Source organism: Gopherus flavomarginatus, chromosome 24, assembly GCF_025201925.1.
Source record: "Gopherus flavomarginatus isolate rGopFla2 chromosome 24, rGopFla2.mat.asm, whole genome shotgun sequence".
Taxonomy (NCBI): domain Eukaryota; kingdom Metazoa; phylum Chordata; order Testudines; family Testudinidae; genus Gopherus; species Gopherus flavomarginatus.
This window is the reverse complement of record NC_066640.1, coordinates 6,729,984-6,800,772: the sequence shown is the minus strand read 5'-3', so window position 1 is coordinate 6,800,772 and position 70,789 is coordinate 6,729,984. Positions and strand designations below refer to the sequence as shown.

The 70,789-nt window shown below is 45.8% G+C and overlaps 1 protein-coding gene across 1 annotated transcript; it reads right to left on the bottom strand.

Moving 5' to 3' along the window:
* Nucleotides 1–15,423: 15,423 nt before the first annotated feature.
* On the bottom strand, nt 15,424–66,180 carry MUC16 (mucin 16, cell surface associated). Its single transcript, XM_050934507.1, is given in 66 exon segments — nt 15,424–15,644; nt 15,921–15,965; nt 16,095–16,270; nt 17,022–17,089; nt 17,239–17,399; nt 17,934–18,111; nt 19,952–20,115; nt 20,466–20,635; nt 21,049–21,116; nt 21,242–21,384; nt 21,559–21,585; nt 22,459–22,631; nt 24,603–24,670; nt 24,805–24,947; nt 25,122–25,148; nt 26,019–26,191; nt 28,147–28,214; nt 28,349–28,491; nt 28,666–28,692; nt 29,770–29,942; nt 31,051–31,118; nt 31,226–31,374; nt 32,148–32,174; nt 32,730–32,902; nt 33,221–33,288; nt 33,384–33,526; nt 34,023–34,049; nt 34,741–34,913; nt 35,046–35,113; nt 35,207–35,349; nt 35,639–35,665; nt 35,969–36,141; nt 36,275–36,342; nt 36,436–36,578; nt 36,868–36,894; nt 37,021–37,193; nt 37,326–37,393; nt 37,487–37,629; nt 37,918–37,944; nt 38,071–38,243; nt 38,376–38,443; nt 38,537–38,679; nt 38,967–38,993; nt 39,252–39,424; nt 39,814–39,881; nt 39,975–40,117; nt 40,407–40,433; nt 40,560–40,732; nt 40,865–40,932; nt 41,026–41,155; nt 41,555–41,628; nt 41,716–41,914; nt 42,304–42,371; nt 42,465–42,577; nt 42,881–42,907; nt 43,034–43,206; nt 43,346–43,413; nt 43,507–43,649; nt 49,771–49,898; nt 53,269–53,339; nt 53,849–53,952; nt 54,194–54,321; nt 57,703–57,773; nt 60,818–61,032; nt 65,112–65,205; nt 66,109–66,180. Coding segments are annotated over 66 exon segments (7,245 nt in total).
* Nucleotides 66,181–70,789: the final 4,609 nt, after the last annotated feature.

Sequence of the window (70,789 nt, the reverse complement as noted above, 5' to 3'; positions counted from 1 at the left end):
CCTGCGAGGGGGCTGAAATCATCTGGGACAGAGGGCACCATGAAGCGTGTCTCAGGCACACGCTGAGGATGGACAGGGGGAGTTAACAATACAAATCCAAAGGAGCAAACACAACGTGGTCATTTTAAAAAATGCATCTCTTGGCTTCCTGGGGGATCTGACTCGTGCCTTTTTGAGCTCTTCAGGCTGGCAATACTGAGAGAGCAACGCAGCACAAACCAGGCAGCTTCTCACGCTACTCGACCACCTGGTACCTAAGGGCGTGGTCAACCGTCAGTCCTGATCCACTGTGCTCTTCGCTTTCCCACTCCTGTCTCACCCCCCACCCTGCTGAGCCAGTCCTGGGTCTGTCCTGAGCAGCTTGTGCCTGTGGCTGGCTCGTACCAAGACAGTAATGGGCAAACGTTGGCCAAGGAGTCCGATGACTCAGTGCAGCAGGTGGGGATGTGGTGCCGAGGATGCCCAGAGAGTCGTGAGCTGTGATGTTCCCTATTGGAGGGACGGCTCTGGAAGAAGAAGCTTGGAAGATGTGCAAACTTGCCACCACCATTCTCTCTCTCTCACACACACTCACACAGAATTGTACTGTCAGCTGGAAGGCTAATGACACAGGTGACTGGTGGGCGTTGCCAGGGTGTTTGCTGCAACGCTAAATTCTTGCTCTGGGCAAGAAGAAACCTGACAAAATCGTCCAGCCATGCACACTTTCTCAGCTCCCTTCTCTGTGCTGAGGAAGGAGCCCCTTTCTCTCTCTTGCTTAGAATCTTGTCCCTGCCTTAGTAATGAGTTAAAGCACAGAATTGTTGCGGCTGGGTTGGATGTAAAAGTCTCCCAGCAAAAACTGGCTGGTAAGAAAGAAGCTCCATGCGTGACTTGGCCTGTTGGCCCGGGGTGGTTCTGTATCACACGGGAGGGTGTCTCCATGCTGCAGCTGGCAGCAAGACCCCTGGTCGGAGTGAACAGACTCGTGCTAGAAGGGCTAACCATTGCAATGTGGACGTTGCAGCTTGGGCACCCACTGCCCTAGGCCTGGGAGCCTGAGCTGCAATTCTATATTTAGCCTGCTGGCCCTAGGCCTGCTAGCATGAGTCTATTGGCCCCTTAGAGAGTCCAGCGCTCCCCAAGTTCTGTGGTAGTGGGGGGTGGGGTGATGTAAAGTGGTGGTAAGCTCTGCCTAGGAGAGCTGCTGACTAGGTGTGGAGGCAGAAGAGAGCAGTGGTTGAAGGCGAGGACTGGAGCCAGGACTCAGGGGTTCTACTCCCAGCTTCTGTGGCTTGGATGTATGACCCTAGGAGCTTCACTGCATTAAAAATAAACCCTCTCCGGCCTTCCTCCCTGCCATAAGCTCTGCAGGGAGTTGGTTGCAGAGCTTGGAATTGGCCCCACAGCTTTTGCTTATCAGGCTCGTGCCTTAGCTACAAGAGCCTCCCAGGCAGAATGATAATGCAGTGGGACAAGAGGATTCTCCATCGCCGACTCTCAGCAGCAGCCGGCGCAGTGCGAGGGACACAACGTTCTCCTAATGTCTCAGGCCCAGCACTTTATGGTGGGTGTGCTCCTAGGGTGGTTTTTCCTGGGAAAGCACATCTCCTCTGGAGGATCCCAAAGCATTTTCCTCCTGTTGCAGAGGAGCATTTTCTGCCTGGTCCTGTTGCAGATGAGTTTGGAAACCAGTCTACAGAAGATGGTTTAGCCAGCCACAGTGGAGGGACGTGAACGGCCCTGGAATCCTGCTTCCCAGCATGTTCCAGTCATGATCCCTACCTAGCCCAGAGGAAGGGGCTCACATCACAGTATTGGGAGCTGGCTCCAGGATTTGGTTCAGCCCATCTTGAGAGAGGGGCTGGATGTTCAGCGTGACAGGAGAGCCATAGGAAAGAGATAGCTAACTCCATATGCACAGACAACAGAGCACCACCTCCTGGCACGTAGGCATAGCCAGCATTAAGTTAGTAGCTTCAATAAAGCGACGGTTTTGTGTACTGTAAGTGACCCATCCTGAGTCTAGTTTTTGACATGCAGTGCGCATAGGGTGACCAGATGTCCTGATTTTATAGGGACAGTCCTGATAATTTGGGGTTTTGGCACCTATTCCCTCTACCCCCTGTCCTGATTTTTCACACTTTCTATCTGGTCACCCTAACTGTGGAGCTAGGACGTGGGACAAATCTTTCCATCGAAAGAGCTGTGTATATATACCTGTCTCTTCCCTGTGTGGTCTGTCCCCACCGGTCGCACAATCCCTATGTATTTAGGTGCGGCCGCAGGCCTGACGTGGAGTGAGCCAGGACCGATAGGGTGCTTTGGGTGAAAACACCGGTGCTAGAGTGGTGTGGTTGGAATATCTGGCTGAATAAACCAGCCTCTTGCCTCTGGACTCTCTGGGCCAGATCCTAGTGTAACTTGGTGGGGGTGGGGGTGTTAATGAGTGTTAATTGTTTACATCAGCGGAAGAACTGGCCCTCTAATGCAGTTAATTAGGCCATAGCCTCCCTTCTTCACCCTCCAGGCTGCAGGGCCATGAGCTGGGATTACACCTGGAGCTAATGAAAAGCACCTCCCCTGCATTCCCCGCTCTGAGAGTCTGAACATCCCTGGCTCTTTCAATACCAGGCTGCTGTAACAGCAGTGGCTGCCCAGAGGGCTCTGAGGAAGTGACATAGGGGAGGCAAGGGCAGGGAAAAGCAAGCACCCCACTGCAAATCCCCTCCTATGCTGAGGGCCCAGCTTTCTGACCTGTGAAGTCTGCTGTGCATTGAAGGCAGACAAAGAGCTGGCCAATGTGGCACAGAGCCATGGTGAAGGCTGCTCTGTTACCCTCATGTCCAACCATCCGTGCAAGAGGCACGCCCAGGAAAAAAGAAGGCATGGCCAGGACACCCAGCGCTCCCAGTGCTGCCCCAGAAATGCCTCTGCTAACATCTCCGCCTTTACCGCAGCAACCAGAGAAAGGAAACCGCCCTGGGGTCATATACGGAGCCAGTCACCGAGGCTGGGCTCCGAACGCCCTGCCAAACCGGTCAGGCTGGTGCAGGAGAATGTGTTGCTTTTGCCTTCTTCATGGCTCCACGGCCATGCTCCTTCTCAGCCCCTTGACTGCATCGCTGATTGGGTTCTTCTGGTGACGCTAGGGAGGGGAATGCAAGGGCTGAACTTTGCAGGGCCACCCAAAGGATTCAGGGGGCCTGGGGCAAAGCAATTTTGGGGGCCCCTTACATAAAAAAAGTTGCAATACTATAGAATAGTATATTCTCCTGGGGGTCCCTGAGGGGGCCCCTATGAGACCTGGTGCAAATTGCCCCACTTGCCTTCCCCTCTGGGCAGCCCTGGAATTTTGCCAGTAAAAGAGCTGATCTCCTTGAGCACTGTCCTAGCACCACCCTCTGCCCCCTCTAAGCACCATGCTGGAGCTCAGCCCACCCTGGGCTCCTGCTCCAACCGGGTGCTGTTCCCCCAAGCTACCTCTCTAGTTCAGTTGCAGTCACTCTGCAAAGCAAATACCTCCGGAATGGGGAGTTTGCCTTGTTGTGACAGCCTGCAGCTTCTAGCTCCCCTTCCCACCCTCCTCCCTGAGGACTAGCCAGCCCTAAGGCCGTCCGGTGTTGTGTGTTTGCTGGCTGGCTTGTCCCCGATCCCGCTCGGTGGCACAGAATGTCGCTCTTCACAGCTCAGGGCCTGGAGAATGTCCGCTCAAGGTGGCTGGCCTGAATGTGCCCCAGATTGGGAGTAAGTTGTTTTCTGAGGAGCTGCGTGAGCTGCAGGGGACTGGACTAGATGACCTCTTGAGGTCCCTTCCAGTCCTATGATTCTGTGATGGTTTGAGTGGCGAGCCTCGTAGTCATGCTTGTCACAAGAGTCACCACCGTGCATGGCCCTAACAGACCCCTTTTGCTGGAAGCCTTAGCAGAAGGCAAGGAGAGGGCATTCCAGGAAGAATGGGCCCAAGGCCTGGGTCCCTCCAGAGCCATTTTGGCTGGAGGGGGTATGGAAAAGCTTGTCTGTTCTGTGGATAAAGTGAGGCTCTGAGTCTCCAGGCATCTCTTGCCAGCTGTGTATTCCCATCCCAGTGCTTAATTTGTAATGAAAGAAGTGCCAGGGCTCAAGCAGTTCTTCTAGATTCATAATTGATGTGCCAGGCCCAGAGGCGCCGAGGCTCTGAACGGCCAGGCCCAGAGGCGCCGGGGCTCTGAGCCGCCAGGCCCAGAGGCGCCGGGGCTCTGAGCCGCCAGGCCCAGAGGCGCCGGGGCTCTGACCCGCCGATCCCAGAGGCACTGGGGCTCTGAACCGCCAGGCCCAGAGGCGCCGGGGCTCTGACCCGCCGATCCCAGAGGTGCCGGGGCTCAGCTCTGGCAGCCCTGGCACAAATTAAACACTGTCCCATCCCATCAACTTCTAACTGAAGTGGCTCGGAGGAGAGAGTGGAGAAGCCCCACTGAAGTGAGGCAGAGTTCAGAGTGGGCGCCCGGGCGAGGGAATGGGTCCAAATTTGATGCCACATTACACAAAGGCTATGTCTACACTACCCCCCGGATTGGTGGGCAGCAATCGATCCAGCGGGGGTCAATTGCTCGTGTCCAGTCTAGACGCGATCAATTGACCCCCCCCAAGCGTTCTCCTGTCGACACCTGTGCTCCAACGCCGCGAGAGGCACAGGCGGAGTAGACGGGAACGGCAGCAGTCGACTCACCGCAGTGAAGATGCTATGCCACAGTGAGTAGGTCTAAGTACGTCGACTTCAGCTACGTTATTCACGTGGCTGAAGTTGCATAACTTTGATAGCTCTCCCCCAGTGTAGACCAGGCTAAAGTGGTGGTCGGAGAGGCATAAAGGACCAGGTGGGAGGGAAGGGGATGGGATGCTGATGTTTCAGAAAATAGAGTGTGAAAACAAGACCTACGAACTGGTGACCATGCGGCCTGGGCTCTGTCCTGGTATGTGACACACCTGCGTTTGGATACAGCTCTCGCCCCAGGGGCGGTGTGACTCAAACGGCTGCTCAGAGGCCTGGATTCTATTTTCACCCCATGCCCCTTGCTGCTTGCGTCAACAGAAAAAGTTCCCACCCCTGCACGTCAGACGTCCCTGCCCCCCCGTCTGTGTGCGTCAGACCTCCCTGCCCCCTCGGCCGGACACGCTGAACCACAGACACTGTGCACAAGCCCAGGAAGGACCACCCGGGAGCCTTTCCAGTACCATGTGCTCTCCACGACAGTACAGCTCACTGGTGCTCATAGGTGTCTTGATTATCTGTTGTCTGGTATATAAGTAGCCCCAGATTGGGGCCCTGTGGTGTGTGGAGTTAGTCCCTGCCCCAAAGGTCTGAAAGGATTGAGAGACAAAGGGTGGGAGGGGAAACAAAGGACTCATTTAAGATCACAGTCAGTCACAGCTGAGGTCTCCTGTGTCCCAGTCCAATCCAGTCCCCCAGCCATGGGCCCCTCTTTGGTGCTACTCTGAGGCTTTGAGCCTGTAACATGGGGTGATATTGCAGGTGAGTTGTTCCCAGAGTGGTGGGCACATCCTAAGACTCTGGTGGGTGTAATGTGACCTGCTCTGCTCTACCCCATGGGAATTATGGTAGAGCCTCAATTGCTGAGCCTGGAGGTCCTGACAATTCTATTGAAACCACTGGGACCTCTCCGCCCACAAGACCCGAACGGTCTGCATGCACCACTGCCAGCTTCTTTCGCAAGCGGGCTGTAAAAACATGGTACGCTTTTGTAGCTGACACTTTGTTGGGTGTTGAAAACCCTGTTTGTCTGTAATGGATCAAGCAAGCAGGTTTATAATCCTCTGCCTGTAATGTTCTAATCTGCATTCAGAAACCAGCCCCAGGAGCTGAATGGGAGCCAAGCCGCTGCAGTCCGCTGGTTTGGCTCCAAGGCTGTTAGGGAGGTTTGATTTACCAGGTGAAAACGTTAGCTCTGCTGGAAAGATTCAAGCCCATTATATCATGGTTGCATTGACGCTAAAGCTTCTGTTCCCAGTAGAGCGGAGTGTTCATTTAGTGATAGCATCACACCATTACACAGATCCGGGGGTGGCGGAAGCTTTCTTTTCCCAATGGTGTGGGGCCTGAACTGTGGGCCCACCCCTGTACCACCCCCTAAGGCCCTGCCCCCACATTGCACCGGCTCCCCGAGACACCGCCCCCACACTGCCCCTTGCTCCCCAAGACCCCATCCCCTCTCCCCATCTCTCATCCATAGGGCAATAAAAAGCGGAAGGGCATAGCCCTCCCTCTTTTAAAAGTGGGGAGGCCCATGCCCCCCAGACCCCTCTCACGCCCACCCTGTTGCGGCACTCCTGCACAGAGCCCTGGGTTGAATTCATTTTCCTCCCAGCTGCATCTCCTGTGGTAAAACCCCAGCCTTCCGTGAAGCCGTCATTGGGAAGGAGGAAAGTGTGTTTCATTTCTAGTAATGATCACGCTTCAAATTTGGAAAGCGCATCCAGGAAGAGCTCGGGAAATGGCTTCTGGGGGCAGTCTCACCTGGCTTTTCACAGTAAACTTTATACATCTCATTCAGGGACAGTTTCACATCTCATTCGGGCACCCACCCAAGTGCTCTGCTCCCAGTGTGACACTAATGGCCAGATCTTCACATAGGCTCAGCAGCCATCCTGGACCCAACATGCCCAGTTCTTTCGAAAATCTGGGCCCAATGGTGAGTGCTGAGGACCTGAAAATTCAGTCCTGAGCTCTCTGGAACATCTGGCTCACAGCCCACAGTGCAAATGAGTGACAGGCCCAGACAGGCACTCCCTAGGTATCTACTGCTGCATGGATGTGGATTTGTCAATTACCATTAGACGCTGACCAACGGAGGACGTCTCTGGTATCTGTGGGTCAAAGATAAGGTGCTGGAGGGCTGTGCTGCTATATAAATCTGTTATGATTTGGGATGAAAATTGTTGCAAGGTTTGACTCAGGTGAAAGCAAAGAGTTTTTCCATCTTTCTGACCATCTCACTGAATTGTGTGTGGAGGTCCCAATGGATCAGAAGATCCTTCAGTGTTTCAGAAGGTTTATCAACTCCTTGCCTGGAAGCCTTGTTTAATTTAAGCCCTGGATGTGGCACAGGGAAACTGCGAAGTGCTAATGATTTTGTAATGGTTTCTCAGGCTTGCTGCATGGATGAATTCTTTGTTCAACTCATGGTTTTGTGCGTGCGCCCAGCTGTGTGTGAGAGAGATTGCGCACAGGTATGGCAGTCCCTTGGCCCAAAAGGTGTGAGTTAAGGAAAAAACCCTCAAGTCTTAATGAATTGTGGCTCAACATTGGCTAAACTGTCTAAAATAATAATAATGATCTGATTTTTATCACGCTCGTTGCCTAGTACCTTATCCTGCTAGAAGCCCCACTAATTTGAGTAGGCACTTCTCCGAGAGTGCAGTGGCAGAATCAAGCTCCAATGTTTGATCTTTTCCCAGTGTGTTTCAGTCCGAAGGATCCCAGACTCACCCTGGAAATGGGAACACAGCAGTTGGTATATGGCACGCCGTGACACAAGGAAGTGAAGAGTACCGTAACCAATTCAAACTGCACGGGGGAATTTAGAGAGGCAAGAGGTAGTGACCCCAACTGGAATTTGACCAGGACAATGAGGGGAAAGCTCATTCTTCAGGGAAGGCTCATGGGATCTTCATGCCCAGAAATGTGCAGAATTTGATTTTGAGATGCCCTCTGAAGCATGGCCCCTTCAGAAGCATATGCCCCTAACGCCCTGCTGGGTCACTGATCAGAACTGATTCAGACAGAAGCCCTCTTCTGAATCCACAGCTTTCTGAGTCACCAATACCTGTCATGTCATGTCATTGATCCATGAATGAAGTTGTCTTTAACTAGCCTTGACAGATGGAGATATTTCAGCCTGCTGTGTCACGGAGGAGTGTCTAAGCAGGCTTTGCACAATGCCCTTCGCTGGCACATCGCATGAGGGACTGACTTTATAATTATTATAAATCCTGGTTATTACGGTATTGCCTCAGAGCCAACCAAGAGTGGGGCCCTGTAGTGCCAGGTGCTGTACTAATGTACTAGTGGACAGTCCCCGCCCTGAAGAGCTAGACCTTCCACCAGAGGGATAGTGGAAGGGGTTAACCAACAGTGGTTTGCACTCTTCTCTAGGCTCGGTCATTCACTCTGAGGTTTGCCTCGCTCTGAAATTCAAGTTCACTATCATTCCGGCTGCCATGTGTTTAAACCCTTTGTGGTGTTGATGCTTCATTGAAAGCTGGGGCCATTCTGAGGTAAAGAGCATCTCTGCGGCCCTCTCTGCGTCGCCATCTTGAATGGCTACCTACTCTTCAATGCCGCCAGTCCCCAAGTGCACAGATGAAGGGAGGGTGTGTGGGGAGATCTTACCTCGGATTGTGGCTCAGCTCTGACCTCCATGGCATCAAAATGCCACATCCAAAGCATAGCTGCTCCACTCCTAGTCCGCACCCCACCCAGGTGGCTTTCTGAGGGTGTTAGTGAAAAGGTCATTGGCAGAGGACAAGCCTTTGCTTATCAGTAAATATGTGACAAAAAAGCCTTGCGTGCTTACTTAGCTGGTTGGAATCTGGCCTACGCCAGTAGTGACTGAGAGCAGTTACCATTTGATGGCCATTCAGAAGTCTCTTTGTGATAAACTGGGGATCTTTCTCCAGCTCTTCATAGAATCTCAGGGTTGGAAGGGACCTCAGGTGGTCATCTAGTCCAACCCCCTGCTCAAAGCAGGGCCAACCCCGAACTAAATCATCCCAGCCAGGGCTTTGTCAGCCTCTAGGGAAGGAGATTCCACCACCTCCCTAGGGAACCCATTCCAGTGCTTTGCCAGCTACCTAGTGAATTTTTTTTTTCCTAATATCCAGCCTAAACCTCCCCCACTGCAACTTGTTGGACAGGTGACTCTATCTCCTTGGCTTCCTCCTGCTGATGTTTGTAAGCTACTCAAAGAGCTCGTCTGGCCTCGCTGTGATCTCTCCAGATGGCAGCTAGTAACCAAGCATCAGCTTTTAAGTATTGGGGTGTGTTCTGCCTTTCTTCACTAACAAGCCATTTAGTACCTGGTATTCACTCTGCATGAAAATATTTGTACACTGTAATCAAGACGCTATTGACAACTACTTTTGAGGTGTGTCTCTTAGCGAACTCTTAACCCTACCGTGTGCTTTGTTGATATTGTGTAGCACTGTTTTTTAAATCAGAATGTCAAATGCCTTACGAAAGTCTGAGTATATTGTATTTACACCGTTCACTTTATCAGCCAAATTTGTAATCTCATCAAAGAATGAAATCAGATTTGTTTGACAAGTCCTACTTTCCATAAAACCACATTGACTCACCTTAATTATATTCCGATCCTTTAGTTCTTCATTGATTAAATCTCCAATCAGCTTTTCCATTGTTTTGCTCAGGATTGATGTTAGGCTAATCACCTAGGTCATCCTGCTTTCCTTTTTCAATATTGACACAGTGTCAGCTCTCTACAAGTCTTCTGAAATTTTCTCAAAGTATTCCAAGCTTTATTGAAAATTAACACTAGTGGGCTAGAGAGCTCAATCAGCTCTTTTAGGAATCTTGAATGCAAGTTTTACGGGCCTGCTGATTTAAAAACGTTTGTCCTTAGTAGATGATATTTAACATCCTCCCTTGTTACTAACAGACTGGAATGTAGCACATCATCCTCATGCGATACGAGAATATCATCCTTCTTTCCAAATACAGTATACAGAACAGAAATATTTATTGAACCCGTCTGCCTTTTCTGCATCATTAAGTTTTACCATTTCCATCTAGAAATGGGCCTAAACTAGGACTTCTTTTGTTCCTAATATATTTAAACGCCTCCTTTTTGTCCTTAACCTTGTCAGCTCTGGATTATTCCCTGATGGTTTTAGCTTCCCTAATCAATTTTATACACTTTATAACTTCTAAAGTATACCGATTGCTATCTTATTATCCCGTTTTTTCAATCACATTTCTCCAGCTACATTTTTCATCCCAATTTCATTCATAGTTTTCCACAACTTTGGGAAATTTGCCCTTTTGAAGCTGTGTGTGTGTGCTTGTGCGTGTGCCCGTGTATAATATTACTGGTTGGGCCTGTCTTGTTTGCTGCCCAGGTCTGGGGTGCTATTTTCAATATCTCAGACAGCCCTGTTTTATTATTAAAGGTGGCTTTCCATAGAAGGAAAAATCCAATTTAAAAGTCTACTCTACCTCTTTAATCTCCGCTGTGCAGAAGGGGTTGTGTGATGAACTGCAAGCTGGCCGTGTGTTTAATGTTTGCAGTGTTGTTGTAGCCGAGTTGATTCCGGGATATGAAAGCGACAGGGTAGGTGAGGTAGTATCTTTTATTAGATCTTTATTTGCTTGAAATTAGTTCTGAAAGACTCGGCTGATTTTCTGTTTCCCATGGCTTTGTTCAGTCAGTGGCACCGGAGAAAAGTTTGGGTGTAAAATGCTCTCGGTTTAGAATGGCAGTGAGTGCGCTGCCATGAATGGATGCACTCGGTGCAGGGCAATGGAGAATCAGGACCTCAAAGTGACAAGTAAAGAGGTGACCATGCATCTGCCTGTTTAATCCAATTGTACAGATACAATGGCCAGGACTCCTTGGGTTTTATGGTTTTGGGGGGTTTTGGTTTTTTTGTATGAAGTGTGTATTAGTCAAAGGAGCAACAGCCCCAGGGCTAAAGAACCTCCTCTACCACAAACTTCCTGTGTGACCTCGGCCCTTTACAAACCTGGTTTGAGTTCTGTGTCTCAATCCCCTTAGGGGATAATGGGGATAATTGCACTTCACTGCCTCGCAAGGGTGATTGTGAGGGTAAATATACAGCAGAACCCCGTTTATCCAACTTAATTGGGACCAGGGCCAGGTTGGATAATCCGGAGGGTAGGAAAGTGCAAGGCTGCAGCGCTTTCTAGCAGTTGCAGGAGAGATCACCTGCTTCTGGACGCGTGTGTGCTGGTTGGTTGGTTAATACAGAGAGCCAGTTGATGGAGGGTCGGATAAACGGGGTCCCACTGTATTCATGATTGTGAGATGCTCACATACGACAGTGATGGGGCCAGATATGTTCCTAGGATGGATCATCCAGGGTTCTGAGTAGAGCCCTGGCCTTTGGCTCTCGGGGCCCTGTGACTGTGGCGGGTGAGAAGAGCAGCAGGCAAATGATGGAGGCTCTTCTGGACGGTTAGGGAGAATCGGTTTAATTTTAACAGACTTGTTCTAAACATGGGAATAATCCCAGACCTATTCAGAAAACACAGAGCCTCTTCCCTCTGGGATTTCAGCACATGTGCCCAAGTGCTTTGCTGAATTGAGGCCTTTGGGTGGGCGTGTGCCTGAAGTGAGTGGCCCCACAGAGGGAAAATGAGACATGTTCCTCCTCAGGAAAGCAGGGTTGAGTTCAGTGAAGTGGTAACAGCCCCTGCTTCCATTGTTTACAAGTGTTTTCAGCCCAGTTCCCCTTCTGTTGCCTGTAATGACTGTCTCTGTTGTTTGCTTCAAAGAGGTGTATTTGTGTATCGGCAGCAAGAATTCATTTGGAAACAGACTTTTATATGTAAATTTCAGGCCTATGAAAAGCTATCAGAACAACAGTCCTGGAGACCTCTGTTTGTCCACAGAACGGAGATAGTTGGGCTTGGTCCAGAGGTGAAAGTAAGCCGATCCGGTCTGGTACGGCGGGGATTGAAAGGGCTCTAGGCAGCCGCAGCCTTTTAAATCCCGGCCGCCGCTCTGGCAGCCGGGCAGGGGCTGGGATTTAAAGGGCTCAGAACTCCGTGGGGCTGCGGGCAGCCCATAGCCCTTTGAATCCCTGCCGCGGCTCTGGCGTTTGGGCTGGGCCAGGATTTAAAGGGCTCAGGGCTCCCCTCAGGGGCAGGAGCTCTGAGCCCTTTAATTTGCCCCTGAGCCCCGGGGGGCTCCCAGTCACCTCTTCAGCTGGGAGCCCCTGGTTGATTTAAAGGCACTGGGTCTCCCAGCCACAGCCGGTGCCCCAGGGCCTTTAAATCTTGAGAGACCACGCCTCTTCCGGATGAGGCCACGCTCCCTCAGGACTCCGGCAGTACCGGTAAGTCCTGTAAGTTACTTTCACCCCTGAGTTGGTCCTGCTTTGAGCTGGGGGTGGGACTAGATACTTCATGAGGTCCCTTCCAACCCTGAGATTCTATGATTCTATAGCATGAATGACAGCCAGGCTGGTTTTCCCCATCTTGCCCTGGCCTGTGTCAGTCTCGTTCTGCCAAGATTACCTCTGAGAGGCAAGAGAGGAATCCGGTCTCCATGATCCGGTCAGTCCCTGGCTTCTCCACTGAGACTGCCAGCAGAAGGGAACGGTACTGCTAATTTGAAGGTCATTTTTGAAGGGAACAATGTGTGTCACATCGACCAAAAAACAGCTCTGGGATAGTATCAGCTTTCAGCCGCTGCTGACTTGGGCTTGCGATCCTGGGAAAATGCTAGTAACTCTCTAGTTAATAACAATCTGTCCTGGAAGGACCAAACGTATTGGATTTATTTCAAGGTTTCTTTAGGGCCAAACTTAGGCATCTTTTCTTCCATTCCACCCCAAAGACTTCTCTGCCACTTTGGCACCCAGCCCAAAGCAAAGAGAGCCTCACAAAGGGATTATTTTTAGATGCTGAATAAAATAAACTCCCAGCCTTATTGGAATGATTTCTGATACTTTATTTCTGAATTGCAGTCTGTGTTCCAGTATCTGTCCTGAGTGACATGGGACAACAGTCTCCCAAATTCACAAAGAATTATATTTAACAATGCATCTTTAACCAAAAATAAAAATAAAAATAAAGCCTCTCCTGGCATCATTTAAAATATAAAATTATTTTTCTCATTTGTTTAAAATACATATACATATAATTTTTTAAATGATAAAGCAGAAAAAAACCAAAGTAGAATTAAAGTGCTTTTTTCTTTGATTTGTTCATTTACAATAGTCAGTAACTAAAACACCATAAATGAGCATAATTTTAGTCTCCTCCTTCAGAAAAGCTACATAACACTGAGGAGTCCTGTACACTGCATCCATCTAGCGTTCACTTCATTTTCTGTTTTATATTTTTGGATGTATAACATTTGCTCAAAATCCCACAGTGCATAAAAAAATAAATATCTATCCCCAACACATCTTCATTGCTGGCAGTTTTCCCCAAATAATTGCTGGGATCAGTGCAAAGGTTTTCTGTATAAAGGCCACAAGGAAAGATGTGTCCCAGGCTAATCATAATTTACTAAGGGAAAAATAGAACATTCTTTACTGCAGTTGTAAACATTTTTTCTCTCTTGGTGGATGAATGAGTCAGTGAGAAGAGACACTTCTGAGTGCAAGGAGTTCGTCTCAGCAATACGTTCGTCAGTGCATTTTTCTCATATCCAGATGTGGGAAATAGACCCCATATATGCTCTGTTGGACGTCATACAGGCCTCCCTTTCTTCTCAGACAAAAGGCAATCTGGTGGGAAGAAAGCAACGTTAATGCGAGAAATGTGAACCTTTGTATCACCTTTCCTCTGAGAGCTTAAGAGTGCTTTACCAGGTCAGTAGATATTATCCTCATTTTACAGATGATGTGACTCAGAGGCAGAGAGGTAAAATGACTGACCCAAGGCCACAAAGCCAATCCATGGCAGAGCCTCCAGTTTCAGCCGCTAAGGGCTTGTCTCCAATGGGGGGGGGGATCAATATGCAGCGATCGATCCACCGGGGGTCGATTTAGTGGGTCTAGTGAAGACCTGCTAAATTGACCGCCGATCACGGTCTTGTCGACTCCGGTACTCCACCGGAATGAGAAACGTAAGGTAAGTCGACGGGAGAAACTCTCAGCGTGGTGTAGACCTAAGGTACGTCGACTCCAGCTCCATTATTCACGTAGATGGAGTTGCATAACTTCTGTCAACTTAGCCCCATAGTGCAGACCTGCCCTAAGTGTCTCTCCTTTCCAAAGTTCCCTGTTCAGAATGGCCAGCTGTTTCCTTCTTGAACATCTAAGTACAATTAACCGGTTTTCTCTTTGCAACCTTTGTTGACCTATCTGGAAAGCAGGTCAACAGCTTGGGTTGTGAGAGCCCTGGAAACAGAGGACACTAAAAAGGAGAAGCTTTTCTCCCTACCCTCAGTCCCCCAGTAGTATCCCTGTTGGGAGATTAGTGGAGGATCCACCCATCCACATCCTGTGCAGCAGAGATGCAGCTGGAGTCTGACCCTGGAAGGGGACTTCAGCTCTCTTCCTATTGCTAAGAAGTTGGAATGGGAAGTGTTCAGTGCAGTTCCTGAAGCTGGTCATTTGTGTAAAGCTATTCAACCTTCTGCACTCAGTAGCTCTGTGTCCTCACCATTCTGCAGAGATTTAGGGATGGGAGAGTGTCTAAGAAGAGCAAGAAAAAGAAGCCACTGGTCTTTTGGGGGGTTGACCTTACCTCCACGTTCCTGGTTTTTTCCATATCCCTCAATTTTCTTCAACCTTCTTCCTTAATAATGTATTCAATGGGCCATATTCCTCTCCTCGCTCATGTGAGCAGTCCCAATGGAAGTCACATGAGTAAAGCAGGGAGGATTTGGCCCAAAATGCTTATTGGTTTCCCATGTGTATTGCCAGCCTGCTTGTGTTCCCTGATTGCTCTTAGCTTACTAATTCATTGGTAGGATTTACTTTCAATGTGTCTAAATCAGCCGGAATGCCCGATTCCCTAATTCCCTTCTTTCCAGCCACTGGGCCACAACGGTACCTGTGAATCCGAGGAAGCAGGACAGCAGAGTGGCCACTTACCAAGAAACACACGAGGAGGAGGAGAATCAAGCCAAGCAATGCCGAGAGGCAGATGAGGATTATGGCCCAGAATGGGAGCTCTGGAAGGACAAGAGGATGAATTACAGATCTCTAAATTCACAGTCATTTGGGTCTGAAACAAAATTACACACAAGGCCCGGCGGGTGATTTGGCAGAATTCTGGCTATAGCCATACTTCAAGGGCACTTGTCTACTTAAAGGGGCGGTTTGAAAATGTGGGAGCGGAATAAAGCTGATGTTAAATGCTCCCTGTGTCTTTTCAGGGTTACTTCTCTTTAAGAGCCATAATCATGGGATGGATGTGCAGTGGCCTGTGAGTTTCTAGTGCAAAAATGTCCACGTTGGTAAAACACCAGTACAACGGGCATTAATCCTGGGCCCTCTACTGGCAGCTGCAGCAGAAAGGCCCAGGACTGAATGGTTTCTGGATAGCAAACTCCTCTCTTTACCATTGATCTGGTCTCTCGGTGCATCTCGGGCCTTCCTGTTCTCTACCTGTGGCATGCAGTAGGTTAGTCTCCTCAGGCCTGTAACATGTGGATCTAATTCTGGCTGGTGGGCATGGTGGGGGGTAGCTAGATGGGGCTGGTGGCCTGTGACATACAGGCAGTCAGACTAGATGACCTGGTAGTCCCTTCTAGCCTCAAACTCTGACTCTGTCTTACGTCCTAGGAGAAGCCTGGTGGTGCAGGGGAAGCGGGTGCTGCTGCTCCCCAGGATGTGGTGTTCGGTGGATACACCGTAGCGCTGGGTGGATAATGCAAGGATTTCCCATGAGTCCCAAATGTGTAATGGATTCACCATGGCCAGGCTCATTGCTCTTTTGCATTTGTTTGCTGCCAATATTGGCGAGGTCGAGTTTTACAGGCCCAAATGGGGACTGGAACAACTGTCACAGTTGTGCTGGCTTACCAGCTACTCATCCATGATTCTAACTGCTCCTGCTTGAGTGCTGGCTCCATGCCGGGAGAGCCAGTTCTCTACACTCTTGTCCCCGAAGCCATGGACTATGTGAGTCTAAACCCACGTCTGGGCATGTTCTGTACTAACTTTCTGACTCTTAACGTCTGTTCAGTATTTTTAACGTGAATTGCTTCTCAAAAAACACTTACCCGATCTACCAGGTTCTCCTGCCATTGTGTTGAGAGGAGAATAATCTGGAAAGGAAAGAGGAACTTGTGAAGAAAAGGAGAACAGCAAGAAAGCAGGTTCAAAAATTTCCTCAACCTCAGAACCTCAGCCGCAGCAACTTGCTCTAGCTTCCTGGGCTCTGCCCTGCCACTCACCATTAACAAGCAAGCTATCCTTGTCTAGCGTGTAGCTGTCCCCTAGCTGAGTGCCTCCGTTGGTGAGACGTTTAAACTCCTCATACACTTCTTCTCTTTGAAAGGCCCTGGAGGTGCTGTCCAGCGTAAATTTGCAAATGGCGTTAATACCAGTGTAAGTTTTCCCAGAGATGGGCCTGGAAAAGACAAGCCACAAGCCATTGATGCAGGGGGAGGCACACAACAGACATGCTGAAATTTACTGAGTGAGCTAGACCAGGAGTGTGAAACAGGGATGAAAGTCAAGGGAAAGCGTGATAAACAGATCAGGGCGGTGTTCATGCTCAACTCATGCATGCAGATCTCAGAGCAATGTTTTGTTAGCACGCAGGGTGGTTTTGACCTTTAAATTACCTCTCTTTTTAGAAAGAGAGAGGAGCTGCTTTTAGTCTTACAAAATTCCATTCACCCTGGATAAGTCATTTTTCTGCTGGACAAGTCAAACTCTTGCCTTCCCCCCACCCCCAATTGTCATCTGGGATTGTGGAGAAAGGCGGGTTAGTGGGTTTTGTGCCTGGGCTGGTCAATTTTCATTACGCTTTTGCAAAGCTGCTTAATTTTGAGTTTTAGATGTGGGTGAAGTGATCTGTTTTTGCCTAGAGATGAGTTGTGCATGAAAATGACTTTCCCAGCACAAATAAAAGCACTTTTTTGGCATTTGCAGAAACAATTAAGGCAAGGCAAAAAAATGAATGTGATTTTCTTTTCCCTCCAGTGAACACCCTCCATTCACCTCCCTGAGGTTTGGGCTAGGGCAGACAGACGAACGCAATACCCTCAAATAACATGAACCAGCATAGGCTCCTGAGTGAGACTTTCAATAAACATTTCACCGGAATTTAAAGAATAACTGTTCTTGTGTGACGCAGCCCATGAGAAGAGACATACCTAAAGCTTTCAACTGAACAGCCGGCAAAGTACTTCTGGACGCTGCTATTTCTGAAAATATTGTCAAGCTAGGTGGAAAAGGAAAAAAGAATGATTGCCACGTGGGCACAAACAGGAATGTATCAAATTATGTTTGAACAAGAGAAAGGAGTGAAACCAATGGCAAAATTCCCAAGGGACCAGGATCGGGCCCATTTGCAGACCCGTAGAACTTTACCGCTTTCTCAATCATCTGCTTGTTCAGTCGATGAGGATTTGAACTGGGTTGTTTCAGTTCAGACGAGTAGAAGAGGTTAGTGACGGTGAAGTTTAACCTGAAAGTCTCTCGCTCAGCACTGACGGGTGGCTGAGTCACTGGCTTAATAACTGGCTCCAAAACTGAGAAGAAAGAAAAGAAACCAGTCAAAAATGCAGTGAAGAGAAATAGGCAAAGGCCCATTGGACCAGAGGTGTCCTGGTTAAGATGGGGAGACTGGAAGGAGCCTTGAGGCATTAGCTGAATTTGAATTTCAGTGGGATTTGGGTGCCATACTCCCTTAATCCACTTTGAAAGCCCCAGTCCACTAGTGTTTAAAAACCTTCCTGTAATTTCTTGGGGATTTCGTACATCCTTTTTTTTTATTCAAAACATCTAAACTTTCTGAAATCCCAAAGAATGGTTTCAGTTACCCCTCCCCTTGTCTAACAATGAAAGACTGAGCGTGTCACTGGGGACTCGACATGTTGGATTGAGCCAAACGTAATGGGCCAAAATCCTGGCACGTGCGCTCTGGGAATTCACTGGCTTGGACCAGGGAAGTAGAGATTTCTCGGTGGAAGAGAAGAAAGGCAGAGACTTTCTCATCTGCCGTGAGGATTTGCATTAACCAGAATGAAAGTTGGGCAGCCAGCTCTTCTATATGGCTTACATACCATTCACCCTGGCTCCCTGCAGCTGGTAGCGGCCTCCCAGCCATTGTGCGCTTGCATTCCTCGTTCCATTCTGAAATGCACTTAGAACGGTCTCCTCACTGCGGTTGGGTGCTGGCTTGAAGTGGCAGTTGCAGTCGACCACTACAGAGCCAATCCTGGGGGCAGAGAGGTCAAGGATCTTAAACAAATCGGCCCTCAGATGATCACCTTTTTATGGACCATGCTGCTATTTTAAATGTTCATGGAGGTTTTATAGAAAGCTGGTGCTGGATGCAGCCCTGGACACATGAGATCGCTCTTTATCCATAGACCAGCCACCTGCTCCCCTTACAAAGTCTCACACCAGCATTCCTAAACCGGTAGGGGCCAGCTCTGGAGGCTAAAAGAAAGGAGGGGTTTTATCTCTATGATCCATTCCATCCTTGTCCTCTGCTGAGATTGCCACAAGCACTGGGATTTTCAAAGGGGCCCTAAAGGTGCTTAAATCCCCATGAAAGTCAACGGGAGTCAGGTGCTTAACTCCCTTGGAAAATCCCAGTTAAGGATACCAGGGGGAAGGGGAGGGTTTGATGTGGAGACTTGTCTAGTGGGAACTAGAGTAAGAACCACCCAGTTCATTCCCCACAGGCCACCGGCCCACCATGGAATACAAATGACTTTTGGTCCCCCACCAACGTGGGATAGATTCAGACCAGTTCCCTGGATGTGAGAGGGGTGGGGGGGGGTCTCGTGACCCAGCCCCTGAGTCTCCCTACGAGCCCAGTTTTGTGAAGAATGCTAATTGCATGAAATGCCAAGTAAGGACATGGTGACAGTTCTGTTGGCACTAGCAGCACTTCCAGGGGCTGGCAGAGCTGAACCCAGGCATGTTCTTGGCGAGGAATCCATCTCCAGCTCATCTGTCCCTTAAAACCCAGAGTTTATGACTCGCTCTCAGAAGTAGAATCTGAACCCTCGAGAGATCAGCTACAGCATGGTGCACGACCTCAAGCCTCTTACCTATTTTAATCCCTGATATTTAAACCCTGGGTATGTGCGTGAGAATGAAGAGGTAAGGGAGTGGCTCCTGTGAGTTATTCAGACGGGGCGGGAATTAAACTGCATTGCAAACTTTGGAGCAGAGAGGAATTCTGCAAGGGAGCAGTGTTCACGGGAAAGGCATGAGCATCCGCGCACTTTAATAAAGAAAACTGAATCGTAGCACAAACCTCAAGCCTGTGACATTGCAGAACAAGAATCTGCCTTGAAGGTCACTCTTCCTGTACAGCTGGTTAATCTGAAAGAAACACTCCATTAGATATTTCTAGAAGTAAGGGATGACCTCATGCCTGATGCTTTAGGGCAACAGAAAGACCCGGACGTGACTGAAGATGTGACTGGTTTTATATTTGAAATGTGCATCGTGTGGTAAGTGTTCTCATGGTTCCAACTTGACTTTAAGCATGGCAGCCCTTCTTCTCATCTTATCCCATCAGCAACAGAGATGACCATTGGCTGCCATCTTGGTTAACACTCCAGCGACTGAGCGGGCAACTTGCAGAGTTAAGAGTATCAATTGCTCTTTCCTTAGGTAGGAGTGTAACAGACTCATGTATTCTGTGGGTCAGGCGTGGAGGAGGACCTGTTGCACACTCACTGGTGGGTTACACCTGTATATGTTGGGATCAGTTTGTGCCTACTCCTAAATTTGGTCATTAAGGTACAGGTGCCAACAGGCTGGGTTTAATAGATGGCCTCCACTTTGTCTCTTTTAGAGGTGATCCAGTCTTGTGATTGTTCTGAAGCATGGAGACCCCCCTCTAATGTAACAAATCCTGCAGCTTCTCATGAATTATGTTACACAACGCATTGGCACGATTGGGACTGGCAGCAGCAGAACTGGTTGAAATTTGAAACATTGCCCATTTCTTTGTCCACATTTTGAAGGTCAACAATTAAAACTTATCAAACTGTTCCTGGAAGTTGGTGTGAAAATCAGATGGAATAGCCAAGACGGCTTCTGAAAGATGGCATCTCACCTTGTCAGCAATGTCTTTCTGTAATGCTTGGTAGGCCAAAGACTTCGGGTCTGGGTTGGTTAGGTTTACATTGATTATTCTGAAGTTGAGCAGATACCCCACATTCTCTGGAGCCACCATGGAAGGAGCTTCTGTAGTAGTAGCTATGTCTGAGAGGTGGAAACCTAAATAAATAAATTTGAAAAAAAGGGTTAAGAGTGGTTTTTGACAGCAGTTTTATCCACCTAACCAAAGGCAATCGGAGTGAGTCCATGTTTGATTTAGATGAAGACAGCAGTGAGCTTTTTAACCTAGCTATTAGCTAAATGAAAAACCTCCGTGAAAGCACCAATATGCTGGACTGGCTTAGTCCTTATGCCAAAGCCTGTGGACTGCCATAAACTGGAAATCATCGATGGAAGGGGAAGTTCATCATGTGCTACTAGAAAGTTCAAGCCCCGATGAAGCAAAAGAATGAATTAAAGTCTCCAGGTGACCCCTAAAGCACTGCCGAATGTTCTCTCTGGATGTTTACCATTCACATAAAGGCCATTCTTCTCCAGGGTGTAGGGTCCTATCGTGGTGATGCCCTTTGTCATGCTGCTCAGCTCATGATAAAGCTTCACTCTGTCAAACGTAGCAACTGTGGAGTTGTTTTTGTAGCTGCATACTGCATTGATCCCGGTGTCCTTATTATTCATAGACCTAGAGAATCACAGGTGTGCCTTTAGGACCCGGCTGATGTGGACAGAAAATCACCTGCCTTATTTATGTTACTGCGAAAGCTGGCAACTGAGAAACCCAGCCACAATCAGTCTTCATTCACAATCATAACAGCTGCATGGCAGAGTTAGGGGGGCGTTACTTGACAGAACCAATAATAAAGTGAAATCATGAAGGTTTAAGGGGGTGAGTTGGACTGACTTTTCAAATTGCAATATGAACATTAATATAGAGGAGCCAAGGGAGGAAGAATTAAGTCATAAAGACACATGGGCAGATCTCAGTTGGGGGAAACGTGGGTCATAAAGAATTATGCTGCTTTACAACCAGCTGGAGTCTTAGCCCAATTAGTGTCTGTCAAGAGAATGGCACTACCCCTACAACAGAACTCTTACCTAAATGCCATCACTTTGCATCCAGTGTAGACGGGGCCAATGCTGCTGTTTCTGAGCATAGGCTCAATCTGCCAAAGAAAAGATAATGTCCTGAGTCTGACACGTGTGCGGGGGGAAACAGGGGTGTGCAAAGGGGAGAGAACAAGAGCCAACAAATGAAATAGGCTGGGCAATGTGTGTCTGTCAGACTTACATAATAGAGTATTGTTTTCTCTGTAGAATTGAATTTGCGGGAACCCGGTGTCCCCAGGTCTGTGGTGTAGCGGAGGTTGGTTAAGGTGGCATTCACTGTGAAATACCCAGCTGTTGGACTCTGGGGGGTAGTTAGGCTCAGAGCTGTGATATAGGAGAGAAAGGATCATAACATAACAATATACAAAGCCGTCTGCACCCTCAAAGACACCCTCAGTCCCAGCAGAACTCTACACTTCTACAGGGCTTTCGAGAATTCCTTCCCCACTAAATTTCCTTTGAGAGCTTTAATATGAATTAATTTGATAAAACACTTACTTGGTCCAAGAAGTGCTTCGTTGTATTCTGGAAAGGAACAGAAATTATTATTAAGAAACAGGACTATGGACAGAGAGACTAGAAAAAGAAAGAGGATCATAAAACAGATAACTCAGGAATGGACCACCAGAAGCCAAACGCTGTAGATGTGTATCTATCAAATAAGAAACCCCGTTGCTTAAGAATGGGTGTATTTAACTATAATCTCAAAGAACTGCAACTCGGAGAGAAAAGCTATGTGTACTATTGAGATAAAAGCTCAAAATTACCTACATGATTTAGGAGATTAAATCCCAGTGATTGTCACAGGGACCTAGTCTCCTACATCACACCAGTCACCTTTAAAAATGGGACTTAAGGTAAAAATTTTAGAAGTGCCTGTAGGACTCAGAAGCCTAAATCCTGCCAATCCATGGGACTTGGTCTCCTAAATTACTTAAGTGTTTGTGACCATTTTACCCATGTTCTTAAATAAGGCCCTGATTCAGCAAAGCTCTTAGGCTTGTGCTCATCTTTAAGCACGTGTTATTCCATAAACATAAACGGGTCATTTCTGTGCTTAAAGTTAAGGAAGTGCTTAAATGCCCTGCCGAATGGGAGCCTAAGGGCATCTCTCACTTTCCTGTATTTTCCATGTTCCCTTTCCATCTCTTTGGGAATTTATTTTGTCCTACTATGGCTGCTGTCGCCCCAATGAAGGAGTGTTTCTATGGGGTGCAAGGAAATCAGCTGTGTTCCAAGCTCACAGATCTTTTCCTCAAGTCTGGACTGATTTCTCTGCTGTGTGGATGTCATTTTCTTGTGTAGCTTTTTCAGAGGTTTCATCTTTTTTATTCAAGCGCGTTAAACCAAGGAGAGATGTGAGAGCTCCCTGGAGGTGTGAGACCATCATCCGATTACCATTGACATAGAGGCTTTTGTTCTCCAGGTTGTATTGCCCTAACTTGGTGATGTTGTTTGTCATGCTGCTCAGCTCACGATAAACCTTCACTCTGTCAAACTTGGGAGCCGTGGGCTCATTCCTGTAGCTGCACAAGACGTCTACTCCTGTGTCATCCCTGTTCCTCACCGACCTAGGAAATCAGACGTTATGGAGATTTCTGTTAGTTAGTACCCTTGTCCGTGTTCGCTCCTCAATATCCTCACACACAACTATTTCAAATTTGATGACAATATATATCTCCAGATCAGTGGCACCGCCATGGGCACCCGCATGGCCCCACATTATGCCAATATTTTTATGGCCGACCTGGAACTACGCTTCCTCAGCTCTCGTCCACTCACGCCCCTTCTCTACCTACGCTACATTGATGACATCTTCATCATCTGGACCCATGGGAAGGAGTCTCTGGAAAAATTCCACCATGATTTCAACAGCTTCCACCCCATCATCAACCTCAGCCTGGACCAGTCTACACAGGAGGTCCACTTCCTAGACACCACAATGCAAATAAGTGATGGTCACATTACCACCACCCTATACCGAAAACCTATGGACCGCTATGCCTACCTTCATGCCTCCAGCTTCCATCCCGGGCACATCACATGATCCATTGTCTACAGCCAAGCACTGAGGTACAACTGCATCTGCTCTAACCCCTCAGACAGAGACCAACACCTACAAAATCTCCACCAAGCATTCTCAAAACTACAATACCCGCACGAGGAAATAAGGAAACAGATCAACAGAGCCAGACGTGTACCCAGAAGCCTCCTACTGCAAGACATACCCAAGAAAGAAACCAACAGGACTCCACTGGCCATCACATACAGTCCCCAGCTAAAACCCCTCCAACGCATCATCAGGGATCTACAACCCATCCTGGACAATGATCCCACACTTTCACAGGCCTTGGGTGGCAGGCCAGTCCTTGCCCACAGGCAACCTGCCAACCTGAAACATATTCTCACCAGCAACGGCACACTGCACCATAGTAACTCTAGCTCAGGAACCAATCCATGCAACAAACCTCGATGCTAACTCTGCCCACATATCTACACCAGCGACACCATCACAGGACCTAACCAGATCAGCCACACCATCACCGGTTCATTCACCTGCACCTCCACCAATGTAATATACGCTATCATATGCCAGCAATGCCCCTCTGCTATGTACATCGGCCAAACTGGACAGTCGCTACGAAAAAGGATAAAGGGACACAAATCAGATATTAGGAATGGCAATATACAAAAATCTGTAGGAGAACACTTCAACCTCCCTGGCCACACTATAGCAGACCTTAAGGTGGCCATCCTGCAGCAAAAAAACTTCAGGACCAGACTTCAAAGAGAAACTGCTGAGCTTCAGTTCATCTGCAAATTTGACACCATCAGCTCTGGATTAAACAAAGACTGTGAATGGCTTGCCAATTACAAAACCAGTTTCTCCTCCCTTGGTTTTCACACCTCAGCTGCTAGAACAGGGCCTCATCCTCCCTGATTGAACTACCTCATTATCTCTAGCTTGCCTGCGTGTGTGTATATATATATATATATATATATATATATATATATATATATATATATATATATATATATATATATATATATATATATATATATATATATATATATATACCTGCCCCTGGAAATTTCCACTACATGCATCTGACGAAGTGGGTATTCACCCACGAAAGCTCATTCTCCAAAACATCTGTTAGTCTATAAGGTGCCACAGGATTCTTTGCTGCTTTTACAGATCCAGACTAACACGGCTACCCCTCTGATACTGCTCCTCAATATGATATTAAACAGAACCAACTAAACTCAAGCTGCACTATCCAGAGGGACAGGATAATTGTTTGAATATATCATTATGAAATCAATGTTATGGAAAAAAGGGTATCTCAGAAATCACAGCAGCTTTCATGACGCTGGTTCCCAGGTACTAAATGACGGACACTGGTGGTGGTTAGATACATGGATATTTTAAATATTGAAGAAAATGGAAAAGGGATTATACATTGTTAGTTATTAGCGTGTCCATTGAATGTACATGAAGCCCTACACTGCAGTGTAACTGAAGAATATTCCATCCTTACCTAAATGCCATCACTTTGCATCCAGTGTAGATAGGGCCAATGCTGCTTTTTCTGAGCAGAGGCTCAATCTGCCAAAGAAAAGATAATTTCCTGAGTCCAACACGTGTGCGGGGGTGGGGGTGGGGGGAATGGGGATGTGCAAAGGGGAAAGAACAAGAGCCAACAAATTAAACAGGCTGGGCAGCGTGTCTGTCAGACTTACATGATACAGTATTGTTTTCTCTGTAGAATTGAATTTGCGGGAACCCGGTGTCCCCAGGTCTGTGGTGTAGCGGAGGTTGGTTAAGGTGGCATTCACTGTGAAATACCCAGCTGTTGGTCTTTGGGGGGTAGTTTGGCTCAGAGCTGTGATATAGGAGAGAAAGGATCATAACATAGCAATATACAAAGCTGTCTGCAGCCTCAAAGACACCCTCAGTCCCAGCAGAACTCTACACTTCTACAGGGCTTTTGAGAATTGCTTCCCCACTAAATTTCCTTTGAGAGCTTTAATATGAATTAATTTGATAAAACACTTACTCGGTCCAAGTAGTGCTTCGTTGTATTCTGGAAAGGAACAGAAATTATCATTAAGAAACAGGGCTATGGACAGAGAGACTAAAAAACGAAAAAGCATAAAACAGATAACTCAGGAATGGACCACCAGAAGCCAAGCGCTGTAGATGTGTATCTATCAAATAAGAAACCCCGTTGCTTAAGAATGGGTGTATTTTACTATAATCTCAGAGAACTGCAACTCGGAGAGAAAAGCTATGTGTACTATTGAGATAAAAGCTCAAAAATACCTACATGATTTAGGAGATTAAATCCCAGTGATTGTCACAGGGACCCAGTCTCCTACATCACTCCAGTCACCTTTAAAAATGGGACTTAAGGTAAAAATTTTAGAAGTGCCTGTAGGACTCAGAAGCCTAAATCCTGCCAATCCATGGGACTTGGTCTCCTAAATTACTTAAGTGTTTGTGACCATTTTACCCATGTTCTTAAATAAGGCCCCGATTCAGCAAAGCTCTTAGGCTTGTGCTCATCTTTAAGCACGTGTTATTCCATAAACATAAACGGGTCATTTCTGTGCTTAAAGTTAAGGAAGTGCTTAAATGCCCTGCCGAATGGGAGCCTAAGGGCATCTCTCACTTTCCTGTATTTTCCATGTCCCCTTTCCATCTCTTTGGGAATTTATTTTGTCCTACTATGGCTGCTGTTGCCCCAATGAAAGAGTGTTTCTATGGGGTGCAAGGAAATCAGCTGTGTTCCAAGCTCACAGATCTTTTCCTCAAGTCTGGACTGATTTCTCTGCTGTGTGGATGTCATTTTCTTGTGTAGCTTTTTCAGAGGTTTCATCTTTTTTATTCAAGTGCGTTAAACCAAGGAGCGATGTGAGAGCTCCCTGGAGGTGTGAGACCATCATCCAATTACCATTGACATAGAGGCTTTTGTTCTCCAGGTTGTATTGCCCTAACTTGGTGATGTTGTTTGTCATGCTGCTCAGCTCACGATAAACCTTCACTCTGTCAAACTTGGGAGCCGTGGGCTCATTCCTGTAGCTGCACAAGGCGTCTACTCCTGTGTCATCCCTGTTCCTCACCGACCTAGGAAATCAGACGTTATGGAGATTTCTGTTAGTTAGTGCCCTTGTCTGTGTTCGCTCCTCAATATCCTCACACACAACTATTTCAAATTTGATGACAATATATATCTCCAGATCAGTGGCACCGCTATGGGCACCCGAATGGCCGAACAATATGCCAATATTTTTATGGCCGACCTGGAACAACGCTTCCTCAGCTCTCGTCCACTCACGCCCCTTCTCTACCTACGCTACATTGATGACATCTTCATCATCTGGACCCATGAGAAGGAGTCTCTGGAAAAATTCCACCATGATTTCAACAGCTTCCACCCCACCATCAACCTCAGCCTGGACCAATCTACACGGGAGGTCCACTTCCTAGACACCACAATGCAAATAAGTGATGGTCACATTACCACCACCCTATACCGAAAACCTACCAACCGCTATGCCTACCTTCATGCCTCCAGCTTCCATCCCGGGCACATCACACGATCCATTGTCTACAGCCAAGCACTGAGGTACAACCGCATCTGCTCTAACCCCTCAGACAGAGACCAACACCTACAAAATCTCCACCAAGCATTCTCAAAACTACAATACCCGCACGAGGAAATAAGGAAACAGATCAACAGAGCCAGACGTGTACCCAGAAGCCTCCTACTGCAAGACAAACCCAAGAAAGAAACCAACAGGACTCCACTGGCCATCACATACAGTCCCTAACTAAAACCCCTCCAACGCATCATCAGGGATCTACAACCCATCCTGGACAATGATCCCACACTTTCACAGGCCTTGGGTGGCAGGCCAGTCCTTGCCCACAGGCAACCTGCCAACCTGAAACATATTCTCACCAGCAACGGCACACTGCACCATAGTAACTCTAGCTCAGGAACCAATCCATGCAACAAACCTCGATGCTAACTCTGCCCACATATCTACACCAGCGACACCATCACAGGACCTAACCAGATCAGCCACACCATCACCGGTTCATTCACCTGCACCTCCACCAATGTAATATACGCTATCATATGCCAGCAATGCCCCTCTGCTATGTACATCGGCCAAACTGGACAGTCGCTACGAAAAAGGATAAATGGACACAAATCAGATATTAGGAATGGCAATATACAAAAACCTGTAGGAGAACACTTCAACCTCCATGGCCACACTATAGCAGACCTTAAGGTGGCCATCCTGCAGCAAAAAAACTTCAGGACCAGACTTCAAAGAGAAACTGCTGAGCTTCAGTTCATCTGCAAATTTGACACCATCAGCTCTGGATTAAACAAAGACTGTGAATGGCTTGCCAATTACAAAACCAGTTTCTCCTCCCTTGGTTTTCACACCTCAGCTGCTAGAACAGGGCCTCATCCTCCCTGATTGAACTACCTCATTATCTCTAGCTTGCCTGCATATATATATATATATATATATATATATATATATATATATATATATATAAAAATATATATATATATATATATATATATATATATATATACCTGCCCCTGGAAATTTCCACTACATGCATCTGACGAAGTGGGTATTCACCCACGAAAGCTCATGCTCCAAAACGTCTGTTAGTCTATAAGGTGCCACAGGATTCTTTGCTGCTCTTACAGATCCAGACTAACACGGCTACCCCTCTGATACTGCTCCTCAATATGATATTAAACAGAACCAACTAAACTCAAGCCGCACTATCCAGAGGGACAGGATAATTGTTTGAATATATCATTATGAAATCAATGTTATGGAAAAAAGGGTATCTCAGAAATCACAGCAGCTTTCATGACGCTGGTTCCCAGGTACTAAATGACGGACACTGGTGGTGGTTAGATACATGGATATTTTAAATATTGAAGAAAATGGAAAAGGGATTATACATTATTAGTTATTAGCATGTCCATTGAATGTACATGAAGCCCTACACTGCAGCGTAACTGAAGAATATTCCATCCTTACCTAAATGCCATCACTTTGCATCCAGTGTAGATAGGGCCAATGCTGCTTTTTCTGAGCAGAGGCTCAATCTGCCAAAGAAAAGATAATTTCCTGAGTCCAACACGTGTGCGGGGGTGGGGGTGGGGGGAATGGGGATGTGCAAAGGGGAAAGAACAAGAGCCAACAAATTAAACAGGCTGGGCAGCTTGTCTGTCAGACTTACATGATACAGTATTGTTTTCTCTGTAGAATTGAATTTGCGGGAACCCGGTGTCCCCAGGTCTGTGGTGTAGCGGAGGTTGGTTAAGGTGGCATTCACTGTGAAATACCCAGCTGTTGGACTCTGCGGGGTAGTTAGGCTCAGAGCTGTGATATAGGAGAGAAAGGATCATAACATAGCAATATACAAAGCTGTCTGCAGCCTCAAAGACACCCTCAGTCCCAGCAGAACTCTACACTTCTACAGGGCTTTTGAGAATTGCTTCCCCACTAAATTTCCTTTGAGAGCTTTAATATGAATTAATTTGATAAAACACTTACTCGGTCCAAGTAGTGCTTCGTTGTATTCTGGAAAGGAACAGAAATTATCATTAAGAAACAGGGCTATGGACAGAGAGACTAAAAAACGAAAGAGCATAAAACAGATAACTCAGGAATGGACCACCAGAAGCCAAGCTCTGAAGATTCCAATGCTGCTTCACAGCTCTTGGGAATTAATTGGTGTGTGATGTGAAAAGCTAATAGCCGCAGTGTAATGGCTTGGATTTAAAGCCACTCCAGGCATGTAAATTATTAGATGCAATGTACACGTAAACGGAGCACGCTGTGATGGGGCAAGGCCAGATGGCTACAGTAAAGTACTGAGAAACAGGTATGTTAGCCCCAGGCTAAACATATCCCTAGTACCCTGGTAACCAAATGGCAGTTGCTCCAGGTTAATCAAGGCACCTGGGGCCAATTAAGATCTTTCTAGAAGGCAGTGGAGATATCTACTTTGATTAGAACACCTGCAGCCAATCAAGGCAGGCTAATCAGGGCACCTGGGTTTAAAAAGGAGCTCACTCCAGTCAGGCAGGAAGGAGCCAGAGGAGAAGGAGCACGTGTGAGGAGCTGGGAGCAAGAAGGCAAGGAGCTGAGAGTGAGAGAGTGTACTGCTGGAGGATTGAGGAGGACAAGTGTTATCAGATACCAGGAGGAAGGTCCTGTGGTGAGGATAAAGAAGGTGTTTGGAGGAGGCCATGGGGAAGTAGCCCAGGGAGTTGTAGCTGTCATGCAGCTGGTACAGGAGGCACTATAGACAGCTGCGATCCACAGGGCCCTGGGCTGGAACCCGGAGTAGAGGGCGGGCCCGGGTTCCCCCCAAACCTCCCAACTCCTGATCAGACACAGGAGGAGTTGACCCAGACTGAGGGTTCCACAAGAGGGGAAGATCACTGAGGTGAACAAATCCGCCAATAAGTGCAGGACCCACTAAGGTAGAGGAGGATCTTTGTCACAATGCAGGGTATGGAAGAGGCTGCGCACAGTGGATGTAGCTGTATGTATACAGTGAATTGTGCTTGTGTTGCAGAGTGTTACATTGCTTTTTTGATTCTTAACACCCTGCCTGCCACAGCTGTGAACAACAGGCCGTTAGTTATTCACCATTGACGTAGAGACTGCTGTTGTCCAGGTTGTAAGGACCTAATTTAGTGATGTCTCTTGTCTTGTTGCTCAGCTCGTGGTAAACCTTCGCTCTGTCAAACCTGGGTCTGGTGAAGTCATTTCGGTAGGTGCAGAGGGCATCGATGCGCGTGCCATCGCCATTTGTCACAGGGCTGGGGACAAAGGGACAAGTAAGTTTCATGTAATTTTTTTTTCCTATCCATTTATAACATTGGAAAATTTTAAAAAGCTTCAGGAAAAAAATCAATCTGCTCTGTTTGGAGATGCAATAAAATGCTAAGTAAGGTAGCTAGTGGGTTTGCCAACGTTTTAAATCTGTTGACCACTTTGTGAGAGAGAAATCCTCTCCCAGACCCATTTCCCCTCCTCACTCCCAACCTGCCCTCCCCTCCACCCCAAATGGTTGGTTCTCAGTGCAGTTGCTGCCCACAGACCATCAGGTAAAATCCTCTGAAATCTGCAGCGTGTTAAGTCTGCAGAAAAATAATAAAGTAGAGAAGGTTTGTTTTCCCCTCACAAAGCTAGCATTAGCAAGGATAGATTAACATATTAGTTGTTGATCTAGGGTCCTTGTTGGGCCCTCATTGCTCTAGTATCCAAGAGCCTCACACTTTTTAATGTATTTATCCTCACAGTACCGCTGGGAGGAGCAGCAGTATGATTGTCCCCAGTTTACAAATTGAGAAGTGAGTCAGAGAAACTAAGTGACTCACCCAAGGTCACAGTGAATGGTTGTGGCAGAGCAGGGAATGGAACTCAGGCCTCCAAGGTGCCATCCTTCCTCTCTAATTAAATTTAACAAGCATGGCCAGTGCTGTCAGCCATAAGGCGAATGATAACCATATAGCATAGGCCGCCTCCATTCTTGTGTGTCATTGTGAAGCTGGTTAGTTGGGATGCACTTGCTACCAGTCTACCTTTGGTGGATGAGAACGATGCATTTTCAGGAAGGCTCTAGAGTTTACAAACACCTCCTTGTTCCAACAGAATCAAAGTGTGTTGAACTTTAGGGTGTGGCATAAGCCTCATCAGTTCCCCCAGACCTTTCCCATGGAGGGAGGTGAATCTGATTTGCCTCTTTTAGGGATAACGATCTGTTTAGTTAACTTAAAATAGGGTACAGTATTATTTCTCAGTGAGGCATATGTGCCAAGGGGCAGTTGTGATGGGCTCATGTTATACTTTTAATAAATAAAGAATCAAGCAGAATAAATAGTAAATACAATATAAGACGAAAAGCCTTCACCCCACTGTTCTTACCTATAAGCTATCACTTTGCATCCTTTGTAGTCTGAGCCGATGCTGCTGTTTGTGAGCAGTGGGTCAAGCTAGCAAAAGAGAGGATTTCATGAGTCCATCACACAGAGATAATTGCAGCCCCCCAAAAGACTGGACATGACTTGGCCAAAGGAAGGATGGATTTAGACACACTTACCAAAGAGGTTAGCACTTTCTCTGTATTATTGAATTTCAAGGAATTGGGGGTTCCTAGTTGAGAAGTGTACTGGAGATTGGTTATGGTGAAGTTCACTGTGAAATGTTCGACTGTTGGAGCAGGAGCACTGGTTGCAGTTGGTATCGTAGCTGGGAAAATGGTGAATAACAGTTTTAACTTAAAGACAGGTATTACTCCCCAAAACACACTAAAATGCATTAACCTGGTGTAGTGTCAATATTCCACACCAGATGTTTAAAGGAAAACCTTAGGAGAGCTAATTAATAAATGCATGGATGTTCAGGCCAGAAACGGGCGGCTCCAGGGCCCAGCATGCCAAGCACGTGCTTGGGGCGGCAAGCCACGGGGAGCGCTCTGCTGGTCGCTGCGAGTGCGGCAGGCAGGCTGTCTTTGGCAGGCATGTCTGCGGGAGGTCCACCGAAGCCGCGAGACCACACAGGCACGCCTGCGGGAGGTCCACCAGAGCCGCTGGACCAGCGGACCCTCCGCAGGCAAGCCGCCGAAGGCAGCCTGCCTGCCGTGCTTGGGGCAGCAAAATCCCTAGAGCCGCCCCGGGCCAGAAGAGACTGTTATATTATCTAGTGCAGACTCTTATATAACAGCAGTCTTAGAATTTCATCCAGCTACCCGTGTACAGAGGCCAGTAACTTGTGTTTGACTAAAGCAGCTCTCCCAGAAAGGTATCCGGTCTTGATGTGAAGATATCAAGAGATGGAGAATCCACCACTTCCCTTGGTAGTTCGGCAGTCACTTTCAGTGTGAAAAATGTGTGCCTTATTTCTAATTTTAATTCAATTATGATATCAACCAATGAAAAGGTGTCTAAACAGGCGTCATCACTCCCTCTTCTATGCTAACTTTGCAAAGCTTTACAACCTTTTCAATTCTGAAAGATACTTACTTGGCACAGAACGCGGTTCATTGTAACCTGCAAAGGGAAGGGACAGTATTAGAATCAGAAAGGCAGGCAGGGGATGAATGATGAGAAATCGATTTGGAGACGTCTGGATAAATGAAACGTTCCACAACAGGATGACTGATTCAAAGCAGCTAATGGGGGGGTTCATTTTGGTGGGGTACAAGGTGGGGTACATTTTGATGGGGTACACGGTGGTGTACATTTTGAAAAGATTGCTCAATGCTCTGTGGAGAAGGAAAATTTTTCCTACTTGGAGTTGGACCAGGATGCCCGTACTTCTCTGCAGCTTTCAATGCTGCGTCACAGCCCTTAGGAGTTTCTCCCTTTTGAATATAAAAGGGGGTTTACTACAGTGGTTCTCAAACTGTGTGTCGGGACCCGGAAGTGGTAGTTTGTGTAGAGGATGCAGCTGTGTGAATACAAAGCACTTTCACCCAAACAATGGCACATTTAAAACCCTGCTCATCTGTTTTGCAGTCACTGCTACACTATTTCTTTCATTCATTAGGCATTTATGGGCCATGTGATTGTATCCCTGCAGCTATAAAGGAACCAGTTGTTTACCGTTAACGAAAAGGCTCTTGTCATCCAGGCTGTAGGGTCCTAACTTGGTGATTCCACTTGTTTTGTTGCTCAGCTCATGGTAAACCCTCACTCTGTCGAACCTGGATGTGGTAGACTCAGTTCTGTAGGTGCAGAGGGCATCTACGCTAGTGTCATCTCCGTTATTCACAGGCCTAGAGAAAGCAGGACATGTTCTTGTTTGCTCCTGAGCTCTCTGATATCCATGCTAGATATTTCTGTATTTGCTTATACAATCCTATTATGAGATGTATCTGCCAAAATTGTGAAATTAACTTCAACCCAAATAGACAAAAGCATGAAATAAAATGTATTTACAGAGATGTGGGCATTGAAAATGACAGTGTAGATGGTTTCTTGTTACAATACTAAAATTAACAAGGAGAAGGGCCATAAAGAGACCTCTGTGTGTATTACATTATAGTATCAGATGGAGGAATATGAACAAATCTTCCAAAGCTGCTTATCCTCACCTATAAGTCATCACTTTGCATCCCATATAAACAGGGCCAATGCTGCTGTTTTTGAACAATGGGTCAAGCTGGCAAAGAAAAAGATGTCATGAGTTCATCATGCTGAGAGAATCATAATATCAAAAAGAACAAAAAAGGAATGAATGAAGCAATTCACACTTACCAAAGAGGTCAGGACTTTTTCGGTAGCATTGAATGTATCGGAATTTGGGGTTCCTAATTGGAATGTGTATAGGAGATTCGTGATGGTGAAGTTCACTGTGAAATAGTCAACTGTTGGAGCTGGAATTGTAGTTGTCATCACAGCTGGAAAAAAGTGAATAGCAACCAGAAATTTGTAAAAGCAGCAAAGAATCCTGTGGCACTTAATAGACTAACAGACGTTTTGGAGCATGAGCTTTCGTGGGTAAATACCCACTTCGTCAGATGCATGTCGAAGGGTATTCACCCACGAAAGCTCATGCTCCAAAATGTCTGTTAGTCTATAAGGTGCCACAGGATTCTTTGCTGCTTTTACAGATCCAGACTAACATGGCTACCCCTCTGATACTTGCAACCAGAAATTTAAATCAAATCATTTCCCTCTACGGTCATATTTAAAAAAAATCTGTTGGTTGCTGGCACAGCTGCACACAAAGTATTCAATCAGGTTTCAGTCTTTCAGTCAGAAAACTGGTCCTTATGAAAGGAGTTGGCCCACTGAACCACCAGCATATTGCTGGCTCTGATTTATTTCAGACTTCCTGTAAATTGACACACTAATGTATAGTTACAATATACACCAGTTCTTGAAGACACTTACTTGGTGGAGGGTTTGCTTCATTGTAACCTGGAAAGGAAAGAGACAATAAATAAAGGTCATGCTAGGCAGCTGGGAAAGGAAGACAGAGAACTGACAGCAAAAACAATTCCATGAAACTTAAAGCAGAAAGTGTTACTTTGTTTTACACAGGCGTGGCCTGGGTCCATTCCGGCAGCCGATTATCATGAAAATAATGCTGAAGTCAGCTGTCCTGCTCCTGTGCATAATGGTGGGAGACCCTGGCCTTATTTTACTGCATGACTTTTCGATACGTTTCCAGTGCTAGGTGCAGTACAAACACACTGCCAGAGTACAACTAATAATAACAACATTTTTTGTACTGCATGTTGAGGGGATTCGGTATTGTTTCCAGAGCATATTCTACAAAGGCCTTGAGACCTTTGTCAATTAGTGGTAGTCAAAGATGGCCATTAGCTCCTACTGCTCTGTGGATTTTAATGCTGCCTTCCCTGCTTTGAAACATCACAAAAGAATCTCACCTGCCTTCTGTCTTGTCTCCTAAATTACATCTGGCAAAGTATAACCCATCCAATCTGGTACATTATAAACTAACTTTCCATGGATGTCAAGAGGATTCAAAACAAAAGGCAGCAGAGGATCAGGTCCATAATCTTTGTCTATTCATTTTTGAAAGGGAATGCCCAGGCAATCGGACACATAAGAGCACATTATAATGATAAGGATATTAGCAACTTACCATTGACATAGAGGCTGTCCTTGTCCAGGATGTAGGGGCCCAGTTTGGTGATGCCATTTGTCTTGTTCCTCACTTCATGGTAAACCCTCATTCTGTCAAATGGTGGAGCAGTGGAGTCACGCCTGTAGGTGCAGACGGCATCTACACCGGTGTCATTCCCAGCTCTCATTGATCTAGAATAGAAAAGCCAAATTTGATCCTTGTTTAGATTATTTGCTGGTGACTGTCCAATGCCGAACAAAATGACAGCAAATGAACCTTCACGCTGTAGGGTAATATGGTAATCTCAGAAACTGTATCGTTACCTGTAAGCCGTTACTTCACATTTTATATAAGCTGGGCCGATGCTGCTGTTCTTAAATATTGGGTTGAGCTGGCAAAGAGAGGATGTCATTAGTCTGTCGTACCGCTGAGAGCACCAGATACCCCAAACTGGCCAGGAAGACTGTGAGCGAGTAACACTTACCAAAGAGATCAAGACTTTCTCAGTAGCATTGAACCGGGTAGAATGAGGCGTTCCCAGTTGTGAATTATATTTGAGATTGGTTATGGTGAAGTTCACTGTGAAATGTTCGATTGCTGGAACGGGGGTTGAGGTTGGCAAAACAGCTGCAAAAAGAAAAAAAAATAACAGAATGAAAAATCAATGATCTCACCCCTACAGACAAACTGAAGCACATCTCTAATTCCACAGATGCATGTTTACACAAATCACAAATTGGGTTTTATTTCCCCCCTAGGGTACTACGGACAGTTCTCCTTAGAGGGCCAATTCTATTCCTTTGTGAGCAGAGTCACAGCTGTAGACAAACGCTATTTACCACCTGTGTTATATTAAATTCTGAATATTTGTATCTTTCCAATTTTTTCAGTAAGGATCATTCTGAACTATACTCACTTGGCAGAGCTGGTGCTTCATTATAACCTGGAATGAGAAGGGAAAATGATTAGAGGGAAACTAGAGCAGTAGGGAGAGATGAAAGTGACAAGTAGGATGGTCCAGAAAGAGCAGTTGGGCATAACACAGTCACTTACTTTCTATGGCCTGAGGTTATTCTGGGGTTGGGACTCTTTCCTGCTATATGTGATCTTTAATGTCCATCAAATATATTGTGTCTCTATTGTTACATCAAGTCCATAATCTTTGTCTATTCATTTTTGAAAGGGAATGCCCAGGCAATCGGACACATAAGAGCACATTATAATGATAAGGATATTAGCAACTTACCATTGACATAGAGGCTATCCTTGTCCAGGTTGTAGGGACCCAGCTTGGTGATGCCATTTGTCTTGTTCTGGATTTCATGGTAAACACTCACTCTGTCAAACGGGGAAGCAGTGGAGTCGCGCCTGTAGGTGCAGACGGCATCCACACCGGTGTCATTCCCAGCTCTCACCGATCTAGAATAGAAAAGCCAAATTTGATCCTGTGTTTAGATTATTTGCTGGTGACTGTCCAATGCCAAAGAAAATGACAGCAAATGAACCTTCACGTAGTAAGCTAATATGATAATCTCAGAAACTGGATCCTTACCTGTAAGCCGTTACTTCACATTTTATATAAGCTGGGCCAATGCTGCTGTTCTTAAGTATTGGGTTAAGCTGGCAAAGAGAGGATGTCATTAGTCTGTCGTACTGCTGATAGCACCAGATACCCCAAACTGCCCAAGAAGGCTGTGAGCGAGTAACACTTACCAAAGAGATCAAAGCTTTCTCAGTAGCATTGAACCGGGTAGAATGAGGCGTTCCCAGTTGTGAATTATATTTGAGATTGGTTATGGTGAAGTTCACTGTGAAATGTTCGATTGCTGGAACGGGGGTTGAGGTTGGCAAAACAGCTGCAAAAAGAAAAAAAAATAACAGAATGAAAAATCAGTGATCTCACCCCTACAGACAAACTGAAGCACATCTCTAATTCCACAGATGCATGTTTACACAAATCCCAAATTGGATTTTTTTCCCCCCTAAGGGTACTATGGACAGTTCTCCTTAGAGGGCCAATTCCATTCCATTGTGAGCAGAGTCACAGTTGTAGACAAGCACTATTCACCACCTGTCTTATATTAAATTCTGAATGTTTGTATCTTTCCAATGTTTTCAGTAAGGATCATTCTGAACTATACTCACTTGGCAGAGCTGGTGCTTCATTATAACCTGGAATGAGAAGGGAAAATGATCAGAGGGCAACTAGACAGGTGGGGAAGTAAGGAAGTGACAAGTAGATGAAAGGATGGTCCAGAAAGAGCAGTAAAGAAAACTGTTAAGAAATCAGCTGGTTACCATTGACATAGAGGCTGTCCTTGTCCAGGGTGTAGGGGCCCAACTTGGTGATGCCATTTGTCTTGTTCTGGATTTCATGATAAACACTCACTCTGTCAAACGGAGGAGTAGTGGAGTCGCGCCTGTAGGTGCAGACGGCATCTACACTGGTGTCATTCCCAGCTCTCACCGGTCTAGAAGAGAAAAGCCAAATTTGATCCTGTGTTTAGATTATTTGCTGGTGACTGTCCAATGCCGAACAAATGACAGCAAATGAACCTTCACGCTGTAGGGTAATATGGTAATCTTGGAACCTGGCTCCTTACCTGTAAGCCGTCACTTCACATCTGATATACTCTGGGCCGATGCTGCTGTTCTTAAATATTGGGTTGAGCTGGCAAAGAGAGGATGTCATTAGTCAGTCATACTGCTGATAGCACCAGATACCCCAAACTGCCCAAGAAGGCTGTGAGCGAGTAACACTTACCAAAGAGATCAAAGCTTTTTCAGTAGCATTGAACCGGGTAGAATGAGGCGTTCCCAGTTGTGAATTATATTTGAGATTGGTTATGGTGAAGTTCACTGTGAAACGTTCGATTGCTGGAACGGGGGTTGAGGTTGGCAAAACAGCTGCAAAAAGAAAAAAAAATAACAGAATGAAAAATCAGTGATCTCACCCCTACAGACAAACTGAAGCACATCTCTAATTCCACAGATGCATGTTTACACAAATCCCAAATTGGATTTTTTTCCCCCTAAGGGTACTACGGACATTTGTCCTTCGAGGGCCAATTCCATTCCATTGTGAGCAGAGTCACAGTTGTAGACAAGCACTATTCACCACCTGTCTTATATTAAATTCTGAATGTTTGTATCTTTCCAATGTTTTCAGTAAGGATCATTCTGAACTATACTCACTTGGCAGAGCTGGTGCTTCATTATAACCTGGAATGAGAAGGGAAAATGATCAGAGGGCAACTAGACAGGTGGGGAAGTAAGGAAGTGACAAGTAGATGAAAGGATGGTCCAGAAAGAGCAGTAAAGAAAACTGTTAAGAAATCAGCTGGTTACCATTGACATAGAGGCTGTCCTTGTCCAGGGTGTAGGGGCCCAACTTGGTGATGCCATTTGTCTTGTTCTGGATTTCATGATAAACACTCACTCTGTCAAACGGAGGAGTAGTGGAGTCGCGCCTGTAGGTGCAGACGGCATCTACACCGGTGTCATTCCCAGCTCTCACCGGTCTAGAAGAGAAAAGCCAAATTTGATCCTGTGTTTAGATTATTTGCTGGTGACTGTCCAATGCCGAACAAATGACAGCAAATGAACCTTCATGTTGCAGGGTAATATGGTAATCTTGGAACCTAGATCCTCACCTGTAAGCTGTTACTTCACATCTGATATATCCTGGGCCGATGCTGCTGTTCTTAAGTATTGGGTTGAGCTGGCAAAGAGAGGATGTCATTAGTCTGTCGTACTGCTGATAGCACCAGATACCCCAAACTGCCCAAGAAGGCTGTGAGCGAGTAACACTTACCAAAGAGATCAAGGCTTTCTCAGTAGTATTGAACCAGGTAGAGTGAGGAGTTCCCAGTTGTGAATTATATTTGAGATTGGTTATGGTGAAGTTCACTGTGAAATGTTCGATTGCTGGAACGGGGGTTGAGGTTGGCAAAACAGCTGCAAAAAGAAAAAAAAACAGAATGAAAAATCAATGATCTCACCCCTACAGACACACTGAAGCACATCTCTAATTCCACAGATGCATGTTTACACAAATCACAAATTGGGTTTTATTTCCCACCCAGGGGTACTACGGACAGTTCTCCTTAGAGGGCCAATTCCATTCCATTGTGAGCAGAGTCACAGTTGTAGACAAGCACTATTCACCACCTGTTTTATATTAAATTCTGAATGTTTGTATCTTTCCAATGTTTTCAGTAAGGATCATTCTGAACTATACTCACTTGGCAGAGCTGGTGCTTCGTTATAACCTGGAATGAGAAGGGAAAATGATTAGAGGGAAACTAGACCAGTGGGGAGAGAAGAAAGTGACAAGTAGGATGGTCCAGAAAGAGCAGTTGGGCATAACACAGTCACTTACTTTCTATGGCCTGAGGTTATTCTGGGGTTGGGACTCTTTCTTGCTATATGTGATCTTTAATGTCCATCAAATATATTGTGTCTCTATTGTTACATTGGTGCAATGAATTTCATAGAATGGACAAGCTGTAAAGAAATCAGCTGGTTACCATTGACATAGAGGCTGTCCTTGTCCAGCGTGTAGGGGCCCAGCTTGGTGATGCCATTTGTCTTGTTGCGGATTTCATGGTAAGCACCCACTCTGTCAAACAGGGGAGCAGTGGAGTCGTGCCTATAGGTGCAGACGGCATCCACACCAGTGTTATTCCCATCTCTCACCGATCTGGAATAGAAAAACCAATGTCAGATTTGATCCTGTGTTTAAATTGTTTGCTAATGATGAAGATATATGTTTCCTTCTGGGATCTCATTGTTACCAAAACATGGCAATTCATAAGTACATCTATTAATACAATGTAAAATAATCCCTTTAACGATGTTCTATCAATCAATAATGTAAATAGGCCATTTATGAAGCTCTAACCATTCAGTGTCCCCTAGAAACCTGTTCTGATATTAACACATTTTTCTTCCATCCACAGTGACAGAAGTATGACAGGGGTTTATGCAAGAGAGAAATATTTACACTTCATTAGGATGACAAATTAACTGATAGTAAATGTGTGCTCAGACTGTCATGTTTTAAATACATGTCAGAGCCTGGATGCTTACCTGCAAGCTATCACTTCACATCTTATATAAGCTGGGCCGATGCTGCTGTTCTCAAATATTGGGTTGAGCTGGCAAAGAGAGGATGTCATTAGTCTGTCGTACCGCTGAGAGCACCAGATACCCCAAACTGCCTGGAAAGGCTGTGAGCGAGTAACACTTACCAAAGAGATCAAGACTTTCTCAGTAGCATTGAACCAGGTAGAATGGGGCGTTCCCAGTTGTGAATCATATTTGAGATTGGTTATGGTGAAGTTCACTGTGAAATGTCCAATTGCTGGAGCAGTGGTTGAGGTTGGCAAAACAGCTGCAAAAAGAAAAAAAATAACAGAATGAAAAATCAGTGATCTCACCCCTACAGACAAACTGAAGCACATCTCTAATTCCACAGATGCATGTTTACACAAATCACAAATTGGGTTTTATTTCCCCCCCAGAGGTACTACGGACAGTTCTCCTTAGAGGGCCAATTCCATTCCTTTGTGAGGAGAGTCACAGCTGTAGACAAACACTATTTACCACCTGTGTTATATTAAATTCTGAATATTTGTATATTTCCAATTTTTTCAGTAAGGATCATTCTGAACTATACTCACTTGGCAGAGCTGGTGCTTCGTTATAACCTGGAATGAGAAGGGAAAATGATTAGAGGGAAACTAGACAGGTGAGGAAGTAAGGAAGTGACAAATAGATGAAAGGATGGTCCAGAAAGAGCAGTAAAGAAAACTGTTAAGAAATCAGCTGGTTACCATTGACATAGAGGCTGTCCTTGTCCAGGGTGTAGGGGCCCAGCTTGGTGATGCCATTTGTCTTGTTCTGGATTTCATGATAAACACCCACTCTGTCAAACGGGGGAGTAGTGGAGTCGCGCCTGTAGGTGCAGACGGCATCTACACCGGTGTCATTCCCAGCTCTCACCGGTCTAAAATAGAAAAGCCAAATTTGATCCTGTGTTTAGATTATTTGCTGGTGACTGTCCAATGCCGAACAAATGACAGCAAATGAACCTTCACGCTGTAGGGTAATATGGTAATCTTGGAACCTGGATCCTTACCTGTAAGCCGTTACTTCACATTTTATATAAGCTGGGCCAATGCTGCTGTTCTTAAGTATTGGGTTAAGCTGGCAAAGAGAGGATGTCATTAGTCTGTCGTACTGCTGATAGCACCAGATACCCCAAACTGCCTGGAAATGCTGTGAGCGAGTAACACTTACCAAAGAGATCAAAGCTTTCTCAGTAGCATTGAACTGGGTAGAATGAGGCGTTCCCAGTTGTGAATCATATTTGAGATTGGTTATGGTGAAGTTCACTGTGAAATGTCCAATTGCTGGAGTGGGGGTTGACGTTGGCAAAATAGCTGCAAAAAGAAAAAAAAAGAACAGAATGAAAAATCAATGATCTCACCCCAACAGACACACTTAAGCGCATCTCTAATTCCACAGATGGATGTTTACGCAAATCGCAAATGGGGTTTTATTTCCCCCCCAAAGGTACTAGAGACAGTTCTCCTTAGAGGGCCAATTCCATTCCATTGTGAGCAGTCACAGTTGTAGACAAGCACTATTCACCACCTGTCTTATATTAAATTCTGAATTTTTGTATCTTTCCAATGTTTTCAGTAAGGATCATTCTGAACTATACTCACTTGGCAGAGCTGGTGCTTCGTTATAACCTAGAATGAGAAGGGAAAATGTTTAGAGGGAAACTAGAACAGTGGGGAGAGAGGAAAGTGACAAGTAGGATGGTCCAGAAAGAGCACTTGGGCATAACACAGTCACTTACTTTCTATGGCCTGAGGTTATTCTGGGGTTGGGACTCTTTCCTGCTATATGTGGTCTTTAATGTCCATCAAATATATTGTGTCTCTAATGTTACATCGGTGCAATGAATTACATAGAACGGACAAGCTGTAAAGAAATCAGCTGGTTACCATTGACATAGAGGCTGTCCTTGTCCAGCGTGTAGGGGCCCAGCTTGGTGATGCCATTTGTCTTGTTCTGGATTTCATGGTAAACACCCACTCTGTCAATCAGGGGAGCAGTGGAGTCGTGCCTATAGGTGCAGACGGCATCTACACCGGTGTCATTCCCATCTCTCACCGATCTGGAGTAGAAAAGCCAATGTCAGATTTGATCCTGTGTTTAAATTGTTTGCTAATGATGAAGATATATGTTTCCTTCTGGGATCTCATTGTTACCAAAACATGGCAATTCATAAGTACACCTATTAATAGAATGTAAAATAATCCCCTTAACGATGTTCTATCAATCAATAATGTAAATAGGCTATTTATGAAGCTCTAACCATTCAGTGTCCCCTAGAAACCTGTTCTGATATTAACACATTCTTCTTCCATCCACAATGACAGAAGTATGATAGGGGTTTATGCAAGAGAGAAATATTTATACTTCATTAGGATGACAAATTAACTGATAGTAAATCTGTGCTCAGACTGTCATGTTATAAATACATGTCAGAGCCTGGATGCTTACCTGCAAGCTATCACTTCACATCTTATATAAGCTGGGCCGATGCTGCTGTTCTCAAATATTGGGTTGAGCTGGCAAAGAGAGGATGTCATTAGTCTGTCGTACCGCTGAGAGCACCAGATACCCCAAACTGCCTGGAAAGGCTGTGAGCGAGTAACACTTACCAAAGAGATCAAGGCTTTCTCAGTAGCATTGAACCGGGTAGAATGAGGCGTTCCCAGTTGTGAATCATATTTGAGATTGGTTATGGTGAAGTTCACTGTGAAACGTTCAATTGCTGGAGCAGGGGTTGAGGTTGGCAAAACAGCTGCAAAAAAAGAAATAACAATGAAAAATCAATGAACTCACCCATACAGACAGGCTAAAACCCATCTACAATTCCACAAATAAAAATTGCAAATGGTGTTTTATTCCCTGCCAAGAGAACTGCGGACAGTTCTCCTTAGAGGGCCAATTCCATTCCATTTTGAGCAGACTCACAGTTGTAGACAAGCACTATTCACCACCTCTGTTATATTAAATTTTGAAAGTTTATCTCTTTCCAATTTTTTCAGTAAGAATCATTCTGAACTATACTCACTTGGCAGAGCTGGTGCTTCATTATAACCTGGAATGAAAAGGGAAAATGATCAGAGGGAAACTAGACAGGTGGGGAGAGATGAAAAAGACAAATAGATGCAAGGATGGTCCAGAAAGAGCAGTAAAGAAAACTGTGAAGAAATCAGCTGGTTACCATTGACATAGAGGCTGTCCTTGTCCAGGGTGTAGAGGCCCAGTTTGGTGATGCCATTTGTCTTGTTCTGGATTTCACGGTAAACATCCACTCTGTCAAACAGGGGAGTAGTGGAGTCGTGCCTGTAGGTGCAGACGGCATCCACACCGGTGTTATTCCCATCTCTCACCGATCTGGAATAGAAAAGCCAATGTCAGATTTGATCCTGTGTTTAAATTGTTTGGTGGTGACTGTCCAGTGCCGAATAAAATGACAGCAAATGAACCTTCACATTGTAGGGTAATTAGGTAATCTCAGCCTCTGGATCCTTACCTGTAAGACGTCACTTCACATTTTATATAATCTGGGCCGAAGCTGCTGTTTCCAAATATTGGGTTGAGCTGGCAAAGAGAGGATGTCATTAGTCTGTCATACTGCTGATAGCACCAGATACCCCAAACTGCCCGGAAAGGCTGTGAACCAGTAACACTTACTAAAGAGATCAAGACTTTCTCAGTTGCATTGAACCGGGTAGAATGAGGAGATCTCAGCTGTGAATCATATTTGAGATTGGTTATGGTGAAGTTCACTGTGAAATGTTCAATTGCTGAAGCGGGGGTTGAGGTTGGTGAAACAGCTGCAAAAACAGAAATAACAAAGAAAAATCAGTGAACTCACCCATGATGACGGTAAGAATATGTTGCTGGGAAAACAGATACTTTTATATCCAATATAACTGCATCTTTTATTTTCCTAAGGGAACCGTTAAGCCATTATCCTTAGACTGCGAATTGTATTGGAATATCAGACTCTCTCTTGCTATGCAAAATAACAATATGCAGAACTTTTTTCGTACTATTTGGAAGCTTCGTACACTGTGCTCTGCTCACAATGACATTGATAGCGTTTACCTGCGAGATTAGATCTAATCAAACATCTGTTCCTTCTATTACAGGCATTGGCAGAATTAGATTTTAATATTTTATAATTTTGACAGATATTATAGATGTTTTTATTTTTAAGCATTTTTAATTTTTTTAATTGATTTGAATGTTCACACTGTGCAAAATTGAGTTTTAAGCTTTTAATTTTTTTTGTTTGAGGGGTGTCAGTGGGGAGTGTCAGACAATAGTTATTTAATGGCAATAGATGTTGAAATTCCGAAAGTTAAAGTATTTTCTAATACACAAATTCTCAACATCACCTATAAAAATATACAAAGTGAACATCTTTAAAGCAAACTCTGAGAAGTTGTCAAGCAGCATTTTCCTGACTTTGCCTATCTGTAAATTTCCATTTTTATCAATGGAAATATTGTTTCATCAGGTTGTGTGTGTACTGTGGAAGTGACGTTTACTGACATTTATCAATAAAAATCTCGTCCTTCCAAGCCTATGTATTACTTAGCAATTGCCTCTGTTGAATTTCATCTGACATCATGTTCCTAACATCCATAGAACCAGATTCTGCCATGCTTGGTCCTGCAGAATAGTCTCTGACTCTGAAGTATAGTCCATTGACTTCAATGAGACTAGTCAATGAGTAAAATACTGTTCAGCATGCGTAAGGGTAGCTTGAAGCTCACATCACCTGTATATGTCCTAAGTAATGTGGCTCTGTGTGGGTGGCTTGTGAAAGTGAAATTGACTCAAGACACACTCAAAGGGGGCACAGGTTGCCATTCACCTTGCAGCCTCTTTACATCATTTGCACTAGAACTGGTCAAAATGGTTTGAATTTTTGAAGATTTTTAAGCACAAAACATTAATGCAAAATTTCCATCTGGCAGGGGGGACCATTTTTTTTTTTCCATTTTACCACTGGCCTTAATTCCTATAGCCTGTAGGGACCACTAGATCCATGTAAATGGGGATCTCATGGCCTCTTCCCTGATCTGCCCCATCCATGCCCTCCAGGCTATCCTGTGCAGAGCTGGCTCAGAGATCTCCCCCATGCATGCTCCTGGAAAGCTGTATGACCTTCCCTCTCACACAGCGAAGGTGTGGAGCTGAGCCCCAAGGAGTCTGCATTCTAACTCATCCCAAGAAACAATGGAAACATTTGAACATTTAGAGTAACATTTTCAGAAGCATCTAAGTTGGTGGTTCTCAAACTTTTGTACTGGTGACCCCTTTCACATAGCAATCTTTACAAATTAAAAACATTTTAAAATATATTTAACGTCATTATAAATGCTGGAGGCAAAGCAGGGTTTGGGATGGAGGCTGACAGCTCACGAGCCCTTGGAGGGTCCCGATCAAGGTTTGAGAACCCCTGATGTGAGTGATTATGTCCTACTGAAAATCTGGACATACCCTAGGTGCTTTTGGAAATGATACCTTTCAAAGACCAAAGCCTCCCTGTTAGCATTTTTTTGGTCCTGTCTAAAGAATCTAGCCCAAGAAAAGGTCTCACTTGTTGGCTGGGAAGTGGTGGTTGGGAAGAAGGAAGTTGTCATCAGAAGGGAAGTCCAAGCAGTACATAGGGTGGGTTGTGGTATTTTTGAGGATGTCATCTCTAAACTGGGCGAAACAACTGGCTGACATGAGTATGTGGTTTTACTTCTACTAAGAATAATGGCAGAACACAGTAAAATACAAATCTATAGTAAAAAGCAGAGGTTACCATTAACTATACATCTGTCTAGGCATTCATACCTGAAGTAAGCATCGGAGAAGCTCATACTGTTTTCCTCTCTACCGTAAAGGTACTAATTACTGCTGTAGTCTCACCTGGGAAAGTGGTCTCTAGAGGAGATGTGGACGTTTCTGCTGTTGCAGAGGTGGCTGCAGCAGTCGTAACAGATGTTGAACTAGCAGGCAGAGTGATTGTGGTTGGCTGTGATGTGGAAGTGCTAATTAGTGTTGTGGACTCAGCTGGGGAGGAGGTTGGACGAGCAGAAGTGGATGTCTCTGCTAACAGAGAGGTAGCTGCAGTTTTAGTCTCAGCTGTGGAAGTGGTCACTGGGGCTTTGGTGGTGGATTCTGCTCGTGTTGTGAGATACGTTGTTGTGGTCTCAGGTTTGTTTGGGATCACAGGAGCTCCTGCTTTGGTGGTACTCTCTGATGTTGTACTTCTGGTCGTGGTGGTGGTGGTGGCAGTGGTGGTTTTAACCACAGGAGTTGTCTGTGTTGTTGTGACATTATTATCTTTATTTTGTTCCACTGGCTTAACGGTCTTCTGGTAGATAATTTCAGTTATTTCATGATCTGTGTAGAGAAATGTATCTCCATTATGCTATTTTACATAGGTGCTTATACCACCTATTGAGTGCAAATGCATGGAATATGCATATCAATAATACATGGTCATTGTGAATATATTGTGTTTGTTTTAGCTTGAACATTCCAACATTTTCTCCCCAGTTGTGAATTTTTTCTATTTATGTTCATCACAATTTACATGTTGAACATATGTAAGAGAGTCAGTCTATAGTTTGCTCTTTTCCATTTCCTACTCTCTGGACCTTAAGTTTACTGAATTGGGGATTTAGTATTTAATATTTCCACTTCAAGCTTTCAAGATAAGGCTGTAAATAAGAAATAACTACCAAGAAAAAGTCAGAGAATTCCTGTTTCGATACCTTTCTTGTCAGATTATATCCCCTTTACTCCCACATTTATTTATGTTCGTTAATAAGTTTCAAGAAGATTATTTAACTTCAGTTAAGCAGGCAACATTTTTATAATAAGACAGTCCCATATGTTCTATTTATTCTTTCTTTTATGTTCATATCTCCCGAGCTTCCTATACCCATGGAAAGTCTAAATTTTTCCACTTCTATCTCAAATAATACTCAATTACTCTAGGAAGCAAGAAACATTTATTTTTTTAATCCACAAAATATCTCCATTCTAATTAGATATACACTGATAAAAAATGTTTCTTTTACTATGTGACTTCAAAAGGATGACAGCCTGGACTCCTGCTGCTTAAAATGAGTCAGAACTCATGGGGAAGCAAATTCTGCAATTACAAAGAATACACAAGACGAAAACAATGCCCTTACTTGTTAAAGCAGCTGTGGTAGGTGAAAGCGATGTTGTGGTTGTCACAGAGATGGCTGCCGTTGTTTCCCCACTGATAGGAACGCCCAAAGCAGTTGTGGTCTCAGCTGGGGAAGCTGTAAAAAGGGCAGATGTGGTTGTTCCCTGTGTTGTAGTGGCAGTGTAAGTTTTTGTGGTTTCAGCAGGGGTAGTGGTGATTGGAGCCGCGGTGCTTCTCTCTGCTGCTGTAGCAATGGATGATGTTTTAGTAGTGTCGGCGAGAACAGTCGTGACAGGGGATGCTGTGGGTGTCCCCCGTTCTGTAGTGGTGCCCAAAGCTACTGGGATCTCAGATGGGGAATTGGTCTCCAGTACAGATGTGGACGTTTTAGGAGATGCTGTGGTGGGAGTCAGTGTCAATGTGGTCTCAGCTGGAGAAGTCACCATAACAGCAACTGTGGATGTCTCTGCTAAAGAGGAGGTGACAGCACTTGTGGTCACAGTGGGAAAAGTGACAAGACGGGCAGATGTGGTTGTCTCAACTTCTGTAGAGGTGCTGGGAATCCTTGTGGTCTCAGAGGGCAAACTTGTCTCAAGACGGACTGTGGATGTCAATGGTAAAATAGAAGTGACTCCAGTTGTGGTCTCAGTGGGGGATGTTGCCACAGGTACTGGTGTGGTGATAGCCAGAGTGGTGGTTGTTTCAACAGGGGAAGTAATAGGAAGGGTGACTGTGGTTGTCTCCTCCACTGTAGTGGCAGTAGTTACTGCTGTAGTCTCTGCAGAGGAACCGGTCTCTAAAGGAGTTGTGAGTGTTTCTGCTATGGTAGATGTCCCTACAGGTGTACTCTTAGGTAAGAAAGTGGTAGGAAGAGGAACCGGGGTAGTCTCTTCCACTGTAGAGGAGCCAGTTATTCCTGAAGACTGAGCTTGGAAAGTAGTCTCTACAGGAGCTGTGGAGGTCTCTAGAATAGTCGAAGTAGCTACAGCCATGCTCCCAGGTAGTGCAGTGGTTGGAGGTGAAGCTGTGGTTGTCTCCTCTACGAAGCTGGAACTTGTTGTTGCTGTAGTCACAGCTGCAGAAGTGGTCTCTACAGGAGTTGTTAATGTTTCTGCTATGGTGGAAGTGGTTATAGCTGTGCTCTTATGGGCTGAAGTGGTAGGAAGGGCAACCGTGGCTGTGTCTTCTGCTTTAGTGGTACTAGTGATTGCAGTAGTCTCAGCTAAGGAAGTGGTCTTTAGAGTAGCTGTGGAGGTTTGTAGAATTGGAGCTGTAACTGCAGCTGTGCTTTCCGGCTGTGAAATTGTAGGAAGCGGAAGTGTGGTTGTCTCCCTGACTGTAGAGGCAGTAGTTATTGCTGCTGTCTCTGCTAAGGAAGTAGATTCTAGTGGAGCAGTGGAGGTCTCTGGACTAGCAGAAGTGGCTACGGTTGTGCTCTGAGATAGTGAAATGGTGGGAAGTGCAACCATGGTTGTCTCTCCTACTATAGTCGTACTAGTTATTGCTGTAGTCTCAGCCAGAGAAGTGGACTGCCGAGAAGCTGTGGAAGTCACTGGAATAAGAGACGAGGCTACTGTGGTGCTTTCAGGAAGAGAAGTGCTAGGAAAGGCAACTGTGGTTGTCTCTTCTAGTGTAGTGGCATTAGTTGTTGCTGCAGTCTCAGCTAGCGAAATGGTTTCCAGAAGAGCTGTGGAGGTCTTTTGAATAAGAGAAGTGTCTGATGCCATAGTCCCAGGTAGTGAAACAGTAGGAAAGAGAACCGTGGTTGTCTCTTCTGCTGTGCTGGTACTAGATATTGCTGTAGTCTTAGCTACAGACGTGGTCCCTATGGGAGTGGTGGAGGTCTCTGGTATAGCAGAGGTGGCTATAGCTGTACTTTCATGGGCTAAAGTAGTAGGGAGAGTAATTGTGGTTGTCACGCCTACTGCTGTGCTACCAGTTACTGTTTTAGTCTCATCTTGGGAAACGGCCTCCAGAGTGCTAGTGGAGGTCTCTCTAATAGAAGTGTGAGTTGTTATGGTCTCAGAAGGGGTAGCGGTAATTGGAGTAACTGTGCTTTTCTCTGCTGCTGTAGCAATGGGTGCTGTTTTAGTAGTCTCGGCGAGAACAGTGGTGACAGGGGATGCCGTGGGTGTCCCCCGTTCTGTAGTGGTGCCCAAAGCTATTGGGATCTCAGATGGGGAATTGGTCTCCAGTACAGATGTGGACGTTTTACGAGGTGCTGTGGTGGGAGTCAATGTCACTGTGGACTCAGCTGGAGAAGTCACCATAACAGCAAATGTGGATGTCTCTGCTAAAGAGGAGGTGACAGCACTTGTGGTTGCGGTAGGATAAGTGATAAGAGGGGCAGCTGTGGTTGTCTCAACTTCTGTAGAGATGCTGGGAATTCTTGTGGTCTCAGAGGACAAATTTGTCTCAAGATGGACTGTGGATGTCAATGGTAAAATAGAAGTGACTCCAGTTGTGGTCTCAGTGGGAGATGTGGCCACAGGGACTGATGTGGTGATAGCCAGAGTGGTGGTTGTTTCAACTGGGGAAGTAGAAGGAAGGGGAACTGTGGTTGTCTCTTCCACTGTAGTGGCAGTAGTTACTGCTGTAGTCTCTGCAGAGGAACCGGTCTCTAAAGGAGTTGTGAGTGTTTCTCCTATGGTAGATGTCCCTACAGGTGTACTCTTAGGTAAGAAAGTGGTAGGAAGAGGAACCGGGGTAGTCTCTTCCACTGTAGAGGAGCCAGTTATTCCTGAAGACTGAGCTTGGAAAGTAGTCTCTACAGGAGCTGTGGAGGTCTCTAGAATAGTCGAAGTAGCTACAGCCATGCTCCCAGGTAGTGCAGTGGTTGGAGGTGAAGCTGTGGTTGTCTCCTCTACGAAGCTGGAACTCGTTGTTGCTGTAGACGCAGCTGCAGAAGTGGTCTCTACAGGAGTTGTTAATGTTTCTGCTATGGTGGATGTGGTTATAGCTGTGCTCTTATGGGCTGAAGTGGTAGGAAGGGCGACCGTGGCTGTGACTTCTACTTTAGTGGTACTAGCGATTGCAGTAGTCTCAGCTAAGGAACCGGTCTTTAGAGTAGCTGTGGAGGTTTGTAGAATAGGAGCTGTAACTGCAGCTGTGCTTTCCGGCTGTGAAATTGTAGGAGGCGGAAGTGTGGTTGTCTCCCTGACTGTAGAGGCAGTAGTTATTGCTGCTGTCTCTGCTAAGGAAGTAGATTCTAGTGGAGCGGTGGAGGTCTCTGGACTAGCAGAAGTGGCTACGGTTGTGCTCTGAGCTAATGAAACGGTGGGAAGCGCAACCATGGTTGTCTTTTCTACTATAGTCGTACTAGTTATTGCTGTAGTCTCAGCCAGAGAAGTGGACTGCCGAGAAGCTGTGGAAGTCTCTGGAATAAGAGACGAGGCTACTGTGGTGCTTTCAGGAAGAGAAGTGCTAGGAAAGGCAACTGTGGTTGTCTCTTCTAGTGTAGTGGCATTAGTTGTTGCTGCAGTCTCAGCTAGCGAAGTGGTCTCCAGAAGAGCTGTGGAGGTCTTTTGAATAAGAGAAGTGTCTGATGCCATAGTCCCAGGTAGTGAAACAGTAGGAAAGAGAACCGTGGTTGTCTCTTCTGCTGTGCTGGTACTAGATATTGCTGTAGTCTTAGCTACAGACGTGGTCCCTATGGGAGTGGTGGAGGTCTCTGGTATAGGAGAGGTGGGTATAGCTGTACTTTCATGGGCTGAAGTAGTAGGGAGAGTAATTGTGGCTGTCTCGCCTACTGCCGTGGTACCAGTTACTGCTGTAGTCTCATTTGGGGAAGAGGTCTCCAGAGCACCGCTTGAGCTCGTTGAAATAGTAGAGGTGGCTGCTGCTGTGGTCCTAAGAAGTGTACTGGTAGGAAGAGGAACTGCGGTTGTCTCTTCTACAGTAGAGCTACTAGTAATTGCTGTAGTTTCAGATAGAGAAGTAGGCTCTAGAGGAGAGGTGGATGTTTCTCCTGTGATTCTTGTGAATATAGCTGTGCTTTCGGGTTGTGAAGCTTTGGAAAGGGGAAATGTGGTTGTCTCTTGAATTGTAGTGGTACTAGTTTTTGTTGTCATTTCACCTGGAGACATGGTCTCTGCAGAAGAGGTGGATGTCTCTAGTATAGTAGAGGTGTCTGCTGCTGTGGTCCTAAGAAGTGTAGTAGTAGGAAGAAGTGTGGTTGTCTTTTCTCCTGCAGTGCTACTAGTTATTGCTGTCGTTTCGGGGACAGATGTCATTTCAAGGGGAGGGGTAGATTTTTCTCTTACAGTCGTGGTGGCTACAGCTGTGGTTTCAGGTTTTGAAGCTGTAAAGAGGGGAAGTGTGGTTCTTCCCTCTATTGTTGTAGCATTATTTATTGGTATAGTCTCAGCCAGGGAAGTGGTCTCTTCTGGAGCTGTGGATGTCTCTGGATTAGTAGAGGTGGCTGCAGTTGTGCTCTCAGGTAGTGAAGTGGTAGGAAGAGCAACAATGGTTGTCCCCTCTACTGTCCTGTTACCAAGTAATGCTGTAGTCTGACCTGGGAAAGTGGTCTCTAGAGGAGATGTGGATGTTTCTGCTGTTGCAGAGGTGGCTGCAACTGTCATAATAGACACTGAACTAGCAGGCGGAGTGATTGTGGTTGGCTGTGATGTGGAAGTGCTAATTAGTGTTGTGGACTCAGCTGGGGAGGAGGTTGGATGAGCAGAAGTGGATGTCTCTGCTAACAGAGAGGTAGCTGCAGTTCTAGTCTTAGCTGTGGAAGTGGTCACTGGCGCTTTGGTGGTGGATTCTGCTCGTGTTGTGAGATACGTTGTTGTGGTCCCAGGTTTGTTTGGGATCACGGGAGCTGCTTCTTTGGTGGTACTCTCTAATGTTGTACTTCTGGTCGTGGTGGTTTTAACCACAGGAGTTGTCTGTGTTGTTGTGCCATTATTATCTTGATTTTGTTCCACTGGCTTAGCGGTCTTCTGGTAGATTATTTCTGTTATTTCATGATCTGTGTAGAGAAATGTATCTCCATTATGCTAGTATACATAGGTGCTTATACCACATATTGAGTGCAAATCCACGGAATATGCATATCAATAATACATGGTCATTGTGAATATACAGTGTTTGTTTTAGCTTGAACATTCCAACATTTTCTCCCCAGTTGTACATTTCTTCTATCTATGTTTATCACAATTTACATGTAGCATGCATGAGAGATTCACTGCAGAGGTAAAATAACCTGAGCATGCATCCCAGAGCAGGCCACTCATGTCAGTTCACCCAAAACAGCTTTGGGGGGAGAGGAGGAGAAGGAGGAGAATGTCCTTCCTCATAACTTTTAGCCCAGTGGTTCAGGTCCTCCCTTGGGATGTGGAAGACTGACTGTTGCACTGTGGATAAATAATAAAAGAATCATTTGTGCAGGGGATCTGAGTCCTGAATCTCCCACATCCCGGGAGAGTGCTCTAATGAAAAAGATATAGACTCATTCTTATGCATTCTCTCTCTCCCCTCCTATCCCTGCACACTCATTTTATAGGGGCCTAGGTGTCTCTCTGAGGCTCCATGATACGCAATTATTTTCTAACTGCCTATAAGAGCATCACAGACGTGAGCGCCATTTCTGCATCCAGGCTGTAACTTTTTAAGTTTGAACTTTTAAGTGCCGCTGACTTCAGTGAGACTGCTCAGTTGCTTGAGTGCTTTGCTGAAGAGGGAAGAACTTAGTCACATGTTTAATGTTAAGCACGTGCTAAAGGTCTTAAATATTTTACTGAATTGGGGTCTTAGCATTTAATGTTTCCTTTTCAAGCTTTCAAAATACTCTTGTAAATGGGAAAAACTACCAAGAAAAATTCAGAGAATTCCTATTTCAATGCTTTTTTTGTCAGTTTGTATCCCCTTTTCTCCCACATTTATTTATGTTCGTTAATAAGTTTCAAGAAGATTATTTAACTTCAGTTAAGCAGGCAACATTTTTATAATAAGACAGTCCCATATGTTCTACTTATTCTTTCTTTTATGTTCATGTCTCCCTTGTTTCCTATACCCATGGAAAGTCTGCATTTTGCCACCTCTATCCCAAATAATTCTCAATTATTCTAGGTAGCATGAAATATTCATTTTTTAGCCACAAAATATCTCATTCTAATTAGATAAACACTACTAAAAACTGTTTCTTTTACTATGTGACTTCAAAAGGATGACAACCTAGACTCCTGCTGCTTAAAATGAGTCTGAACTCATGGGGAAGCAAATTCTGCAACTGCAAAGAATACACAAGAGGAAAACAATGCCCTTACTTGTCAAAGCAGCTGTGGTAGGTGAAAGCGATGTTGTGGTTGTCACAGAGATGGCTGCCGTTGTTTCCCCTCTGACAGGAAAGCCCAAAGCGGTTGTGGTCTCAGCTGGGGAAGTTGTAAAATGGGCAGATGTGGTTGTTCCCTGTGCTGTAGTGGCAGTGTAAGTTGGTGTAGTCTCAGCAGGGGTAGTGCTGATTGGAGTCATTGTGCTTCTCCCTGCTGCTGTAGCAATGGATGATGTTTTAGTATTCTCAGCAAGAAGAGTGGTGACAGGGGATGCTGTGGGTGTCCCCTGTTCTGTAGTGGTGCCCAAAGCTATTGGGATCTCAGATGGGGAATTGGTCTCCAGTACAGATGTGGACGTTTTAGGAGGTGCTGTGGTGGGAGTCAATGTCACTGTGGTCTCAGCTGGAGAAGTCACCATAGCAGCAAATGTGGATGTCTCTACTAAAGAGGAGGTGACAGCACTTGTGGTTGTGGTGGGATAAGTGACAAGAGGGGCAGTTGTGGTGGTCTCAACTTCTGTAGAGATGCTGGGAATTCTTGTGGTCTCAGAGGGCAAACTTGTCTCAGGATGTACCGTGGATGTCAACAGTAAAATAGAAGTGACTCCAGTTGTGGTCTCAGTGGGGGATGTTGCCACAGGGACTGGTGTGGTGATAGCCAGAGTGGTGGTTGTTTCAACTGGGGAAGTAGTAGGAAAGGTGACTGTGGTTGTCTCCTCCACTGTAGTGGCAGTAGTTACTGCTGTAGTCTCTGCAGAGGAACCGATCTCTAAAGGAGTTGTGAGTGTTTCTGCTATGGTAGATGTCCCTACAGGTGTACTCTTAGGTAACGAAGTGGTAGGAAGAGGAACCGGGGTAGTCTCTTCCACTGTAGAGGAGCCAGTTATTCCTGAAGACTGAGCTTGGAAAGTAGTCTCTACAGGAGCTGTGGAGGTCTCTAGAATAGTCGAAGTAGCTACAGCCGTGCTCCCAGGTAGTGCAGTGGTTGGAGGTGAAGCTGTGGTTGTCTCCTCTACGAAGCTGGAACTCGTTGTTGCTGTAGACGCAGCTGCAGAAGTGGTCTCTACAGGAGTTGTTAATGTTTCTGCTATGGTGGAAGTGGTTATAGCTGTGCTCTTATGGGCTGAAGTGGTAGGAAGGGCAACCGTGGCTGTGTCTTCTACTTTAGTGGTACTAGTGATTGCAGTAGTCTCAGCTAAGGAAGTGGTCTTTAGAGTAGCTGTGGAGTTTTGTAGAATAGGAGCTGTAACTGCAGCTGTGCTTTCCGGCTGTGAAATTGTAGGAAGCGGAAGTGTGGTTGTCTCCCTGACTGTAGAGGCAGTAGTTATTGCTGCTGTCTCTGCTAAGGAAGTAGATTCTAGTGGAGTAGTGGAGGTCTCTGGACTAGCAGAAGTGGCTACGGTTGTGCTCTGAGCTAATGAAACGGTGGGAAGCGCAACCATGATTGTCTTTTCTACTGTAGTCGTACTAGTTATTGCTGTAGTCTCAGCCAGGGAAGTGGACTGCCGAGAAGCTGTGGAAGTCTCTGGAATAAGAGACGAGGCTACAGCGGTGCTTTCAGGAAGAGAAGTGCTAGGAAAGGCAACTGTGGTTGTCTCTTCTAGTGTAGTGGCATTAGTTGTTGCTGCAGTCTCAGCTAGCAAAGTGGTCTCCAGAAGAGCTGTGGAGGTCTTCTGAATAAGAGAAGTGGCTGATGCCATAGTCCCAGGTAGTGAAGCAGTAGGAAAGAGAACCGTGGTTGTCTCTTCTGCTGTGCTGGTACTAGATATTGCTGTAGTCTTAGCTACAGACGTGGTCCCTATGGGAGTGGTGGAGGTCTCTGGTATAGGAGAGGTGGCTATAGCTGTAATTTCATGGGCTGAAGTAGTAGGGAGAGTAATTGTGGCTGTCTCGCCTACTGCCGTGGTACCAGTTACTGCTGTAGTCTCATTTGGGGAAGAGGTCTCCAGAGCACCGCTTGAGCTAGTTGAAATAGTAGAGGTGGCTGCTGCTGTGGTCCTAAGAAGTGTACTGCTAGGAAGAGGAACTGCGGTTGTCTCTTCTACAGTAGAGCTACTAGTCATTGCTGTAGTTTCAGATAGAGAAGTAGGCTCTAGAGGAGAGGTGGATGTTTCTCCTGTGATTCTTGTGAGTACAGCTGTGCTTTCGGGTTGTGAAGCTTTGGAAAGGGGAAATGTGGTTGTCTCTTGAATTGTAGTGGTACTAGTTTTTGTTGTCATTTCACCTGGAGACATGGTCTCTACAGAAGAGGTGGATGTCTCTAGTATAGTAGAGCTGTCTGCTGCTGTGGTCCTAAGAAGTGTAGTAGTAGGAAGAAGAAGTGTGGTTGTCTTTTCTCCTGTAGTGCTACTAGTTATTGCTGTCGTTTCGGGGACAGATGTCATTTTAAGGGGAGGGGTAGATTTTTCTCCTTCAGTCGTGGTGGCTACAGCTGTGGTTTCAGGTTGTGAAGCTGTAAAGAGGGGAAGTGTGGTTCTTCCCTCTATTGTTGTAGCATTATTTATTGGTATAGTCTCAGCCAGGGAAGTGGTCTCTTCTGGAGCTGTGGATGTCTCTGGATTAGTAGAGGTGGCTGCAGTTGTGCTCTCAGGTAGTGAAGTGGTAGGAAGAGCAACAATGGTTGTCCCCTCTACTGTCCTGTTACCAAGTAATGCTGTAGTCTGACCTGGGAAAGTGGTCTCTAGAGGAGATGTGGATGTTTCTGCTGTTGCAGAGGTGGCTGCAACTGTCATAATAGACACTGAACTAGCAGGCGGAGTGATTGTGGTTGGCTGTGATGTGGAAGTGCTAATTAGTGTTGTGGACTCAGCTGGGGAGGAGGTTGGATGAGCAGAAGTGGTTGTCTCTGCTAACAGAGAGGTAGCTGCAGTTCTAGTCTTAGCTGTGGAAGTGGTCACTGGCGCTTTGGTGGTGGATTCTGCTCGTGTTGTGAGATACGTTGTTGTGGTCCCAGGTTTGTTTGGGATCAGGGGAGCTGCTTCTTTGGTGGTACTCTCTAATGTTGTACTTCTGGTCGTGGTGGTTTTAACCACAGGAGTTGTCTGTGTTGTTGTGCCATTATTATCTTGATTTTGTTCCACTGGCTTAGCGGTCTTCTGGTAGATTATTTCTGTTATTTCATGATCTGTGTAGAGAAATGTATCTCCATTATGCTAGTTTACATAGGTGCTTATACCACATATTGAGTGCAAATCCACGAAATATGCATATCAATAATACATGGTCATTGTGAATATACAGTGTTTGTTTTAGCATGAATATTCCAACATTTTCTCCCCAGTTGTACATTTCTTCTATCTATGTTTATCACAATTTACATGTAGCATGCATGAGAGATTCACTGCAGAGGTAAAATAACCTGAGCATGCATCCCAGAGCAGGCCACTCATGTCATTTCACCCAAAACAGCTTCAGGGGGAGAGGAGGAGGAGGAGGAGGAGAATGTCCTTCCTCATAACTTTTAGCCCAGTGGTTCAGGTCCTCCCTTGGGATGTGGAAGACTGACTGACTGTTGCACTGTGGATAAATAATAAAAGAATCATTTGTGCAGGGGATCTGATTCCTGAATCTCCCACATCCCGGGAGAGTGCTCTAATGAAAAAGATATAGACTCATTCTTATGCATTCTCTCTCTCCCCTCCTATCCCTGCACACTCATTTTATAGGGGCCTAGGTGTCTCTCTGAGGCTCCATGATACGCAATTATTTTCTAACTGCCTGTAAGAGCATCACAGACGTGAGCGCCATTTCTGCATCCAGGCTGTAACTTTTTAAGTTTGAACTTTTAAGTGCCGCTGACTTCAGTGAGACTGCTCAGTTGCTTGAGTGCTTTGCTGAAGAGGGAAGAACTTAGTCACATGTTTAATGTTAAGCACATGCTGAAGGACTTAAATATTTTACTGAATTGGGGTCTTAGCACTTAATATTTCCTTTTCAAGCTTTCAAGATACTCTTGTAAATGGGAAAATCTACCAAGAAAAATTCAGAGAATTCCTATTTCAATGCTTTTTTTGTCAGTTTGTATCCCCTTTTCTCCCACATTTATTTATGTTCGTTAATAAGTTTCAAGAAGATTATTTAACTTCAGTTAAGCAGGCAACATTTTAATAATACGATAGTCCCATATGTTCTATTTATTCTTTCTTTTATGTTCATATCTCCCTTGTTTCCTATACCCATGGAAAGTCTGCATTTTGCCACCTCTATCCCAAATAATACTCAATTATTCTAGGTAGCATGAAATATTCATTTTTTAGCCACAAAATATCTCATTCTAATTAGATAAACACTACTAAAAACTGTTTCTTTTACTACGTGACTTCAAAAGGATGACAACCCAGACTCCTGCTGCTTTAAAATGGGTCTGAACTCATGGGGAAGCAAATTCTGCAACTACAAAGAATACACAAGTGGAAAACAATGCCCTTACTTGTCAAAGCAACTGTGGTAGGTGAAAGCGATGTTGTGGTTGTCACAGAGATGGCTGCCGTTGTTTCCCCTCTGACAGAAACGCCCAAAGCGGTTGTGGTCTCAGCTGGGGAAGTTGTAAAATGGGCAGATGTGGTTGTTCCCTGTGCTGTAGTGCCAGTGTAAGTTGGTGTAGTCTCAGCAGGGGTAGTGCTGATTGGAGTCATTGTGCTTCTCTCTGCTGCTGTAGCAATGGATGATGTTTTAGTATTCTCAGCAAGAAGAGTGGTGACAGGGGATGCTGTGGGTGTCCCCCGTTCTGTAGTGGTGCCCAAAGCTATTGGGATCTCAGATGGGGAATTGGTCTCCAGTACAGATGTGAACGTTTTAGGAGCTGATGTGGTGGGAGTCAGCATCACCGTGGTTTCAGCTGGAGAAGTCACCATAACAGCAACTGTGGATGTCTCTGCTAACGCGGTGGGATAAGTGACAAGAGGGGCAGCTGTGGTTGTCTCAACTTCTGTAGAGATGCTGGGAATTCTTGTGGTCTCAGAGGGCAAACTTGTCTCAGGATGTACCGTGGATGTCAACAGTAAAATAGAAGTGACTCCAGTTGTGGTCTCAGTTGGGGATGTTGCCACAGGGACTGGTGTGGTGATAGCCAGAGTGGTGGTTGTTTCAACTGGGGAAGCAGTAGGAAAGGTGACTGTGGTTGTCTCCTCCACTGTAGTGGCAGTAGTTACTGCTGTAGTCTCTGCAGAGGAACCGATCTCTAAAGGGGTTGTGAGTGTTTCTGCTATGGTAGATGTCCCTACAGGTGTACTCTTAGGTAAGAAAGTGGAAGGAAGAGGAACCGGGGTAGTCTCTTCCACTGTAGAGGAGCCAGTTATTCCTGAAGACTGAGCTTGGAAAGTAGTCTCTACAGGAGCTGTGGAGGTCTCTAGAATAGTCGAAGTAGCTACAGCCATGCTCCCAGGTAATGCAGTGGTTGGAGGTGAAGCTGTGGTTGTCTCCTCTACGAAGCTGGAACTCGTTGTTGCTGTAGTCGCAGCTGCAGAAGTTGTCTCTACAGGAGTTGTTAATGTTTCTGCTATGGTGGAAGTGGTTATAGCTGTGCTCTTATGGGCTGAAGTGGTAGGAAGGGCAACCGTGGCAGTGTCTTCTACTTTAGTGGTACTGGAGATTGCAGTAGTCTCAGCTAAGGAAGTTGTCCTTAGAGTAGCTGTGGAGGTTTGTAGAAGAGGAGCTGTAACTGCAGCTGTGCTTTCCGGCTGTGAAATTGTAGGAAGCGGAAGTGTGGTTGTCTCCCTGACTGTAGAGGCAGTAGTTATTGCTGCTGTCTCTGCTAAGGAAGTAGATTCTAGTGGAGCAGTGGAGGTCTCTGGACTAGCAGAAGTGGCTACGGTTGTGCTCTGAGATAGTGAAATGGTGGGAAGTGCAACCGTGGTTGTCTCTTCTACTATAGTCGTACTAGTTATTGCTGTAGTCTCAGGCAGGGAAGTGGACTGCCGAGAAGCTGTGGAGGTCTCTGGCATAAGAGACGAGGCTACTGCGGTGCTTTCAGGAAGAGAAGTGCTAGGAAAGGGAACTGTGGTTGTCTCTTCTAGTGTAGTGGCATTAGTTGTTGCTGCAGTCTCAGCTAGCGAAGTGGTTTCCAGAAGAGCTGTGAAAGTCTTTTGAATAAGAGAAGTGTCTGATGCCATAGTCCCAGGTAGTGAAACAGTAGGAAAGAGAACCGTGGTTGTCTCTTCTGCTGTGCTGGTACTAGATATTGCTGTAGTCTTAGCTACAGACGTGGTCCCTATGGGAGTGGTGGAGGTCTCTGGTATAGCAGAGGTGGCTATAGCTGTACTTTCATGGGCTGAAGTAGTAGGGAGAGTAATTGTGGTTGTCACGCCTACTGCTGTGGTACCAGTTGCTGTTTTAGTATCATCTCGGGAAATGGTCTCCAGAGTGCTAGTGGAGGTCTCTCTAATAGTAGTGTGAGTTGTTAGGGTCTCAGAAGAGGTAGCGGTAATTGGAGTAACTGTGCTTCTCTCTGCTGCTGTAGCAATGGGTGCTGTTTTAGTAGTCTCGGCGAGAACAGTGGTGATAGGGGATGCCGTGGGTGTCCCCCGTTCTGTAGTGGTGCCCAAAGCTATTGGGATCTCAGATGGGGAATTGGTCTCCAGTACAGATGTGGACGTTTTAGGAGGTGCTGTGGTGGGAGTCAATGTCAGTGTGGTCTCAGCTGGAGAAGTCACCATAGCAGCAAATGTGGATGTCTCTGCTAAAGAGGAGGTGACAGCACTTGTGGTTGTGGTGGGATAAGTGACAAGAGGGGCAGTTGTGGTTGTCTCAACTTCTGTAGAGATGCTGGGAATTCTTGTGGTCTCAGAGGGCAAACTTGTCTCAGGATGTACCGTGGATGTCAACAGTAAAATAGAAGTGACTCCAGTTGTGGTCTCAGTGGGGGATGTTGCCACAGGGACTGGTGTGGTGATAGCCAGAGTGGTGGTTGTTTCAACTGGGGAAGTAGTAGGAAAGGTGACTGTGGTTGTCTCCTCCACTGTAGTGGCAGTAGTTACTGCTGTAGTCTCTGCTGAGGAACCAATCTCTAAAGGAGTTGTGAGTGTTTCTGCTATGGTAGATGTCCCTACAGGTGTACTCTTAGGTAACGAAGTGGTAGGAAGAGGAACCGGGGTAGTCTCTTCCACTGTAGAGGAGCCAGTTATTCCTGAAGACTGAGCTTGGAAAGTAGTCTCTACAGGAGCTGTGGAGGTCTCTAGAATAGTCGAAGTAGCTACAGCCATGCTCCCAGGTAGTGCAGTGGTTGGAGGTGAAGCTGTGGTTGTCTCCTCTACGAAGCTGGAACTCGTTGTTGCTGTAGTCGCAGCTGCAGAAGTTGTCTCTACAGGAGTTGTTAATGTTTCTGCTATGGTGGAAGTGGTTATAGCTGTGCTCTTATGGGCTGAAGTGGTAGGAAGGGCAACCGTGGCTGTGTCTTCTACTTTAGTGGTACTAGTGATTGCAGTAGTCTCAGCTAAGGAAGTGGTCTTTAGAGTAGCTGTGGAGGTTTGTAGAAGAGGAGCTGTAACTGCAGCTGTGCTTTCCGGCTGTGAAATTGTAGGAAGCGGAAGTGTGGTTGTCTCCCTGACTGTAGAGGCAGTAGTTATTGCTGCTGTCTCTGCTAAGGAAGTAAATTCTAGTGGAGCAGTGGAGGTCTCTGGACTAGCAGAAGTGGCTACAGTTGTGCTCTGAGATAGTGAAATGGTGGGAAGTGCAACCGTGGTTGTCTCTTCTACTATAGTCGTACTAGTTATTGCTGTAGTCTCAGCCAGGGAATTGGACTGCCGAGAAGCTGTAGAGGTCTCTGGAATAAGAGACAAGGCTACTGCGGTGCTTTCAGGAAGAGAAGTGCTAGGAAAGGCAACTGTGGTTGTCTCTTCTAGTGTAGTGGCATTAGTTGTTGCTGCAGTCTTAGCTAGCGAAGTGGTCTCCAGAAGAGCTGTGGAGGTCTTCTGAATAAGAGAAGTGTCTGATGCCATAGTCCCAGGTAGTGAAGCAGTAGGAAAGAGAACCGGGGTTGTCTCTTCTGCTGTGCTGGTACTAGATATTGCTGTAGTCTTAGCTACAGACGTGGTCCCTACGGAAGTGGTGGAGGTCTCTGGTATAACAGAGGTGGCTTTAGCTGTACTTTCATGGGCTGAAGTAGTAGGGAGAGTAATTGTGGCTGTCTCGCCTACTGCCATGGTACCAGCTACTGCTGTAGTCTCATTTGGGGAAGAGGTCTCCAGAGCACCGATTGAGCTCGCTGAAATAGTAGAGGTGGCTGCTGCTGTGGTCCTAATAAGTGTACTGGTAGGAAGAGGAACTGCGGTTGTCTCTTCTACAGTAGAGCTACTAGTCATTGCTGTAGTTTCAGAGAGGGAAGTAGGCTCTAGAGGAGAGGTGGATGTTTCTCCTGTGGTTCTTGTGAATACAGCTGTGCTTTCGGGTTGTGAAGCTTTGGAAAGAGGAAATGTGGTTGTCTCTTGAATAGTAGTGGTACTAGTTATTGTTGTCATTTCACCTGGAGACATGGTCTCTGCAGAAGAGGTGGATGTCTCTAGTATAGTAGAGGTGTCTGCTGCTGTGGTCCTAAGAAGTGTAGTAGTAGGAAGAAGAAGTGCGGTTGTCTTTTCTCCTGTAGTGCTACTAGTTATTGCTGTCGTTTCAGGGACAGATGTCATCTCAAGGGGAAGGGTTGATGTTTCTCCTAGAGTCGTGGTGGCTACAGCTGTGGTTTCAGGTTGTGAAGCTGTAGAAAGGGGAAGTGTGGTTCTCCCCTCTATTGTTGTAGCACTAATTATTGGTATAGTCTCAGCCAGGGAAGTGGTCTCTTCTGGAGCTGTGGATGTCTCTGGATTAGTAGAGGTGGCTGCAGTTGTGCTCTCAGGTAGTGAAGTGGTAGGAAGAGCAACAATGGTTGTCCCCTCTACTGTCCTGTTACCAAGTAATGCTGTAGTCTGACCTGGGAAAGTGGTCTCTAGAGGAGATGTGGATGTTTCTGCTGTTGCAGAGGTGGCTGCAACTGTCATAATAGACATTGAACTAGCAGGCAGAGTGATTGTGGTTGGCTGTGATGTGGAAGTGCTAATTAGTGTTGTGGATTCAGCTGGGGAGGAGGTTGGATGAGCAGAAGTGGTTGTCTCTGCTAACAGAGAGGTAGCTGCAGTTCTAGTCTTAGCTGTGGAAGTGGTAACTGGGGCTTTGGTGGTGGATTCTGCTCGTGTTGGGAGATACGTTGTTGTGGTCCCAGGTTTGTTTGGGATCAGGGGAGCTGCTTCTTTGGTGGTACTCTCTAATGTTGTACTTCTGGTCGTGGTGGTTTTAACCACAGGAGTTGTCTGTGTTGTTGTGCCATTATTATCTTGATTTTGTTCCACTGGCTTAGCAGTCTTCTGGTAGATTATTTCTGTTATTTCATGATCTGTGTAGAGAAATGTATCTCCATTATGCTAGTTTACATAGGTGCTTATACCACATATTGAGTGCAAATCCACGAAATATGCATATCAATAATACATGGTCATTGTGAATATACAGTGTTTGTTTTAGCATGAATATTCCAACATTTTCGCCCCAGTTGTACATTTCTTCTATCTATGTTTATCACAATTTACATGTAGCATGCATGAGAGATTCACTGCAGAGGTAAAATAACCTGAGCATGCCCCCCAGAGCAGACCACTCATGTCATTTCACCCAAAACAGCTTCAGGGGGAGAGGAGGAGGAGAAGGAGGAGAATGTCCTTCCTCATAACTTTTAGCCCAGTGGTTCATGTCCTCCCTTGGGATGTGGAAGACTGACTGTTGCACTGTGGATAATTAATAAAAGAATCATTTGTGCAGGGGATCTGATTCCTGAATCTCCCACATCCCGGGAGAGTGCTCTAATGAAAATAATATAGACTTATTCTTATGCATTCTCTCTCTCCCCTCCTATCCCTGCACACTCATTTTATAGGGGCCTAGGTGTCTCTCTGAGGCTCCATGATACGCAATTATTTTCTAACTGCCTGTAAGAGCATCACAGACGTGAGCGCCATTTCTGCATCCAGGCTGTAACTTTTTAAGTTTGAACTTTTAAGTGCCGCTGACTTCAGTAAGACTGCTCAGTTGCTTGAGTGCTTTGCTGAAGAGGGAAGAACTTAGTCACATGTTTAATGTTAAGCACATGCTGAAGGACTTAAATATTTTACTGAATTGGGGTCTTAGCATTTAATATTTCCTTTTCAAGCTTTCAAGATACTCTTGTAAATGGGAAAATCTACCAAGAAAAATTCAGAGAATTCCTATTTCAATACTTTTTTTGTCAGTTTGTATCCCCTTTTCTCCCACATTTATATATGTTCGTTAATAAGTTACAAGAAGATAATTTAACTTCAGTTAAGCAGGCAACATTGTGATAATACGACAGTCCCATATGTTCTATTTATTCTTTCTTTTATGTTCATATCTCCCTTGTTTCCTATACCCATGGAAAGTCTGCATTTTGCCACCTCTATCCCAAATAATACTCAATTATTCTAGGTAGCATGAAATATTCATTTTTTAGCCACAAAATATCTCATTCTAATTAGATAAACACTACTAAAAACTGTTTCTTTTACTATGTGACTTCAAAAGGATGACTACCCGGACTCCTGCTGCTTTAAAATGGGTCTGAACTCATGGGGAAGCAAATTCTGCAACTACAAAGAATACACAAGTGGAAAACAATGCCCTTACTTGTCAAAGCAGCTGTGGTAGGTGAAAGCGATGTTGGGGTTGTCACAGAGATGGCTGCCGTTGTTTCCCCTCTGACAGGAACGCCCAAAGCGGTTGTGGTCTCAGCTGGGGAAGTTGTAAAATGGGCAGATGTGGTTGTTCCCTGTGTTGTAGTGGAAGTGTAAGTTGGTGTAGTCTCAGCAGGGGTAGTGCTGATTGGAGTCATTGTGCTTCTCTCTGCTGCTGTAGCAATGGATGATGTTTTAGTAGTCTCAGCAAGAACAGTGGTGACAAGGGATGCTGTGGGTGTCCCCCGTTCTGTAGTGGTGCCCAAAGCTATTGGCATCTCAGATGGGGAATTGGTCTCCAGTACAGATGTGGATGTTTTAGGAGGTGCTGTGGTGGGAGTCAATGTCAGTGTGGTCTCAGCTGGAGAAGTCACCATAACAGCAACTGTGGACGTCTCTGCTAACGAGGAGGTGACAGCACTTGTGGTTGCGGAGGGATAAGTGACAAGAGAGGCAGCTGTGGTTGTCTCAACTTCTGTAGAGATGCTGGGAATTCTTGTGGTCTCAGAGGGCAAACTTGTCTCAGGATGTACCGTGGATGTCAACAGTAAAATAGAAGTGACTCCAGTTGTGGTCTCAGTGGGGGATGTGGCCACAGGGACTGGTGTGGTGATAGCCAGAGTGGTGGTTGTTTCAACTGGGGAAGTAGTAGGAAAGGTGACTGTGGTTGTCTCCTCCACTGTAGTGGCAGTAGTTACTGCTGTAGTCTCTGCTGAGGAACCAATCTCTAAAGGAGTTGTGAGTGTTTCTGCTATGGTAGATGTCCCTACAGGTGTACTCTTAGGTAACGAAGTGGTAGGAAGAGGAACCGGGGTAGTCTCTTCCACTGTAGAGGAGCCAGTTATTCCTGAAGACTGAGCTTGGAAAGTAGTCTCTACAGGAGCTGTGGAGGTCTCTAGAATAGTCGAAGTAGCTACAGCCATGCTCCCAGGTAGTGCAGTGGTTGGAGGTGAAGCTGTGGTTGTCTCCTCTACGAAGCTGGAACTCGTTGTTGCTGTAGTCGCAGCTGCAGAAGTTGTCTCTACAGGAGTTGTTAATGTTTCTGCTATGGTGGAAGTGTTTATAGCTGTCCTCTTATGGGCTGAAGTGGTAGGAAGGGCAACCATGGCTGTGTCTTCTACTTTAGTGGTACTAGCGATTGCAGTAGTCTCAGCTAAGGAAGTGGTCTTTAGAGTAGCTGTGGAGGTTTGTAGAAGAGGAGCTGTAACTGCAGCTGTGCTTTCCGGCTGTGAAATTGTAGAAAGCGGAAGTGTGGTTGTCTCCCTGACTGTAGAGGCAGTAGTTATTGCTGCTGTCTCTGCTAAGGAAGTAGATTCTAGTGGAGCAGTGGAGGTCTCTGGACTAGCAGAAGTGGCTACGGTTGTGCTCTGAGATAGTGAAATGGTGGGAAGCGCAACCGTGGTTGTCTCTTCTACTATAGTTGTACTAGTTATTGCTGTAGTCTCAGGCAGGGAAGTGGACTCCCGAGAAGCTGTGGAGGTCTCTGGCATAAGAGACAAGGCTACTGCGGTGCTTTCAGGAAGAGAAGTGCTAGGAAAGGGAACTGTGGTTGTCTCTTCTAGTGTAGTGGCATTAGTTGTTGCTGCAGTCTCAGCTAGCAAAGTGGTCTCCAGAAGAGCTGTGGAGGTCTTCTGAATAAGAGAAGTGGCTGATGCCATAGTCCCAGGTAGTGAAGCAGTAGGAAAGAGAACCGTGGTTGTCTCTTCTGCTGTGCTGGTACTAGATATTGCTGTAGTCTTAGCTACAGACGTGGTCCCTATGGGAGTGGTGGAGGTCTCTGGTATAGGAGAGGTGGCTATAGCTGTAATTTCATGGGCTGAAGTAGTAGGGAGAGTAATTGTGGTTGTCACGCCTACTGCTGTGGTACCAGTTACTGTTTTAGTCTCATCTCGGGAAGCGTTCTCCAGAGTGCTAGTGGAGGTCTCTCTAATAGTAGTGTGAGTTGTTAGGGTCTCAGAAGAGGTAGCGGTAATTGGAGTAATTGTGCTTCTCTCTGCTGCTGTAGCAATGGGTGCTGTTTTAGTAGTCTCGGCGAGAACAGTGGTGACAGGGGATGCCGTGGGTGTCCCCCGTTCTGTAGTGGTGCCCAAAGCTATTGGGATCTCAGATGGGGAATTGGTCTCCAGTACAGATGTGGACGTTTTAGGAGGTGCTGTGGTGGGAGTCAATGTCAGTGTGGTCTCAGCTGGAGAAGTCACCATAGCAGCAAATGTGGATGTCTCTTCTAAAGAGGAGGTGACAGCACTTGTGGTTGTGGTGGGATAAGTGACAAGAGGGGCAGTTGTGGTTGTCTCAACTTCTGTAGAGATGCTGGGAATTCTTGTGGTCTCAGAGGGCAAACTTGTCTCAGGATGTACCGTGGATGTCAACAGTAAAATAGAAGTGACTCCAGATGTGGTCTCAGTGGGGGATGTTGCCACAGGGACTGGTGTGGTGATAGCCAGAGTGGTGGTTGTTTCAACTGGGGAAGTAGTAGGAAAGGTGACTGTGGTTGTCTCCTCCACTGTAGTGGCAGTAGTTACTGCTGTAGTCTCTGCAGAGGAACCAATCTCTAAAGGAGTTGTGAGTGTTTCTGCTATGGTAGATGTCCCTACAGGTGTACTCTTAGGTAACGAAGTGGTAGGAAGAGGAACCAGGGTAGTCTCTTCCACTGTAGAGGAGCCAGTTATTCCTGAAGACTGAGCTTGGAAAGTAGTCTCTACAGGAGCTGTGGAGGTCTCTAGAATAGTCGAAGTAGCTACAGCCGTGCTCCCAGGTAGTGCAGTGGTTGGAGGTGAAGCTGTGGTTGTCTCCTCTACGAAGCTGGAACTCGTTGTTGCTGTAGTCGCAGCTGCAGAAGTTGTCTCTACAGGAGTTGTTAATGTTTCTGCTATGGTGGAAGTGGTTATAGCGGTGCTCTTATGGGCTGAAGTGGTAGGAAGGGCAACCGTGGCTGTCACTTCTACTTTTGTGGTACTCGTGATTGCAGTAGTCTCAGCTAAGGAAGTGGTCTTTAGAGTAGCTGTGGAGGTTTGTAGAATAGGAGCTGTAACTGCAGCTGTGCTTTCCGGCTGTGAAATTGTAGGAAGCGGTAGTGTGGTTGTCTCCCTGACTGTAGAGGCAGTAGTTATTGCTGCTGTCTCTGCTAAGGAAGTAGATTCTAGTGGAGCGGTGGAGGTCTCTGGACTAGCAGAAGTGGCTACGGTTGTGCTCTGAGATAGTGAAATGGTGGGAAGCGCAACCGTGGTTGTCTCTTCTACTATAGTTGTACTAGTTATTGCTGTAGTCTCAGCCAGGGAAGTGGACTCCTGAGAAGCTGTGGAGGTCTCTGGAATAAGAGACGAGGCTACTGCGGTGCTTTCAGGAAGAGAAGTGCTAGGATAGGCAACTGTGGTTGTCTCTTCTAGTGTAGTGGCATTAGTTGTTGCTGCAGTCTCAGCTAGCGAAGTGGTCTCCAGAAGAGCTGTGGAGGTCTTCTGAATAAGAGAAGTGGCTGATGCCATAGTCCCAGGTAGTGAAACAGTAGGAAAGAGAACCGTGGTTGTCTCTTCTGCTGTGCTGGTACTAGATATTGCTGTAGTCTTAGCTACAGACGTGGTCCCTATGGGAGTGGTGTAGGTCTCTGGTATAGGAGAGGTGGCTAAAGCTGTACTTTCATGGGCTGAAGTAGTAGGGAGAGTAATTGTGGCTGTCTCGCCTACTGCCGTGGTACCAGTTACTGCTGTAGTCTCATTTGGGGAAGAGGTCTCCAGAGCACCAATTGGGCTCGTTGAAATAGTAGAGGTGGCTGCTGCTGTGGTCCTAATAAGTGTACTGGTAGGAAGAGGAACTGCGGTTGTCTCTTCTACAGTAGAGCTACTAGTCATTGCTGTAGTTTCAGAGAGGGAAGTAGGCTCTAGAGGAGAGGTGGATGTTTCTCCTGTGGTTCTTGTGAATACAGCTGTGCTTTCGGGTTGTGAAGCTTTGGAAAGAGGAAATGTGGTTGTCTCTTGAATTGTAGTGGTACTAGTTATTGTTGTCATTTCACCTGGAGACATGGTCTCTGCAGAAGAGGTGGATGTCTCTAGTATAGTAGAGGTGTCTGCCGCTGTGGTCCTAAGAAGTGTAGTAGTAGGAAGAAGAAGTGTGGTTGTCTTTTCTCCTGTAGTGCTACTAGTTATTGCTGTCGTTTCAGGGACAGATGTCATCTCAAGGGGAAGGGTTGATGTTTCTCCTAGAGTCGTGGTGGCTACAGCTGTGGTTTCAGGTTGTGAAGCTGTAGAAAGGGGAAGTGTGGTTCTCCCCTCTATTGTTGTAGCACTAATTATTGGTATAGTCTCAGCCAGGGAAGTGGTCTCTTCTGGAGCTGTGGATGTCTCTGGATTAGTAGAGGTGGCTGCAGTTGTGCTCTCAGGTAGTGAAGTGGTAGGAAGAGCAACAATGGTTGTCCCCTCTACTGTCCTGTTACCAAGTAATGCTGTAGTCTCACCTGGGAATGTGGTCTCTAGAGGAGATGTGGATGTTTCTGCTGTTGCAGAGGTTGCTGCAACTGTCATAATAGACATTGAACTAGCAGGCGGAGTGATTGTGGTTGGCTGTGATGTGGAAGTGCTAATTAGTGTTGTGGACTCAGCTGGGGAGGAGGTTGGACGAGCAGAAGTGGTTGTCTCTGCTAACAGAGAGGTAGCTGCAGTTCTAGTCTTTGCTGTGGAAGTGGTCGCTGGGGCTTTGGTGGTGGATTCTGCTCGTGTTGTGAGATACGTTGTTGTGGTCCCAGGTTTGTTTGGGATGATGGAAACTGCTGCATTGGTGGTACTCTCTGATGTTGTACTTCTGGTCGTGGTGGTTTTAACCACAGGAGTTGTCTGTGTTGTTGTGCCATTATTAACTTGATTTTGTTCCACTGGCTTAGCGGTCTTCTGGTAGATTATTTCTGTTATTTCATGATCTGTGTAGAGAAATGTATCTCCATTATGCTAGTTTACATAGGTGCTTATACCACATATTGAGTGCAAATCCACGGAATATGCATATCAATAATAAACGGTCATTGTGAATATACAGTGTTTGTTTTAGCTTGAACATTCCAACATTTTCTCCCCAGTTGTACATTTCTTCTATCTATGTTTATCACAATTTACATGTAGCATGCATGAGAGATTCACTGCAGAGGTAAAATAACCTGAGCATGCATCCCAGAGCAGGCCACTCATGTCAGTTCACCCAAATCAGCTTCGGGGGGAGAGGAGGAGGAGGAGGAGAATGTCCTTCCTCATAACTTTTAGCCCAGTGGTTCAGGTCCTCCCTTGGGATGTGGAAGACTGACTGTTGCACTGTGGATAAATAATAAAAGAATCATTTGTGCGGGGGATCTGAGTCCTGAACCTCCCACATCCCGGGAGAGTGCTCTAATGAAAAAGATATAGACTCATTCTTATGCATTCTCTCTCTCCCCTCCTATCCCTGCACACTCATTTTATAAGGGCGTAGGTGTCTCTCTGAGGCTCCATGATACACAGTTATTTTCTAACTGCCTGTAAGAGCATCACAGACGTGAGCGCCATTTCTGCATCCAGGCTGTAACTTTTTAAGTTTGAACTTTTAAGTGCTGCTGACTTCAGTGAGACTGCTCAGTTGCTTGATTTCTTTGCTGAAGAGGGAAGAACTTAGTCACATGTTTAATGTTAAGCACGTGCTGAAGGTCTGAAATATTTTACTGAATTGGGGTCTTAGCATTTAATATTTCCTTTACAAGCTTTCAAAATACTCTTGTAAATGGGAAAAACTACCAAGAAAAATTCAGAGAATTCCTATTTCAATACTTTTTTTGTCAGTTTGTATCCCCTTTTCTCCTTCATTTATTTATGTTCGTTAATAAGTTTCAAGAAGATTATTTAACTTCAGTAAAGCAGGCAACATTTTAATAATACGACAGTCCCATATGTTCTATTTATTCTTTCTTTTATGTTCATATCTCCCTTGTTTCCTATACCCATGGAAAGTCTGCATTTTGCCACCTCTATCCCAAATAATACTCAATTATTCTAGGTAGCATGAAATATTCATTTTTTAGCCACAAAATATCTCATTCTAATTAGATAAACACTACTAAAAACTGTTTCTTTTACTATGTGACTTCAAAAGGATGACAACCCGGACTCCTGCTGCTTTAAAATGGGTCTGAACTCATGGGGAAGCAAATTCTGCAACTACAAAGAATACACAAGTGGAAAACAATGCCCTTACTTGTCAAAGCAGCTGTGGTAGGTGAAAGCGATGTTGTGGTTGTCACAGAGATGGCTGCCGTTGTTTCCCCTCTGACAGGAACGCCCAAAGCGGTTGTGGTCTCAGCTGGGGAAGTTGTAAAATGGGCAGATGTGGTTGTTCCCTGTGTTGTAGTGGAAGTGTAAGTTGGTGTAGTCTCAGCAGGGGTAGTGCTGATTGGAGTCATTGTGCTTCTCCCTGCTGCTGTAGCAATGGATGATGTTTTAGTATTCTCAGCAAGAAGAGTGGTGACAGGGGATGCTGTGGGTGTCCCCCGTTCTGTAGTGGTGCCCAAAGCTATTGGGATCTCAGATGGGGAATTGGTCTCCAGTACAGATGTGGACGTTTTAGGAGCTGATGTGGTGGGAGTCAGCGTCACCGTGGTTTCAGCTGGAGAAGTCACCATAACAGCAACTGTGGATGTCTCTGCTAACGCGGTGGGATAAGTGACAAGAGGGGCAGCTGTGGTTGTCTCAACTTCTGTAGAGATGCTGGGAATTCTTGTGGTCTCAGAGGGCAAACTTGTCTCAGGATGTACCGTGGATGTCAACAGTAAAATAGAAGTGACTCCAGTTGTGGTCTCAGTGG